We start from the raw sequence: 70,817 nt of genomic DNA on the forward strand, positions 1-70,817 counted from the left end.
CCTCCTGGATTTTCAGGATACAAAAACTCTGTCCTGAACTTTTCATAGATCTAGAACTTCTAAAGAACATCAGCTGATCTGAAGCCCCCATACGGGGCCATCTAACGTTGTGGCTGCTTTTTCTAGCAGCTCATTCTGATCCCAACTAGCAGCACCCAGTGAGCAAGGCACTTTAGCCAAAATCATCATCCCCATTTAGCGGTCAGACAAGAGAAATCAATTAGCTCAGAAATCACAAAGTTAGGAGGGACCTGCAAGGACTCAAATCTGATGTTCCCCTGTCAGATTCACACTTGAACTTGCAGGCCAAAGTACAAATCTGAGGGCTACATCAAGCCCAAGTTGCCTGAGGGACACAGAAAAATGCAGATTTTTTAATCTTCTGACTCAGAATTTCTGGAGATGAGACTTTAGAAATTTGTCAGAGTCAAGTTCCCCAGGTGATTCTGAAGCCCATTAGTTTGAGGACTACCAGCCTGAGTGAATCTTAAATCCCAGTCCAGCCAGAGGACCCATGTGTTTACCTCTCCTCAAGCAACACAGAACTCGCCAAGCAAACCAAACAGCTTATCCAAGTTAACTGCACCAAAGACCTAACCTGAACTATTCCTACCAAGATTTTATAGGTATCAGCCTAAAGAACAAGGTCGTCAGACTTAGGTCAGAGGTACACACAGATCAGCTTCACTCCTTCCAAAGTAACTTCTCAGTTGGCATCACCCCATAGTATCTTCACCAACTTCACGCACACCTGGAGGCATCTTCTTGTAGACTGCCAACACATGGGGTGTCAAATTCCTTTTGAAAGTACACGACATTTCAAGGAAGGTATCGTGCCATTAATTTCTAGAGGAAGTAATATGGATTTAACCCTAGGCAAAATCATCAAGTTGGGTTTACAGAGCATCCATAACTGTGGCAAGAACCCTAAAAATCATAGAGAAACTACTTCCTACCCATTATCTTTATTTCATACTGAAAATGGCAGCAAGTCTCCTTTTGAACTCATTTCTTATGGCATAGAGTTTTAAAAGGGAGGGGAAAATGACAATTTCAGGTTATTTCATAGATTCAGACTGTGTTCACTGCCTTTGAAACATACTTTCTGGGGGGAAGAAAGTATCTCCCCATGGCATCCAGCAAGCACTGTCCTGCTGTAGTTCTCAGGAGGAATCCACCTGAAAAGGCTTCAAGGCTTTGGGGCCAAGCCCTGGACTTCTCAAAGACCTCTCACAGTAGCATGAAAATGTCTAACTGCAGGAGGCTGAGAAATGTAATGTGAAGAACGGAGAAAAAAGGAACAGGCTTAGAAATAAGTACATTTGAAAAAACAGTGAAAGATTGAAAAGATCACTCTGAATTTAAGAAAGAAGAATCGGTATCTTACCATTTGAACCTAAAAGAATATACTCAGGGCAAGACAAATTTCAGAAGACATGACACTCTTGAAATACAGAATTTTATTTAGAAACTGTTTAAAGTAGAAAAAAACCCTGTCAAGAAAGACCAGGTGGAAAATGGGTTCCCAATAAAATGGAATTTTAGGGCAACAAAAGTCTAAAAGGCCACAAAAGAGAAATAGCACCACTGTTATTTGAACAATGGCTAGTTACTTGCATTTTTTTGGCATTGTTAATCACTGAATCTGGGTTTTCCTCTGAATTCCACACAGAGCATGCACTACACAACAGTTTTATCATAAAATATCTGCTTTCTACACACATTTTAGGACAAGCTACCACCAGGAACAAATCAATACAAATACATCAGGGGCTGAACAATCTCAGTAGTGGGTGACACACATTTTGCAGAATTCTGCCAAACAAAGGAACTGAATAGGCCAGGGGCAAAGCAAATGAGGAAGAGTTAAGGAATGAAATATTTTAAATATTAATAATTAATTCAGACACGGTACTGTATCTTCTGCAAAAGAAAATTAACATTTAGTAACACACTAACGAATTTTATCTCCAAAGAGATTAGTGCACTGGCAAAGTATTCCGATAACAGGGGAGGGCAGTGGACAGCAGGTACCGAGAACACCCAGCCTTGCAGATCCCAAGGTAGCGATGGCCTTCATTGGTCACTCCCTTTGCCAGAGGTCCAGAAAGAACTTGCAGCATGACCACCTGCCTGCTGAACTTACACTCTAAGCAGCAAACTTTAAGGAGCCAAAGAGGAGTCCCCAGTGGGCGAGGGGAGCAGAGAAGAAAAACATGTTCAATGTAAACTTAAAAGACAGTAAAATGGGACACGACCCGCATTCAAATCCCAGAGATGTGGGCAAGTCCCCAAAAGTAGTTGTTAGATTTAAAAACTGGACACACCTCATTTCCCAAAAAACACAATACATAGAAATTTCAGGGATAACTGGAAAAATCATCAGAGAAATGTTCAATGAAATTCAAGCTCTTCAACTCAAACATCTCAGGGCTGAAACACACCCTCTATTCATCCAGGCAACAATGCCTCTTGCTTCTTAGAGCAGGGATACTATTGGTCAAGGACACCGAATGGCTTTACAGAGCAACTTTTTAAACTCTCCTTTTGGGCCAAGGTCTAGGCCTTTGAGGATTCAAGCAACCCTGCAAGGCCTATGAACAGCAGATTCCAAAGGTCCAAAGGTCTGGCCCTTCCTTCCCAGACACAATGTCAAACACGAAAATCTCCTGTCATGTTACATTTTCTATTTTGAAATATGGAAGCATATTTTAAATACTCTTAAGGCATTTATTTATTAAAACGTTCTCTGCCAAGATTTCACATTAGCTTAAAATTCAAATCAGTCTTTACATTTCTCTGAGGTCTCCACCTCAGTGTATCACATAAAAACACCTTCTCCAGCAATCAGTGTTACCAGTGTCCACTCGGTGAGCCCCATGGTCAGCCTCTTTGTTCCCCAGGTGACCCAACTAGATGTTAATACTGCTCTGCTACAGGGTAAAAGCTCCTAACTCAAACTCATTGGAAAAGGGGTGAAACTTCTGCAAAGTGCACTTTAAGAAGAGGTACTGTTTGCTCATGAAAAGAAACCAGTGAGTCCTCTAAGAATAATAAAAGGGGGTATTTTACAGTTAAGCACATGATTTGGAGTGAAGAATTCGGATGTTGCTCTGCTGATCCAGGCTGTTAGTACTCTTCTTGTTCCTCCTGTGGGCCCCCTTCATCAGGTATCACAAAGCCTTCCTAAAATGGGAAAATGAGAGGGAAAAGCTATTACTCAGTACCAAATGAAGGATCAGTTTCTACCGTAGGGCCACTTTCCTCATATTTACAGCCTCTCAAAGTCAACGGCTCTTCCTGTCTCTACCGCACATTTGACACTTACTAGCACAAGGCCACGTGACCACCACTTAATTAGACAGTGGAAACACATCCCACAAAAGGCAAAAACTAAGCATAAACTTATCCTCAAAGTGGATTTCTTAATTATGTCGATTATGGTGATGATGTCACACATCAAGTTGTACTTAAATGGGTACAGTTCATTGTCAATCCTACCTCAGTAAGGTTGTTTTAAAAGAGAAAACATACCCTCAAAAACCCCTGACGTCATCACGAAAGTTCAGTACCATGCGATCTTGCAATAAGTGGTCCACAGAGCCAGCTTTTCTTTACACCCTCCTCTAACGGCACTTAAGGACCGTGCATGCCACTGTGGGTCTCGTGAGTTTACCCCAAACACTCATAATCCCACAGGAGCTGCCAAGACTGATCCAACATCAACGGTACAGGCTACAGCCGATTTGCGGCTTCCACCTCACACTCACTCTAGGGCATTCTGGCATGTGATAACGGCTACAGCACCAGAAAAATCAGACTTCCCCTTTGACCACCATCTTTTTTTTTTTTTTTTCAACTAAATCTCTACAGCTGAATTTACTTAAGATAGAATGCCACTAAAATAAAACTCAGATTGGACCAAGGACCCCTATATCTTCATCATCTTTGTCTCACTGAAGCTGGCAAAGAGCAAACCCAGAATAAGGATTTACTGAACAAAGTATCATCTTTTCAGTCATCTGTCTTCATTCCCCGAAATTCACTTGGCATATTTAGAGAACAGTGTAAACGACAATATCAATATTTCCTTATATTTGTACACTGTCATGCATACTATAAAACACTTATACACTGTAGCTTGATCCTATAGACCTTACTAGGTGTGCGAATTTATAAATAAGCAAAGCCATTAAACAAGATACATAGCAAGATACCAAATCCTAACTAAATGTAGGGAAAAATCAGTCTTCCCTGATCAGCTAGCATGTCATGATTAATATCAGCAGATTCAGCTGTGTAATAATACACATGGATCCCAAGACCATAAAGTACTGAGAGGAAATGGGAACCAGGCACATTCCAGGGCAGGAGGAACAAAGACACAATCTGACAACTACGGGCAGGGGACATCAAAAAGGGGCCGTAAGCGTGGTTCCCAGGTCATGCCAGGGGGGCCTGATAAAATGGAGCTAAGTTGCAGGGGGTGGAGTGGGGATGGTGGGGTTAAGAGCATTTTGTGGCACTCATCACCGATCAGCGGCCATAAACCACAGAATCTGGGCAAGCCAGCCATCTCCTTGTCCTATTCCTGCCTCAAAGGCTCACAGACCTCAAGGCAGAGGCTGAGGCTGAGCAGAGATGACCTCTGAATGACTCTGAGAGGTCAAAGTCTTTTGATGAATTGCTATCCTGGAACAGGGCAAGCACCAGCACTGAGTCTGCTGAAAACAACCAGATAAAATTAACTTTGTCTCTGATGGAAAAATGGCAAAAAAAATATCCTGGTGTCAACACGTACATCTGTGGCATAGAGAATGTCCACGATCCTCTGCAATACAGGGTTGTTCTCCCCCTCGTTCTCCTGGCAAATCAATTCAATGTTCCTTAGCTTTCCAAAGTAGAAATCTCTTTCTTTCTCCAAGTCTTCGACAGTAAGTTTCAATACGTTGACCTGCATAAGACATTGGAAAGGGTGAGATACTCAGCATTTACATACCAATAACATATCAGACAAACCGCTAAGCCAAACGAGGACGTGGTCTTCCATCACACTAACATGGATCAAAACCCACTTCTGTTTAGTATCAATTTTCTTCAGCTTCAGATAAATAACGTAGGCTTGTTCATGGCCACCCTGACTATAACGCCTCCCAGGAAGAGGCAGGCTACACCAGTAATCATGAGGAACTTCTCAGGGATTAAGAAAAGTTCAAGGAGAAAAACTCTGGATTTCTGAGACAAATACAGAGGCAGAACCCACAACCCAGCCCAGCAAAGTGACTGACAAGCATAAACTGAGTCCTTATCAAGGCACTGGTCAGTGAAATCAAGGTCTTTCTGCATGTAGAGGTCAATGGAAAGAGAGGGTCTGGTCCAGAGAAGCAGGACAGAAATGGCAAGGCAGGAGAGGAAGACTGACTACAGATGACTACTGTTAGCCAAAGACAGCTAGAAGAGAGAGTGACCTGGGCATGGAGAACTCAGTGGTTCTCACAGGGCCGCCTTAGGTTGGGGATGAGGGGAGCACTCCATGACTCAAAAGAAGAGAAGAAGGTCCTGGCCCTCTCTCCCAAGAGAATTTCAAAAGGGAGAGAAGACACAGAGGCAGGGAGCAGACCCAGCATATTCCACCAAGCATCTCGCCAGCTCACCACACATGCTAAAGGATTCTCCTGCTGAGGGGTTTAATTCCCACAAAAGGCCAGTGAACAATTAAATCTCAGTGCCTAGGCCAGGACTCTATTTAGCCAACAGTGACAAATGTCATAAGAACTCTCATGGCCCTTTATATTTTAAGCACAGCGCACATCTTCATTACAGTATATTCAACTCTATGACATGTGAATTCAACTTAACTCTCACTGAAATACAAATTACACGGCGTACCACGCAGCATAAAATCCTGGGGTTTTATGTACTGTCTTCAAGCATAAAGTATCTCACTGACAATTATATGTATTAGTTATATGTTAAAATGGTAATACTTTGGATACATTGGGTAATGGGTTATTAGAAGAAATTTCATGGTTTTCTTTTCCCTTTTTTTAAACGTGGCTACTAGAAAATTTTAAATTATGTATGTGCCTCACATTTCTGGTTTGCATTCTATTTCTCTTAAACAGTACTGCTCAAGTACAGGTTGGGGCCACAGGGAAGGCTGAGCTAGGAAATCAAAGGTGCAGATACTGAGCGCAATTCAGGCAGCAGGGAATTTTGAGAGCCAGAAGGGCACCAGAGACATCACCATCTGGTCCAACCTTCTGAACCAGCTGCAAAAACTAAAGCAAACAGCTGCTTTAGCTCCTCCATGGCCTCACAAGGAAGCCAGAGATAGCCAAAGGGATCAAGTCCTGTCCGAGGGTGGAAGAAAACTCCCCTTCATAAGCTGCAGTCAAGACGCATCCAGAGATGAGAACAGGTGTCCAGGACCACCGGGACCATTCTGTCAATTACTTAATTTCAATGTTCATCATCAAAGGCCTGAACAGACCAAACCAGAATCAAGGTTCCAAACAGACCTTCAGGGGCGCCTGGGTGGCTCAGTCATTAAGCGTCTGCCTTCAGCTCGGGTCATGATCCCAGGGTCCCGGGATCAAGCCCTCCATCAGGCTCCCTGCTCGGTGGGAAGTCTGCTTCTCCCCTCCCACTCCCCCTGCTTGTGTTCCCTCTCTCGCTCTCTCTGTCAAATGAATGGATAAAATCTTTAAAAAAGAAAAAAAACCTGAGAATTTCAATGAAATAAATATAATATAAATAAATAAACAACCATGTATAGAAATAAACTATCAGCCACAAAGTGGAGTATGAGACAGGATAGAAGATAGAAGGGCAAGACTGGAGCACCCGGGTGGCTCAGTCAGTTTAAGAGTCAGACTCTTGATTTCAGCTCAGATCATGGTCTCAGGGGGAGATCGAGCCCTGCATCAGGCTCTGCGAGGAAACCACTTCAGATCCTCTTTCTCCCTCTGCCCCTCCCCCAGCTCACCCTAAAAAAAAAATAAATCTTTTAAAAAGGGGGAAGAGGGGGAGAACTGACCAACCCCAGCAGTAGGAAGCTGCCTTAAATCTTGAGTTCTAAGAACCAAGAGCCAGGGAAGAGGCCTACTAATCACATTAGTGACTTAGGAGTAAAGGGAAGTCAAAAGGTATACTACACTTTGGAGTCCATCACTCATGGTTCACTAGTGCCTCCCTCACAAACCCACTCCAACGTCCTTGGCCTACACATTATCAAGGGTACCAGAACTCAGCCTTCTGGGCCCCACTGAGGGGCCAAAGCAGGCTTCCTCCATATCATTCAATAAGATATATCCACAAGAGGGGCGCCTGGGTGGCTCAGTGGGTTAAGCCGCTGCCTTCGGCTCAGGTCATGATCTCAGAGTCCTGGGATCGAGCCCCGCATCGGGCTCTCTGCTCTCTAGGGGAGCCTGCTTCCTCCTCTCTCTCTGCCTGCCTCTCTGCCTGCTTGTGATCTCTCTGTCAAATAAATAAATAAAATCTTTAAAAAAAAAAAAAAAGATATATCCACAAGAGGGGCGCCTGGGTGGCTCAGTGGGTTAAAGCCTCTGCCTTCAGCTCCGGTCATGATCTCAGGGTCCTGGGATCGAGCCCCGCATCGGGCTCTTTGCTCAGCAGGGAGCCTGCTTCCCCTCCTCTCTCTGCCTGCCTCTCTGCCTACTTGTGATCTGTCAAATAAATAAATAAAAGTCTAAAAAAAAAAAAAAAAGATATATCCACAAGAAACAGTGAGTATACACTGAAAGTCACTGGCTTTCGCTCCCCATTCCTCTAAATGCTTACCTAGGAGATTGTTAAAACTCTGTGGCTCGTAATCAATGCCACTCTTAAACCTTCTCTGGTAGTAAAGTAATAGCTATAACCTAGGAAACCTAGGGAGAATGCTTTGGACCTGCACTGGCCAGCAGAGTAGCTAGGAGCCTCAAGTGGCTATCTGGGTACTTGAAATGTGGCCAATGCAATTGAGACAGGCAGCAAATATTAAATACACAAAAATACACACTGGCTTTCAAAAAACCTAGTACGGTCTTCAAGCATAAAGTATCTCACTGACGATTACTTGTATTAGTTACATGTTAAAATGGTAATACTTTGGATACACTGGGTAATGGGTTATTAGAAGAAATTTCGTGTTTTTCTTTTCCCTTTTTTTAACGTGGCTACTAGAAAATTTCAAATTATGTATGTGCCTCACATTTCTGGTTTGCATTCTATTTCTCTTGAACAGTACTGCTCTGGACTCAAATCAAATCAAAGTAAACTCCAGGATGCCTTAAGAATGCAGAATTGTGGGCACCTGGGTGGCTCAGTGGGGTTAAGCCTCTGCCTTCAGCTCAGGTCATGATCTCAGGGTCCTGGGATCGAGTCCTGCATCGGGCTCTCTGCTCAGCGGAGAGCCTGCTTCCTCCTCTATCTCTCTCTCTGCCTGCCTCTCTGCCTACTTGTGATCTCTCTCTGTAAAATAAATAAATAAAATCTTTAAAAAAAAAAAAAAAAAAAAAGAATGCAGAATTGCTACATGAGGTAACCCATGTAGAATACACCGCTGTCCTCTTGCCCTAAGAAGCTGGTCTGGCTCTATTTCCCATATCATTTACATCTCCCAGACCTCCACACCTTTGTCAAAGGCCACAAATTCAAATAATTCTAGAGGCCAGACAGACCAGGTAAAAGAGCCAAGGAAGTCAGTAACAGGGTGTTACAGATAAGGACTCTGGCAACCTGGAGAAAACCTAAAAAAAAAAAAAAAATCCTTCATATTAACAAAAAACAAAAAAACAAAAAAGGAAAGCCTGCGCAAGCCTCAGTACTCTGGAGACAGGGCTTGGGCAGCTAACTCCACCCTCCGAGCAGGTCATTCAACCTCCCCAGGTACACTGTCCCTATCTGTGAGACCTCACAGGACTTATGCAGAAGTGAAGTACTCACTAGAGCAAAGACAAAGCACTCTAAAAATGTCCGTTATTTTTGTTTTTATTATTAACATTTGTGAAGACAATCTGATTCCTGTGAACTTTTTAAAAAAGACACTCCAAAATCTATTTTGCTCTATCAAGACCATGGACAAGAACCATAATAATCACAACTGTTTTTTATCCACAGCCATTTTCCTCTTTTATCCCAGATGCCATTCCAGGGACCTGACATAACATCAGCTCAACTACTATGAGCAAAATATTAGCCCCACTTCACACAACACAGTAAGTTCAGAGAGGCTAACTGACTTGCCCCAAGTAGAAGCAACAGAGCCAGAAAAATCCCCAAATCTATACAACCCAAAACCTGTGCCCCATCACACAGGACATTAGCTGTGCCAAGAGCAGCAGGCCCACAGAATCCACTGCATCTTCTCCTAGAGAGTACAAGAAGCCCGGGCTGGCCACCCAGCCTTGGCATTAGCAACACTGTTCTTCCCTGTGCTTCCTGTGTACATCCTTGCCTAGAAACCAACAGTTACAGGGCAGTCTCCTTACTCTCCAGGATTTCTGTACTTCACAGTGACAGTCCCCAGAGGGTACTCAAGGCAGCCACACTAATGGGGATGGTGGCCCAGATAAGGTACCTTGACATCGGCACCTAGAAGCACAGGGCACACACAAATCAAAAGACTGAAAAAAAAACAAAAAACAAAAAAAACCCAGGGGCGCCTGGGTGGCTCAGTGGGTTAAGCCTCTGCCTTCAGCTCAGGTCATGGTCTCAGAGTCCTGGGATGGAATCCCACCCCGCATTGGGCTCTCTGCTCAGCAGGGAGCCAGCTCCCCCCCTCCCCGCCGCCCGCCCCCCCTCCCCCCCGCTTATGGTCTCTGTCTGTCAAATAAATAAATCTTTAAAACAAACAAAGAAACAACAAATATCATCTCTGGGCAGGCTCTTAGGTCCTGATCTCCTAGGAGCAGGGCTAGGGTCACGAGAGGTTCCAGGTTCAAGTGAGGCCACTGCCCCCAGGTTTTAGGACTTGGCTTTCAGGAAAGTGAAAGGATTCAATTCCAAACACACAGGAATCATAGAGCATCCTTGATTTTAAAACTGGAATTAATGAAGAAAATCATCCAAAAGCAAACAAATAAAACTATAAGGGTTGGTGAAAAAATGTCTAAATCTAAATTTTGTTCAGATCCAGTGACCTCTGCTAAGTACCTTCAGGATATTTAACTAATCCTGAAGCATACATTCCAAATCACAGAACAAATAAGAACAGAAGAGCTTTCCACACCAGTTCCACTCTAACTTAGATCTCTAGTGACCCAGGATTTCAGCACAGATACCAGAGAATCTTTTTTATTTACTATTTAGAAAGAAACTCTCCTTTATCTTCTGTCGGAGCCAAAATTCAAGAGACACTCTGTGAATCCCACAGAACGGTGAGCGGTGTTCCGGAGATCGTCGACATGGTTCTACTGTACAGGCGGGTTTCCAAAGACACCAGCTTCTGTCACACTAACACATCTTAGACACGCCCGATCCCACTCTTCCACCCACACCCCCACACTCCCAGTCCCCACACAGCACCCAAAGTGCTCACAACTCACGCCGAGGACTGCTTCAGCAGGCGGACAAGGCAGGCCTTCCTCCGAGAACAGAGACAGGCCTCCCCTGGTCAGGGCTGCCCAGCACCCTTTCTCCTGAAGTGACTCCTGTCTCGGACAGAGGCAGTGCCTACCTGCTGCATCAGTTCGGCTGCTTCGTCATCCCCGTTGCCCACACCAGGGTTCTTTCGCACCACACCCGGGCCAGCCTTAGGGGTTGCAGTAGTTCTGTGTGTTGCAATGGGCCTCTGTGGAGCTGAGAGAGCAGCAGAGCTTTTTTTAAGAGGAGAAACTTCAAGATAAAAAACCCACCAGACAAGAGGAGGCTGTGACCAACGGCCCTCCACAGCTGTGCGGTGCAGGGACCCAATGTAGAGAGCCCAGCATGCAAGACCGCACTCCCGAGTTTGCCCAGAGCGGTTTCTATGGCAGCAGAGTTAAGTACCAATTTTAGCCACCATCTTTTGTGCTGGGAAGGAGTCCCTCTGTGAGGTCTTTTTTCTGCTGGGGTAAAGAGCACTATCATCTGAAAGCGACACAGTCCTTCTGGCGCACACCAACAATCTACCTTAACCTAGCTCCAACCAAATCCACACAGAGGGTAACTTCGTGGAGCAAAGACAAACTTCATGCCAGGAGGGGCTCACAGTCCCAGCTGCCACCGGGTGCCCGACGTCTCCCATCCGGAAAGTTAGATGCCCCCATCTGAGAACCTCAAACTCCTTGGCTTGGGAAGAGAAGGGTGGCAGACTGCTCTTACCACTTGTTACCTCAAAACCCGCATCTTGCTCACCTTGTAAAAGGAGGTTAGGAGGGTTAGGAGAGGAAAGCAGCGCCCTGACTAGGACTTACAGACTTCTCTGTGAATAGAGCCAAAAGCTGACAAAGTAAGGAAAGAGTAGAGTGGTTAAAACAATCAAGAATAATCAAGAACAGGCTACCTTGAGGTAAATTTATGGTTCATGATTTTAATCATCTCTTTAGCAATTATTCTGTAAAGCTGTACATGATGCCAGGCTTAGAAATATCTGATCTTCCTGACACCCCAAAATGTTCAATAACTGTAAGGCTTTCACCCGCCGATACAGGCACTTCCTCTGGGTGATCTCTAGTATATCTTTATCCCCAAGATTAAATGCTTACTGCAAATCTCCACTTGCCTGTTCCCAGCATCTATGCAGATCCCCATTCTAGCAAGCTAAGCACTAAGTATTTGGAGAAATCAGAACCCTCACACTCTACTGATGGGAATATAAAACAGTGCAGCCACTTTGGAAAAGACTCAGGTAGTTCTGTAAAAGGTTAAACAGAGGAACCATATGACCCAAGAATTGTGCTCCACAAGTAGATATCTTCGGATTTATACCCAGGAGAAATGAAAACATAGGCCCACACAGAAACTTGTATAGGAATGTTCAAAGCAGCGCTATTCCTAACAGTTCAAGGCGGGGAACAACCCAAATGATCATCAGCTAATGAATAAATAAAATGTGGGGGCCCCTGGGCAGCTCAGCCAGTTAAGCATCTGACTCTTGATTTCAGCTCAGGTCATGATCTCAGTGTTCTCTTGTTCTCTTGTGAGAACAAGCCCCGCATCAGGCTCTGCACTGGGCATGGAGTCTGCTGAAGATTCTTTCTCTCTCCCTCTGCTTCCCAAAAAAAATTAAAATAAAAAAGTAAAATGTGATATAGTCATACAATGCAGTATCATTCAGTCACTAAAAATAATGAAGTACTGACAGGTGCTACGACATGGATGAACCTTGAAAACATAATGCTAAATTAAAGAAGCCAGACACAAAGACCAATATTGTATGACCCCATTTGTGTGAAACATTCAGAACAGGTAAATCCACAAAGTGGATTAGTGGTTGCCTGGGGTTGAGGGGGCGGGGGAAGAGCTAGGGGAAAATGGGAAGTGACTGCTATGGGACACAAACAAGGTTTCTTTTAGGGAGTAACAAAAACGTACTAAAATTGGTTGTGGCGATAGTTGAACATATATGCGAATACACTAAAAAGAATTCAACTGTACATTTTAAATGAGTGAACTGTATGGCAAGTGAATTATATCTCAATAAAGCTATGAAAATTAGAAAGTACGCAATGCCCCTCTCTACCTAGCAGACAGTTCAGCCTCTCTCTCATTAACTAATATTCTTTCCTCTTCTGGAAAAGGAGAAGTTAGCATCTGAAGAACATCTGCCCTGTCCCTAGGTATACAAATGTTCCACGAATACACGACTGCAAAGAGGTTTTGGGAAACCTACCAAGCCAAAACCTTTTAGAGAAGGTCTCTAAAAACTGCCTCCCAGATTCTGCTGGCATCATAGCAAGCCAAAGCCACTTAGCAGCTCAAATTCTAGAGAGGCCAGGGAAGCCACAATAAGCACAGGAAGCTGGTCTGCAGACAGAATGATGATGCAGAGAGCCAAGCACAGTTCCTAAGAGACCTAGAAATCTCCGTCAGTTCCTGGGTGTTGCGGTCTGGTTGTAACTTCCCATCTCAGGGCCCTGGAAAAGGCCTTGTGTTCAAACTAAAGCTCCCTTTTGTGAGCTAACCTGAGGAATTTCTAGCCCATACAAATAAAGAGTACTGGCAACATTACATAAAGTAATTCATTAAAACCTCAAGAACCCCCCTCTGGGGCAAATATCAAAATTCCCATTTTACAGAGGAAGAAACTGTGGGGAAGAGATAAAGTGGCTTACACAGGGCTAGAGAGACCTAGGAACAAACAGAGGTCTGCCTGATGCCACAATCATAATCCTGCCACACGACTGGGATTATGCTCCTTAATCTCCCTAAGTTTATGGGGCTCAAAACCCTCTGGCTGAAGGCTGAATGAACGGGTGACTAACGAGTACTTGGAATACTCTTGTGCGGAAATGGTGTTTTTATTTTGTAGTTTTACCTGCACTGCTAGAGCTGAGAGGTTTCTTCGGTTTGTTCAGAGCTGGAGCAACAAGGGAGGGAGCCACGGCAGTTTCTTGACCTTGTCTGGCAGCTACAGGGTCATAGTCTTTTCCATCATAGTTAGCATCAAAAAACTTCTTGAACCACTGAACAAATTCAAAATTGTCCTGAAACTTTCCTTTTACTAATTTGTCCACAGGAATTATCTGCAGAAAAATACCAAGACTATTTAGCCCAAAGCAAGAGGTTTTTGGCAAGCATCAAACGTGCCCATGCATCAAATCAGTATAAAGCTCTACCAAAAGGAGAAAAAAAAAATGTTTAGAGGCAAGAACTTGGTGCTAAGTAAGCCCCTGAAAGTTTATACAGCAAGTTTCAAACAGTTTGCCTTCCACAAAGTACTTAGACCTGCCAACGCCCCCCATCAAAAGGAATCAGAAATGCAAAAGAACACATATTATACATTAATCACATACACACATTCCAAGCACATCATAAGACATTCATTCCATTGAAAAGTAAATCTCCCAGGCAACTTGCATGGCCACAGTGCCCATCACCAAGTAGGAAACCCAGAGCACAAACCAACCACAGGTACCTATAGTGAACTATGTTAAAGAAAATTCTGTCTTGTCAATCATATCTCAAAAAAGCTGGAAAAAAATTTCATCAAGAAAAAAAAAGGGGGGGGGGACTTCTGTCTTAAAAACAGGTGAAGGTGGGGCACCAAGGTGGCTCAGGTCGTTAAGGGTTTGCCTTCAGCTTGGGTCACGATCCCAGGGTCCTGGGATCGAGTCCCACATCGGGCTCCCTGCTCAGTAGGAAGCCTGCTTCTCCCTCTCCCACTCCCCCTGCTTGTGTTCCCTCTCTCGCTGTCTCTGTTAAATAAATAAATAAAATCTTAAAAAAAAAAAAATAGGTGAAGGTAATAATCTGTCCCAGATCAGATTTCTATAAAATGGTATGTTTTTCTATTTTTTTTTTTTTACGATTTTATTTGACAGAGAGAAAGGCAGCAAGTGTGTATAAGCACAAGCAGCGGGAACAGCAGAGGGAGGGAGAGGGGCAGGCTCCCCGCTGAGCAGGAAGTCCATTGTGTCTCTCTATCAAATAAATAAATAAAATCTTAAAAAAAAATGAATGTATGTAATATTTTGAACTATATCCACCTCTCTGAGCAAATAAATAGAATTTTAAGAAATTACTCTGTATGATACTGAAACATTTTAAACGAAATGTTATCTGGAACTCATTCTCAATAATCTGTGAGTACAGCAGGTGGGGTAAAGGGATATCTGAAACAAACTGGCCATCATTTGATAACTGCTGACATACATGAGAGATCATCACATTATTCACTCTACTTCTGTATGCTTTAGAAATTTTCCTTGTTCATGGGGTGCCTGGATGGCTCAGTCGTTAAGCGGTTGCCTTTGGCTCAGGTCATGATCCCAGGGTCTTGGGATCAAGGCCCACACTGGGCTCCCTGCACAGCAGGAAAGCTGCTTCTCCCTCTCCCACTCTCTCTGCTTGTGTTCCCTCTCTTGCTCTCTCCCTCTCTCTCTCTCAGATAAATACATAAAATCCTTGAGAGAAAAAAAAAATTTTTCCTTGTTCAAAAAAATAAAGTAGCAATTCTATAAAAAGAAAAATTACTGCACATAAGCTACACCAAACTATGCCTGGTACCTAAATGATATTCATTCAATACAAATACATATTTCATATATTATAGAAAGACTGATTTTGAAGTAAATACAGACAAGATACACCAGCGAGATAATTAAGGTGTGACTACAAACTTTATTAAAAAACATTTCCTCGGCACCTGGGTGGCTCAGTGGGTTAAAGCCTCTGCCTTCGGCTCAGGTCATAATCCCGGGGTCCTGGGATCAAGCCCTGCATCTGGCTCTCTGCTCAGCAGGGAGCCTGCTTCCCTTCCTCTCTCTCCGCCTGCCTCTCTGCCTACTTGTGATCTCTGTCAAATAAATAAATAAAATCTTTTAATTAAAAAAAAAAATTTCCTCAAAAAATGGCTTAAAAGAATAAACTATTCTGGGGCACCTGGGTGACTCAGTCAGTTAAGTATCAGACTCTTGATTTCAGCTCAGGCCATGATCTCGGGGTCATGAGATTGAGTCCCATCAGGCTCTATGGTTGGTATGGAGTCTGAGATTCTGTCTCTCCCCTTCTGCTCCTTCCCCCTTTCACACTCTAATAAATAAAATCTTAAAAAAAAAAAAAAGAAAGAAAGAAAGAAAAATGGGGGGGGGGGCTGCTTAATTTTGTGTAATACATTATCTACTAAAACAGAGATAATATTTGTCCTAATGAAGCCTGGTGGACTATGTTTCTGATACTTTCAAATATCCTTAAGGGCAAAAGGGAAGTTGTCAGCACACATAAAGGATCTTCCTTGTACCCTACTATAAAAAGCAATACTTCTAGATTCTTCTCTTAGAACTACTTATTCTATCACATGGTATGCTTTATAGAAGTAAATCCAGAGATAAAAAGGATTAAATCTCAGACTAATAAAGATTAAACAGTATTATTTTTTTAAAAAATCGTGAATACAGATTTATAGGCAGATTCCTCCAGACACCAGTAACTTCAAAATAAAGGAAGAGGACAACAAGGGAACCGGGGGAAGAAGGGTACAAAGAAATGCTGCTCCTAATAAATCCTATTTTAGCTGGAGAAAGATAATTATATAAACTGAGGGGGCCGGGTAGAAAATGTCCAAAGTTACAGGCCAACATCTACATACTTAGTAACAGTTTCTAATTAAGAAACAACCAAATGAAAGTAAAATTTACTTACTTTGTCAACACCCATTCTCTTAAAACCTGCTTGTAGTATTTTGAAGTTCTGGATGTATTCATGTTCTAACTTAGCCTGGAATTTTACTTTCTTCAAGGCAATCGAGCCAGGGAACAGCATGTCCATAAACTGACAATAGGCAGCACCTGAATGAACAACAGAAGATTAATATACACACTTAGGTCATTAAATACTACTATTAAAGAAGCAGGATCGGGTGCCTGGGGGCTCAGTCGGTTAAGAGTCTGCCTTTGGCTGGGGTCATGATCTTAGGGTACTGGGATTGAGCCCCACATCAGGCTCCCTGCTCAGTGGGGAGCCTGCTTCTCCCTCTCCCTCTGTCCCTCCCCCTGCTTGTGCTTTCTCACTCTCTAACAAATAAAATCTTAAAAAAAAAAAAAAAAACAGCAGCAGGATGAACTGGGGTGCCTGGGTGGCTCAGTTGGTAGAGCATCTGACTCTTGATTTCAGCTCAGGTCAGGATCTCAGGGTCGTGAGATTGAGCACTCCCCTCCCAACCCCAGGTTGGGCTCCAGACTCAGTGGGGAGTTGGCTTGCAATTCTCTCTCTCCCTCTGAGGCTTCCCCGCTTCCCCCAACCCCACCCCATGTGCTCCCTAGAATAAATAAATAAATATTTAAAATAAATAAAGAAGCAGGATGAACTTTTACCCAAACCTACTTAACCCACATACAACTTAAAAAGTTGTAAAGCAGACCTATAATAGGGTGCCTGGCTGGCTCAATCGGTAGAGCATGTGACTCTTGATCTTGGTGTTGAGAGTTCAAGCCATGCTGTGGGCAGTTTACTTACAACAACTTTAAAAAAAAAAAAAAGTGAACCACAAAACCCAAAAACTTCAATACCACTTGACGTCAGAGTCAATTTCTCGAAATCTATAACAAGACTGGTTTCACCTAAGTTCTAACATACTTGCAATCTGGAAGCCTGTGATAAGGAGAGAGGAAATGTTCCTATGAAATGTTAAAACTTTGTAAGAAACAAATACGACAATAAAATGACCACTACAAGGAAAAATGAACCCCTAGAAGAGAACGAAGGGAAACAGAGGTGATTCTGTCTGATGTTTTGCAAGGATAAACCCTCCTCCCCACCGGCAGGAGGAGGAATTTCCCAAGTATTTCAGAGTCATCCCCTGACCTAGGTTAAATAAATGTTTTTCTAAGATGTCTGTCTCCCTGAGGTTTTACATCTCTAAATAAACTTCGCCTATCAGTTTATAAACAAAGTTAACTTTTTTTATTTTAAAATCAACTATAGAAAACGATTACATATATTTCATCCCACTTCTTTCCAATTCCATTCCTTCCTCCACTTGCTCATTTTTTCCCATCAGCCTCCCCAAAAGTATTTTCTTGGGGCTTAGAATTCCCATGAATGTAATTTCTCTAATGCCTACCGAACTGCACTCTCCTAAGATAGGGCAGGCTTCACTGTGCACTTAGTGCCCTTGCAGTGCTGATATGCCAAAGGAAATAGCCAGGGAAGGAGGCAAGAAATCCGGTGACTAAGCAAAACGTGTTCTGCAGAATGAGACTACCATCATATGCATATTCAACTTACTTTAAATCAGATCAATCTGGCTCCCTGCCAGTTCTAGCATAAATAGTGCCACCATCATTATTTTTGAAAATAATAAAGAAGCACCTCCGTGACCAAAGTGACATTCTGAGTAGAAAAAAGGCATCAAAAAGTGAAAGCCTGGGACGCCTGGGTGGCTCAGTTGGTTAAGCAGCTGCCTTCGGCTCGGGTCATGATCCCAGCGTCCTGGGATCGAGTCCCACATCGGGCTCCTTGCTCATCGGGGAGCCTGCTTCTCCCTCTGCCTCTGCCTGCCATTCTGTCTGCCTGTGCTTGCTCTCTCTCCCTCTCTCTCTCTCTGACAAATAAATAAATAAAATCTTTAAAAAAAAAAAAAAAAGTGAAAGCCTGGTTTTCGAGGTGCCCAATTTACTTCCACATCTAACAAAAATATACTGAAGGAATTCTATATACCAGGCACTGAATTAGCAATATTTTATTTTTAAAATAGGGACACAAATAGCTTCCTAAATGCTAGAGGACAATGACCCAGTTTAACAAACTCATAGCATAAAGAAGGGTAATACGTTACATTTTATTTTTATTTTTTTGTTTAAGTAAGCCCCACACCTGGCATAGGGCCCAACACAGGGCTTGAACTCACGACCCTGAGATCAAAAACTTGAGCTGAGATCAAGAGTTGACCACTTAACCACCTGAACCACACAGGTGCCCCTGTTATATTTTTTTTTTTTTTTTAAGATTTTTTTTTTTTATTTATTTATTTGTCAGAGAGAGAGAGGGGGAGAGAGCGAGCACAGGCAGACAGAATGGCAGGCAGAGGCAGAGGGAGAAGCAGGCTCCCTGACGAGCAAGGAGCCCGATGTGGGACTCGATCCCAGGATGCTGGGATCATGACCTGAGCCGAAGGCAGCTGCTTAACCAACTGAGCCACCCAGGCGTCCCATCCCCTGTTATATTTTAAAAGAGATTTTAAAGTCATAATTTACCAACTGCAATATATAGATCTTGTTTGGATCCTGATGCATACAAATCAACTCAAAACACACGCATGCACGCACACACAATAATCTACTAGGCATCTATATCCACAGCACTATGTTATATATGAAAGGTATTTTTCTGAAACAGCAAAATAATGTGCATTTACTAAATACACACTATTTTCAGGCCAGCCACTGACTTCCCACTAAAGTCAACCAAACCACTTGAAAGCAACGGTCATCTGCTTCTCACAAAAAACTTCCTTGGGGCGCCTGGGTGGCTCAGCTGGTTGGATGTCTTGCTTTGGCTCGGGTCACGATCCTGTAGTCCTGGGATCAAGTCCCTTGATGGGCTCCCTGCTCAGTCAGGAGTCTGCTTCTCCCTCTTCCCCCTGCTCTTCCTCCCTCTCTATCAAATAAATAAAATCTTTTAAAAAGAAAAAAAATTTGCTTGAAGAACTATCATAGTTCTTTATTTTAGAGCTGGAAGAATCCTTAGAGCCATTATAAATTTAAAAATGGAGGACAAAAAACTGTCGCCCAAGACCACAGGGGCCAGAGACTAAAGCTTAGGACCAGATCCCAGGTATCCTGCCCTCCCTGTCCACTGCTCTTTTCCACAGTGTCACAACATCCTCTTACGATACCCTCCAGTTGAATAAAGAAACATCTCCTGGATGGGGGAAAATAAATGCCACGCTGCAACTTGCTGAAACAGATGATACATAAAGAAAAACTAAGACCTCATTAAAAATGGACAAAGCAAATGGGACAATTCACAAAAGAAATATAAATGGCCAATAAACACATGGGCATGCGGATTCAGTCTAAGAAAGTAATTAAAAAAGAATAGGGCAAGGATTCACTTATGAAACTGGCTATGCTAACTTTATTCACAGGAGTATGAAACAGGAACAACCTTTACATCCAAAAGTAGAAGCGATCAATCAGCACACCAGCTGCCTGAGAGAGTATTATTGCAAGCACTCAAAATACATTTTCTTAATTTGGGCAGAAACCCAAGATTTAATATTAAAAGAAAAAGATACAAAACATACCTATAAAATATCTACTGTTATATAACAGTAACCATTCTAATATATATGTATGCGTGAAAAAAACAATGTATCAGGTTAAACCGTAAGAAATTACTGTTTTCTAGGTCAAAAATGACTGAATAGTGGCCATCTCTGGGGGGTAGTACTGAATGCACTGTGTTTTGTTTTGTTTTTAAAGATTTTATTTATTTATTTGACAGACAGAGATCACAAGTAAGCAGAGAGGCAGGCAGAGAGAGAGGAGGAAGCAGGCTCCGCGCTGAGCAGAGAACCCGATGTGGGGCTCGATCCCAGGACCCTGGGATCATGACCTGAGCCGAAATCAGAGGCTTTAACCCACTGAGCCACCCAGGTGCCCCTGCACTGTGTTTTTTAAATATTCAATTATGTACTACAGGAAATATTACTATTACTTTTTTTAACTTTTTAAGTAAACTCTACACCCAACATGGGGCTCGAACTCACCACCCCAAGATTAAGAGTCACGCTCCACTGACTGAGCCAGCCAGGTGCCCCAGTAAATATTACTTTTCTAATCAGAACACAAAAAAAGAAGGTAAATGTTTAAAAGAAAAAAATCTAGCCTCTCCTTTTCACAAAAAGGCTAAAAACTCCTAGCCTACAAATGTCCCAACTGGGTACAGAACAGGTTAAAAAGAGGCCTGTCTTCCAGTCTGCCTTAACAAAGGTTGGCAACATAAGCAGGGTCCCTCTCAGATAGCTGCTGACCCAATGACCTGTGGCAGGAGAACAGGCCCACATAATCTGTGGCCTGAGGATGCAGACAGACTTAGGGCAGGACTAGCTGTATGTCACTGTGTCAACTACCAAATCTCACCAGCTGCTGTGGCCTCACCCTAGCAAAGTCTGTGCTCCACGCAGAGAACACAAAATACGGTGACACCTGCTCCGAAAGCCTGCACTATCTCAAGTGCACAGGCTCTCAACCCTTTCAGGTCCAGAGACCCCTGGAGAATTAGATGAAAACTGTAGCCAACATTCTGCAGAAGAGATGCTTCCCTGTAAGAAGATTCCACGTGGGGGCGCCTGGGTGGCTCAGTGGGTTAAAGCCTCTGCCTTCGGGGCTCAGGTCATGATCCCAGGGTCCTGGGATCAAGCCCTGCATCGGGCTCTCTGCTTAGTGGGGAGCCTGCTTCTCCTCTCTCTCTCTCTGCCTACTTGTGATCTCTGTTGTCAAATAAATAAATAATAATTTTTAAAAGTCTATTAAAAAAAAAAAAAAAAAGAAGACTCCACATGAAAACCTACCAAAGTCCTAACACAACACACAGGAAACACACGGACTACTAACCGTAACGTTCAGACTTTAGGGAATAGGTGAGGCTGGAGTCATCTTTTTTTTTCTTTTTAAGATTTTTTATTTATTTATTTGACAGACAGAGATCTCAAGTAGGCGGAGAGGCAGGCAGAGAGAGAGGAAGGGAAGCAGGCTCCCTGCCGAGCAGAGAGCGCCCCATGGCTGGAGTCATCTTAAAGGATGAATAAAACTGGAAACAGAGGGCTATGAGGAGTCATTAATGCAGACATTAAAAATCAGCCTCAAGGGGTGCCTGGGTGGCTCAGTGGGTTAAGTGTCTGTCTTCGGCTCAGGTCATGATCTTGGGGTCCTGGGAGAGAGCCCCGCATCGGGCTCTCTGCTCAGCAGGGAGTCTGCCTACTTGTGATCTCTGTCAAATAAAGAAATAAAATCCTTAAAAAAAAAAAATCAGCCTCAAGATATTTTAACATGGGAAAAATAATACTATTTTAATTTTATTCACCTATTTATTTTTAAAGATTTTATTTATTTATTTGACAAAGAGACAGAGCTCAAGTAGGCAGAGTGGCAGGCAGAGGGAGAGAGAGAAGCAGGCTCTCCGCTGAGTGGGGAGCCCAATGCAGGGCTCATTCCCAGGACCCTAAGATCATGACCCGAGCCGAAGGCGGCCACTTAACTGACTGAGCCACCCAGGCACCCCAATACTATTTTAATTTTAAAAGCAGGAAACAGGAACGCCTGGGTGGCTCAGTTGGTTAAGCATCTGCCTTCAACTCAGGCCATGATCTCATAATTCTGGGATCGAGTCCCACATCCAGCTCCTTGCTCAGCAGGGAGCCTCCTCCCTCTGCCTGCTGCTCCCCCTGTTGTGTTCTCTCTCTCTGTGAACAAATATATAAAAATCTTTTTAAATAAATAAATAAAAGCAAAGCAGGAAACAAAACTGTCCAGCACATATGTGCTTGTTACTTAGTGTAAGAGTCTGTAAGAGCAACAGACCAGGAAGAAACCAAATGTCCGAAAGGGGACTGCTTCAAGAAAATTAGAATCTACACAGCCAAAACAGAAAGGAAAGTGGCATCCAATAAACTGCCAATATGTAACACCCTCCGGAATACATCGTGTGATTAAACGTGCTACCATCAGTGTAGAAAAGGGGGAAGAGAGCACAAAATATGGACAGATGTTTTTGCTTGTACCTATACATTCTCTCTGGAGCAGGAAACTGGGTGGCTAGTTGACAGGGTTAAGGAAGACACTTCTCACTGTTTATCTTTTTGTTCATTTTGAATTTTAAACCACTTTGGGACCTTCAGTTAGTTCAAAATATTCAAAAAAAAAAGAACTGTATAAAGTGTGTGTCAATTATATTTAATAATTATAACTAAATACTGAAAGTACAGCTACAATAAATGACCTTGAGCAAGTTGTTTAACCTCACTATGCCTCAATTTCCCCATGTATAAAATAGGGATGATAGTCCTTACCTTCCAGGTTATATATGTAGAGCACTTTGGAAAGCGCCTGGTCTATGATAAGTGCTGAATAAATAAAGCCAAACTAGAGGGAAAAATATATCTAAAAGATTACGACTACCACAAACTTGTCATATTACAGCAGATTACGGTTTCTTCTAATATGTTTTGTAAGACCTAACAGCTTATAATTAGAAGTTTCTTGTCTTTTGTTTTGTTTTAATTATGGTGAAGAAAAACCAAGGAGGTACTTGAAGAGTCAGGCAAAAAAGCTGGAAGAAATCCTTTCTTGAGCAGAGGAGTGACCCAATAAAAATGTTCTCTAAGAAAGGCTGCAGACCACAGTGGTGCTAAAGAGTGGGAGCAGGGGAACCGACTGGGGGAACCCAGAGGGAACCCGTGCCTGGTGAGGAGCCCACTACAGCAGCAGTGAACAAACGGAGAAAGGGCTAGATTCACAACACCCATCAGAAGACCATATGGAACTTGGTGAATTAGTCTCTTTCGAGACCTGCAACACTGGAAAAATGGTGGCATCATGGCCCAAAGTGGTGTCTGGAAAAGAGAGCTAACTCGAGGAGAAAACGAAGTAGAGGAAGCCTGATGAGGGACATGGTGACGCTCAGAGGAGCATAAGCAAGATTGACAGGCCATTTTAGAGAAACTCAAGGGCTCCTACAACAAGCTGAGAGATAAGGAAATCTAGCATTTGCCACGGAGCATCTGCACACCACGCACATCTCCTAATCCGTGCAGCATAGGAACTATGGAGCCAGGCTAGAGCGGAGAAGACAAGAAGAGAAGGGGGAGCCGAAAACACTCAGCGAGGGCCACTCTACCGGTTCAAAGAACCGTGCTGGGCCCTTGGAAACATGCAAAGGTCCTGAACATGGAATGGAAGTGAGGGAACAGAGGACTGGTTGACAAAAAACAACCAGCATCCCCTTTCTGATACAAGTAATCCCTCATCCAAATCATTCTTTCCTTGATGGCTATCTTTCCAAAATACTTAATGACTAGCTCGCAAACACAAGGAGACTATGGAATGGAAATGAATCTCTAAACAACCTACCAACTATGACAGAAAGTTATCCTCGCCTTACCTAACAAGAGCCAAGCAAAGACTTGTTTCACTGTTGGGGCAGGTGGGGCGGGGCAGGGTGGGGTCACAATGCTGACAAACCTCAGCCATTTCATAGGCAACCAGCACATTAATGGTGTAGGACCTCAGAGCTTCATGCTCCCCAGAGAAAAACCTATTCCTACCCTTCAAGGCTTGGGTTTCGTAGAAAATTCTAGTCAGCTCTATCCTCTGCTCATCAGAGGTAAGACTGGGAGGGACCAGCAGCATTAAAGGCTACTGGGATTCTGCTTAGGCCTCAGAAAACGCAAGGGTCTCAGGAACCTCATTTACTCTAGGACTCTGATGCCCCAGCAGCAGTCCTTCCACAGGGACATCGTGTCTGCAGCTCATCCTGTTTAGCCTCACACTGAAAACTGAGACCTAGTTTTCTAAATATCAAAGTGAAACACCATGCAACCATCTACATACTTAGAGAGAAGTCGTGTATAGCTCTCAGAGGAAAACTAGCTATGAATGAATAAAGTTTGCTTACAAATCACAGTTAAGTGTCCTGCACTTAGCACTCTCTGCTATGGAAAAGCACTTTACCCAGGGTAAGAAAAATGGCAGGTAGGTTGCAAAGTTGAAATTCTTCACAAGGATTTTCAATTAGACAATATCATTGCAATTAATTATATGTAACTGCCATTTGTTTAACTCTTCCAAATGCTTCTTTTAAAAAGATACAACATGAAAAAAAAGATATAACATGGATGCAGCAGAAAGAGTGTATATTCTGTGGTCAGAAAGATCTGGGTTCAAAACCAGGCTCTGCAATGCACAAGCTGTGCCCCACAGGCAGTCTCCTCGTTTGTAAGAGGAGCATATGCACACTCCCTTGAGAGATCTACACTCACATCCAGGGTCTGGCACAGACTCCATATCTGAGAGCTATTTTTACAGGTAGGCCTGGTTCAACTACCACAGTTTAAAATGAGGAACTAGAACATTAAAGGAGTTGTCCAAAATCACACAGCTCAGAGCACACTGAAGCCTCTTCACACCCAGTTCTAAGTACCCACTACAGCTCCCTCTCTGAATGAGGTTAAATCTGGAGCCAGATCATATGTGTACCACTTATCTACACATGAAAAGACATCTAGCGGCACCCAGGTGGCTCGGTCGGTTAGCATCCAACTCCTGATTTCCACTTAGGTCATGATCTCAGCACTGTGAGATCGAGCCCCGCAACGAATCTGCTCAAGATTCTCTCTCCCCCCTTCTGCCCCTCCCCCACCCACACCTGCATGCTCTCTCCCTTTCTCTCTCTAAAAATAAATAAATCTTTAAAAGAAGAAATCTAAATTAAGGAAAATAAATTTCAGAGTATATTTAAGGAAACAGGTAAATTTTAGGGAGAAACTCCTGGTGAAAAAGTTGGCCCTGATGAAAACTGGGATGACCTCATCCCCATATTAGTCAGAAAACACGGGACAAGCAAGTGCTTTAAGAGCCTCAAACAAATGGGGATGTGGTGATGGGACTGAGGAAACAAACAGAAACTGGGGCGGGGGGAGACAGCACAGGTCTAAGGCTAACAACCTGGGCCTATGCTAACCTGCGCCTGCCACAACTAAAGTAACGAGTGAGAGACTAGCATGACTCATGTACAACATCTTTTCACTACACAACTTCCTAAAGAGCCTCCCCTCAACCATCTGCAAAATGGAGATTAACCTTCACAGAGGATGGAACAAGACGAGCAAATGAAACTAAGAGCAAGACTAGGATCCAGCTATAAAATAAGGAAGAACAGAACTGAATTCATTTTATTTAAAATAAATGAAAGCAGTTAACTGTATTTATTAATTTGAGAGCGAGCAAGCACACATGAGCAAGGGAAGGGCAGGAGAGAGAGAGAGAGAGACACTCTCAAGCAGACTCCCCCCTCGGCACCTCCCATGACCCTGAGATCATGACCTGAGACAAAATTATGAGTCAGACACGCAACAACTAAGCCACCCGGACACCCCAAAAGCAATGGGGGCACCCGGCTGGCTCAGCTGGTGGAGCATGCACTCGTGATCATGGGTTGAAAATTCAAGCCCCATGATGGATACAGAGATTAATTAAAAATAAAATCATAAATAAAATCATTCATAAATACATACATAAATCCAAATGGCACCAGTAAAGGAAAAGTCTGAGCCCCTGCCGAGCAGGGCATGGGGATTGAAGAACCTCGGCTCCTGATTTGAACAAAGGTTTGAGTCTCAATTCTGTTCTTGGTTCTATAACCCAGGACTTGTTACCCAGTTTTTCTAAGCCCAGTGCCTTATCTGTAAACTGGGGTTAATAAACATCTCCACTTCATGGGAAATATAGTGAGAACTGAATGAAGAGATATTGGGAAAGCATCTACATGACCCTGGCACATAAGTGTTCAATCAAATGACTACTGTTGTTACACCCAGTAATAATTCTAATTCTCTCCCACAAATACGGTAAGAATTGAAGTAGCAGCAACATATACATCTCATCCTTCTGGCATATTCTTAACCCCACCTCTATCTGGTAGACCCAATTTTGGTAATCCCAACACAATCCTTATCATGTGATGACAGTCAAGGGCAATCAGCAGAACCCCCAAAGATGAGACAGGAAGTCTTTAGAGGAAGTAGAAACAAATAACATCTTCACGAAAAATAATTACCAAGAGCCTAGAGTTCATACCCTCTGATCTAGTAATTCTATTTCTAGAAATCACTATGGTAAAATTAGAAGCCACCTAAATGTTCCCAAATCAGAAACATATTAACTCCAGAATACCATAGAAATAGCACAAGGCCATTAAAAACAAGTTATTTTTATGACAGTGAGTAACACTAGAGAATATCCACAATAGAGCCAAGTGAAAAAACCTGGAACATACACAAATATATATACGTGCATAGAAAAGTGAAAGAAAACAGCCCAACAGCAGTTTTCTCTGAATAATGGAACTAATGGCATTTTTTATTTTCTTCTTTCTAGTTTTTTTTAAATGTCAATTAGCATACACAGGAGGGGTGCCTGAGTGGCTCAGTCGTTAAGCCTCTACCTTCGGCTCAGGTCATGATCCCAAGGTCCTGGGATAGAGCCCGTGTAGGGCTCCCTGCTCAGCCGGAAGCCTGCTTCTCCCTCTCCCACTCCCCCTGCTTGTGTTCCCTCTCTCGCTGTGTCTCTGTCAAATAAATAAATAAATTCTTTTAAAAAAAAGTATACACAGGGGAGGAAAAAAAAGTTTCTATTCTCGTCTTAAATCATTACCTCTCTATAATATGCTTGTTAAGCAACAGTTGAATAAAACTGTGGCTGAAATGGCATTTGCCTGACTTTGGTGTTGTACTACTTGGGAATAAGACATGCTACTGATAAAACTAATATAAACTAGAACAGTTACAAATGTCATCTTTGAAGGAAACATTTCAAATCTGGATGCCCAAGAGTGCAGATGGAGAAGCTGGGCTAAGTGGCAGGCCTCAGAATGTCAAGATGGTGGCAAAGAAGCACACTCTCCCTCAGCACAGTTCCTTCTGGAAGTGGAACTGGGGCAGGGCTGAAAGGAAGAAACAGGGCAGCCCAGACACAGAACCTGAACCTGTGGCCTCTGAGGTCAGATACAGGCCTGTACATTCCTGAAGGACCTGCAGGCTTTCCTGGAGAAATAGTCTAGTGGATTTCTCTTACCTGAACACAACTGTTCGATCTTCGTCAGATTCAGCTGCAGAGACTCATTGATCCAGGCCAGCATGTCATGTCGACTTAGGTTATCACTGGTGACTGATGTTGAATATACGTTCACTGCCATCTTCTACAGTACGAGAGGAAAAGAGGAGGGCTTACGTTATTAGGTGTGCAAGGGAGAGCAAGCATTTCCTGAAGTCAGTCACCCAGAGCAGACCTGTAGTAGACTCAAATTTTTAAGCCTCGCATTCTTCCCCAAGAGGCCAAATCAGACACTAGGATTCCAGCCATGAACTTGGACTGCCACGCATAGGCATAACCCTAAATGAACTGACCAGCTCCTACCAGCCTAAAAGTTAGGCCCCATTCTAATGTCATTAGTATTAAATTTTAAGGAACCAGAAACACTAAGTAAAGAGATAACTGACAGAATGCTCAATGAAGGGGGTGCTGGGTGGCTCAGTTGGTTAGGCACCTGTCTTCGGCTCAGGTCATCCTGGGATGAACGGAGCCCCATATATATAGGGCTCCTTGCTTAGCAGAGATCCTGCGTCTCCCTCTGACCCTCCCCCCTGCTCATGCTCTCTCTCACTCTCTCATGCACACTCTCTCTTGCACTCATAAATAAAACCTTAAGGGACACCTGGGTGGCTCAGTTGGTTGGAAGACTGCCTTCGGCTCAGGTCATGATCCCGGAGTCCCGGGATCGAGTCCCACATCAGGCTCACAGCTCCATGGGGAGTCTGCTTCTCCCTCTGACCTTCTCCTTGCTCATGCTCTCTCTCACTGTCTCTCTCTCAAATAAATAAATAAAATCTTTTAAAATAAGAAAAAATGCTCTATGAAGGAAGCTGATGCACAAACAACGTTCTCTGTTCAGAAAACTTATCCATTAATGTCAAAATATTCACAGTAGTTTCCTTCAGATGGTGGGCCTTTATTAATTCCTCTTCATACTTTTCGTTATGTTCCAACTTTTCTTTAAAGACTTTAAATACCCACTTTTCATAAGCAAAATAGTAAATAAACTTTTCAAAAACCTGTGTACTACAAACATGGTGGGAAGTGACCTTACAGTGAAGGCTCCTTGGTCCCAATACCCTCCTGAACCACCGGGGGACAGGAAGATACCTGAGGAGCTTCACAGATACTTGTCATTTACTCTGCCAACTCCCCACAAGGCTCACCTCATTCTCCTCACTTTACATATGAGGAAAGAGAGGCTCAACCTAGAAGCCCTAGGAACTGGCAGCCAAACCTGCCCAGCCCTGCAGGACACATTCTTTCCCTGCCACTAGCAAATGCTGCCCCTCACTGTTCTGCTAGGCTTTTTTTTTTTTTTTTTAAGATTTTATTTATTTGACAGAGACAACAGCGAGAGAGGGAACACAAGCGGGGGAGTGGAAGAGGGAGAACAGGCCTCCCACCAGGGAGCATGCTTGATCCCAGGACCCCGGGATCATGACCTGAGCTGAAAGCAGACACCTAACACTGAGCCACCCAGGCACTCCACAGGCTTTCAAATTCAAAACAACAAACACACAGGAACATAATAACTTAAAATGCTATTAAATGTTTATGCCACCATCATCCTCATTCAGTCAACAAATGTTTACAAAGCACTGTTCTAGAGCCAAGGAAACGCATAAGCAAGAGGGACAAGTTGCCTGTCCACAGGTAGTTCATGTTCTAGTACTGAAGTCTGACACGGACCAAATACAGCAACAAATGTCATTTCATATCGACCATTTAGAAAATGGGGGTGGTGGGTAATGTGGTCAGGGAAAAGTCTCTCTGAGTTGACGTTTAAGCTTATCAATCAGAAGGAAGCAGCCACATGGAGATGTGAAAGGTGATTGTAACCCAATAAGCAAGAGGGAGGCACAGAAGGAGGAACAGAAGTGGGAAAAGAAGAAGCCAGATCATGTTAGGACTTGGCCAGCCATTGTAAGGAGTTTCAATTTTATTCTGTAATTGTTAAGAAACCCATTGTGGGGATTTAAAGAGGGTAGAATTCACACTCTCCTTGAAGTCTGTGAAGGATTTCAGGACTCCCACCCCCTACACCCAAACGTGCCACTTTGGCAAGTGGATTATTTCGAGCTGAAGGCACTGGAGACCCTGTTGAGCCAAAAAACTTTTGTCCCTCTGGTAACCACATAGAAGAATCAACTGGGGGTCTTTCCCAGAATAAGGGGTATTAGCAAAGATAAATTTTATCTAAGTGATCCATCTGTATGGGAGGGCAAACATCTAACTGCCAAACACCTACTCTTATTGCTGTGAAATGCATTCCTTTCCTCTGAAATCCCAGACCCCTACCTGCTTCTTCTGAGAGTAACAAGCAGACCTCATTTTGCCTGTCTTTGGCATTCCCTGTACATATACCTATTAAGTTTTATTTTCTCCTGTTAATCTCTCTCATGTCAATTCGATTCTCAATGCAGCTAGAAGAACCTTGGAGCAGATGGGAATTCTTGCTCCCCAACATATTTGAAAAAGCACCCCAACCGCTGGTAGAGGACAGTGGGAAAGGAAAACTCAAGCAATGACGGAAGGGCAGGTTGATTCAGACTTAATGAAATCCCTGGTCAGTTACCATGAGGACACACAACTAACTATAAAAGCACCAGATTTCATAGTGACCTTGACACTTAACAATTTCCCTCATTTCCTGAGACACCAATATTACCAGTGGAGGCGGGAGGTAAAAACTCAAGAGCAAACTTGGAGCCATCGTGAGAGCCCATGCTCTCCTGTGGAACTTCTTTCCATCCACCTAGTGCCTAGTGTATGAACTGATCTTCCCACACCAGTCTCTTGCATGTCTCGTCTCATTGAGTCATACAGTTAAAGAATGTGAGGGCTGGAAGAGACAGAGATCTACCCAACCAATCCCCTTTTTATAAGCGGGGTGACTGAAAGCTGGCAAGATAAATAACTTACCAGGTCTGTGCCCTCACATCCCACATTTGCCCATCACTTGGCACAGTTCCTCACACAGTGAGCACTCAGTAAATGCTATTTGTTTTCAGGTTGGCAGGACACTATCAAAGACAGAAAACTGTATCTATATAAGCTTCTTTCAGAAAGTAAACCATCTACACTCTTACATTTTTTAACTCCAATGATAAAACCATTTTTCTTTAAAGATTTTATTTATTTATTTGACAGAGAAGTCACAAGTAGGCAGAGGGGCAGACAGAGGGGGAGGGGGAAGCAGGCTCCCCGCTGAGCAGAGAGCCCGATGTGGAGCTCGATCCCAGGACCCTGAGATCATGACCTGAGCCAAAGGCAGAGGCTTAACCCACTGAGCCACCCAGGTGCCCCGATAAAACCATTTTATACAAGAAACCCAACACAACTTAGTTTCTGACTCCACTGGGAAATTAATTCCAGTTCCCACAGCACTTCATACAAACCTCTACAATAGGCATTATTACACTGGATTGTCATTATCTCTCATTTATGAATCATTCCCAGACTAGATTTGAGCCAGGAGGCAATCTGCTCTATGGAAAGACCTGAGGATTTCAAGCCAAGAAGACCTTGGTTTGAGTGTGAAGCTGTCACTCTTTTGCTGTATGACTCTGGGCAAGTTACTTAACTTCAGTACACCTTAGTTATCTTATGAGTTAATGCCACCTATCTAAAAACTACGAGGTGAGGTTTAAATGAGATAAGGTACATAAAATACTTGGCATGGTATCTGACACACAACAGGTATGAAACAAACAAGATCCAGGGTAGGAAGGGACCTAGTCCCACTCATCCTCCTGCCTCCAGTGCCAAAAACAGTGCCCAAGACCTGTCACCATCTCTCATCCAGATCCACTGCAGCAGCCTTCATGTTAGTCTCACCACTTTAATCTGTCCCTACACAGCAACCACAGCAAACTTCCTGAATCACAAATCAGATCAAATATATCCCTCATTGAAAATCCAAAATGAATGAATAAATGAAATGCATACTGTATGCAAAATACTATTATCAGGAACCAAGGAGAGACACATCCAAACAAAAAATAGTCCCAGGCTAAGTACCTGTAAACTATTTTGGTGACGTTCATACATACAAGGGCTATTGTATGGGTCATGCTACCATAAAATTAAGCAGCTGGCTCAGCCACGTGTGTCTCCTGACCACACCCCAGCTCAGAAAATGTTAATGGCCTTTCATCATCATATAATTTAAAACTCTTTCATTAGCAGTACCTTAATACCTGGTCCCATGTGCTCCACAAACTCTGCAGCCACTAAATACATGAGGTTAGGCACCCTGTGGATATGCAATAAACATCTACTCACTCAACCAATTAATTGGCTCTTCCAGGCAGTCAAAACAGTCTAGTTCTCAGAGCTATGGCTACAGCTAGCTACAGCTTACTCTTCCTCCTTAAGGATTTCATTGCTTGGCCTCAATGGAAACCCCACAACCACTGTTCAAGCCTCACCTTTAAAAGGCTCCATGATCCATGGTTCATCTGCCTTGAAAAAGCTCTCTTACCTCCCCAGGTATTTCTCCTCCTTCAGCAGTTCTCCTAGCATGTTCTCAAACCCATTCTGACTGGATGCTGGCTGAGGGACACCCTATTACTTTCAAGGCATCCTACTGAGCCCTATGGAAAGAGAGGGAGGGAGGGAAGGAGGTAGGAACCGCCAGAAGACAGCCATGTGACCCTGAGTAAACGCCTCACCTTTCTGGATCACAAATGGCTCACCTGTAAAAGATGAACAACATATTCTGCACAAAGGGGTGGTGAGGATTAAATGAGAATTTAAGCGAAAACACTTCAGTGAAAAGCACATCATGTCTTAAGCTTCTCTTTGTGCCAGAAACCATGCTGGGCACTCTGACACAGCACCACCAAGGGCACACTAGTCGGAAACACACTAGCTCTCAGGGAGACAGCATAATATAGAGGATGAAAGCCTTGACTCATGATCACAGATGTGGCTTCAGCCAACTGCTGGACAGCATAAAGTAAATCACTTGACTTTTCGGAGTCTCAATCCCTCAACTGTAAAATGAAGATAGAATCTGAGATAGTGTGGTATTAAATGATACAATGCCGGGGCGCCTGGGTGGCTCAGTGGGTTAAAGCCTCTGCCTTCGGCTCAGGTCATGGCCCCCCTCTCTCTGCCTGCCTCTCTGCCTACTTGTGATCTCTGTCAAAAAAAAAAAAAATCTTAAAAAAAAAATGTTTAAATGATACAATGCCACATCAAGCACTTAACACAATGCCTGGCACATAGCAAGTGCCCAATTAGCCAAGAGCTGCTATTATTATCTTACAACACCCCAACAGGTAAGTGAATGCTAGGCCTGGTGTACCTTCCCTTTGACAGGCCTCAGGATGCTCATCCTCAAAATGGGGGAGAGGCCAAACTGTGTTTAAGCACCTCAGGGCAGCTGTGAAGCAGGGACTGGAAAAGCACTGTTTGTATCACCCTGTTACATTGTCTTCATAGTAATTATATGAAATTATCTTGTTCATGTATTCATTTCCTTGGTTCCTATCTGCCTCCCCACCACAATGCAGACGCCTAGAGAGCAGGCCTTTGCTCAGCACACCGCCCAACAGATGCCCAGTGAAGAAAGGAAGGAGATCATTGAGCTCTTACTTGTTGCCACGTGCTGTGACAAGAGCTTTCCGCAGACAGTCTTATTGTTGTCCCCGTCTTACAGATAAGGAAACTGAACCTGAGAGGTTCAGGCACCTGCCCAAGGTCGCACAGCAGGGAATGGAACCACGGTCTGAATTCAAAACCGAACTCTTGACCATCAGGTGACACCGCCCCCCTACAGTGGGGGTCGCTAGAGCTCCCAGCAGGACTCACTTGAACCACACACACCCCCTACCCCGGCCCAACTAACCCGGAACCTCTCGCCACCGCTGTCGGAGTCCCACACCTAGGCGGCGGCCCAGAACCCCCACGCTGCCGAGGGGCAGCCCCCACTTCCGGCCCGAGGCCCCGCCCCTGGCAGAGCTGAGCGCGCGCCCCCAGGCCAGCCCGCGCATCGGGTCACGGCCCCGCCCTTCCCCCCACCCGGCCCGATATGCACTGCAGTGGAGAGCGGCCCAGGCACCGCCCGCAGGGCCCGCCGGCGCCCGCCTGGCCCGAGGCCCACCCGGTCGTTCCCCGGCCGCCGCCCCGTGCCCGCTAGCTGGCTCACCGGCTCTCGGCAGGACCGCGTCCACTGCCCGTGCCCTGCTTCGGTTCCGTCTTCGTCTCGTTCAAACCGCCCGACCCCGCCCGCCCGCCCGCGCGATGACCTCACACGCACCCCCCCGTTACGCGCCGACGTACAGGCTCGTCATTGCGCGCCGGCTCCTTTTATAGAGAGGGACTCAGGCGCGCGCCGGGGGCGGGGCCCGGTCAGTGATCGACGGCTGAGGCGCCCAAGGGGCGGGGCGCCGGCTGCCGACCACGTGGTCTGACAAAGCCAATGAGATCCCGCCCCAGACCGGGTGTGACTCCGCCTAGATGGCGGGATCCGATTTGGATCCTCCACCTCAGGAGTTAAAAGAATTGGTTTTCCAATGAATATCTACAAAAGTGGGTTATCTGGGGCGCCTGGGTGGCTCAAAAGGTTAAGCCTCTAACTTAGGCTCAGGTCATGGTCTCGGGGTCCTGGGATCGAGCCCCACATCGGGCTCTCTGCTCAGCGGGGAGCCTGCTTCCCCCTCTCTCTGCCTGCCTTTCTGCCTACTTATGATAAATAAAATCTTTTTTTTTTAAAAAGTGGGTTATCTGATAATAAAGATAATTGATAGGCACTTTGAGGAACGGCTTAAAAGTCACCACAGAGATACATTCTGTGACCACTCTGTACTGACCCTGTAATCTCGTCATCCGTTTATTTTCCTCTTAGTACTTGTGAAATCTTATTTGTTCATTTATGCCTTTACTGTCTGCCTTTCCTTAAGTTCCACAGAAGCGAGGATCTTCTAAGTCCAGTGTCCCAGTGCCTGACTTGCTGAAAGAATGAATGAAACCTACTTTACAGAAAAGGAAGCTGAGGCTTAGAGAGGTCAATTGACAGCATCACAGAAGATGACCGATTGTTTTGAGCTGGGTTTTTGTCTAGATATCATTTATTCATGAAAATTTAAGAAAGAAAGAAAAAATTCTTTAAGATAATAATAATAATAATTAAAAATAAATGTTTCCTATTTGGCAGGGGAGGCAGAGGACAAGACCAATGGCTCAAATCACTGTTTAATCACAAACCAGACTTGGTGCTAGTCAGGAGCTATGTGTGGCAAAGGTGACAGCACCTAACACTGAATGAAGTAGGGTCCTGGAAGCCTCCTTCTGGGTCAAGTCTTACCAATTAGTCACCAAAGTCTGCAGGGAGCTGGGGCAAGAGCTGTTTATCGAGTGGTCTGGAGGCATTTCAATTTTTTAACCATCAGAACTACCAGTGTCTCCCCCAAATGCAGCACTCCAAGACTACATCACAAGGACCCTGACCTTACCCAAGCAGTTTGGGAAGGCCCCCAGAGGTGATACTTGCTCTAAAAGATGAAATGTTGGGGCGCCTGGGTGGCTCAGTGGGTTGAGCCGCTGCCTTCGGCTCAGGTCATGATCTCAGGGTCCTGGGATCGAGTCCCGCATCGGGCTCTCTGCTCAGCAGGGAGCCTGCTTCCCTCTCTCTCTCTCTCTCTCTCTCTCTCTGCCTGCCTCTCCGTCTACTTGTGATCTCTCTCTGTCAAATAAATAAATAAAATCTTTAAATAAAAGATGAAATGTTAACCTAGCAAAAGATTTGAAGTAGGAGGGACACCTGGGTGACTCAGTCAGTTAACCGTCTGCCTTTGGCTCAGGTCATGCTCCTAGGGTACTGGGATCGAGTTTGCATGGGACTCCTTGCTCAGCGGGGAGCATGCTTCTCCCTCTGCCTGCCACTGTCCCCCGGTTGTGCTGACAAATAAATAAAATCTTAAAAAAAAAAAAAAAGATTTGCTGTCAAAGATTTGGAGTAGGAAAGGGCAAACCAGAGGATACAGTAAAGAGCCCAGTAGCCTAATGATTACAGCAATAATAGTAATGTTGGCATCATAGGGTACTGACAGGAAGCATGGGTAATTGAGTAAAAACATTCACAAGTGCTGTGGAGCAACGCGAATTACCTCCATTTTATGCACAAGGACATGAAGTTTCCAGCAGGCTAAGTGAATTTCTTAAGTAACAAAGCCAGCAGGTCTGGGTTCAAATCCTGACCCTGCTAAGAGAATCACATGAGATGTGTGTAATGGTCTTAGATGACTTCTAGCGCACTGTAGATGCTCAGTAAATGTCAGTGGTTCCTGAGTCTCTTCTGATTAATGTTAGTATTTCATTAACTTCAATTAGTTGTCAGCATTACCTAAAGGCGACTTTGGTTGGCGGAGGGCATAAATGTGGAGGATGAGACAAGTCAATAAGGGCCTCAAGTGGCAGGCTAGAGTTTGGACCCGATTCTGGGAACACAGGGCATTACCAAAATATTCTGAGCAACCACCTCCAAAATAAAACTCATTTTCCTCCCAGGATCTGCTCCCAAAGAGATGGGAAAGGGGCATGTGACCTGCTTAGAGTCTACTTTCCTCCCTCAGGAGGCGGGTAGTCAAGGTTATCTGGGTCAGATTCAGCCTTGACTGCAAAAGGCCAGAGAGTGATAAGAAAAAGAGTTTCTACCCAGAAAGACAAAGAGCTATGGGGACTTCAATAGTGTCTTTTAACCAACTGTGTTAACATGGACGTGATTATCATTATCACAAGTAGAAATTGTGAATCCCCTCTCCAAAAACAAAAAACTAGGACTTCCAGGCCTAGGTTTTCCAAATGCATGACAAGTTTACTGAACGAAAAAATGGTATTGGGAGGTCTCAGGTGCCTTAGGGACCACACAAGCTCAAGGGGAAGAGAACCACAAAAATAAATTCTAATACAGAGTGTTTTGTACTTAGATTCTCTATATATGCACACAGAAGGGGGACTCAGATTAGGGAATGGCTCCTAATCCTGCCTAGAGGCAAAGGCGGCTTCCTGGAAGAGGCAAGAACCGGAGGACTAGTCTGGCGAGGAGGTTGTTCCAGGCAGAGCATAGCATGGGCAAAGACTCAGAGTAAGCAACCACCAGCTCCAGTAACGCCAGCCTCCGTTTCCTTTCTGCAATGCTGAGACCGCAGGATGAACCCAAGCTCACAGAGCACAGGTGGTTATAAGGTCTGAAATACCAAGATCTATGCACAGCTCTGTTTGTACGTTTCACAGCTAAATTTTAAAAATAAAAAATAACAAGTGCAGTGTGTGGTTCTGGAATGGATACCAGACCAGAGTTTTGCAGCAACTGGCAAAATCTAAATAAGGCCCATAGATTGGTAAGGAAGTAAGTGACTGTTCATTTCCGGATACTGAAAAATGTATTGTGATTATGTAAGAAAATGTTCTGTTTTTTTAGGAAATACACACTGAAGAATTTAAGGGTAAAGAGATATCATCTCTGCAACTTACTCTTGAATGATTCAGACAAAAACAATGTAGAGCGAGGATGACAAAACACACGTGGCAAAATAGCATTTGAGGAATCTGGGTGATAGGTATTTAGGAATTCTTTGTACTGTTCTTGCAACTTTTCTGTATATCTGAAATTTTACACAAAAATTTAAAGGAATCGGTACAGTTAAACAGAAAGAAGGAAGAGAGGAGCAAAAGCAGAAAGGAGGAAAGAAAGGGTTAGAGGAGGTAGGCTGGAAGAAGGTAATCAGAGAAAGAAGCAAGGAAGGTGGGCAAATTGTACTCCGGGCTGCCAAGCACAGCAGATAATTTCAAGCTCCAGCAAAACAGCAAACACAAAACACACACACACACACCCCAAAATAAACCGGTGCAGGTGGGACCAAGAAGAAATAGCAGGCTACTGGGGCTTCACAGAACAGACTCCCAACTCCTTCACCTCTGGTTGTGCGGCCTTGGGTCAGTTATGGGAACTCTCTGAGTCTTAGCTCCCTTCCGGGTAATCAGAGCAATCAGGGCCTCACTTCGGGGTTGCTAGGAAGCTTCTCCAACAGTAACAAAGCAGCTGCCCTTTACCCAATGCTTCCTACTCACAAGCACTCTCCCACATGCCTCACATGCCTTGATCATTCGATCCACAATCAACCCTGCAAGGTGATCATCACCCGTTTCACACTTTGTCAAACTGAGGCAGTCAGAGTACACGGAGCAACCCCAAGGTCACACAAGTCAGGAGTGTGCGAAGACAGGGTAGACACCTGGTCACACTGCAGTCATCAAGAACCAGGTGCAGGGATTGAACAGTTATCGTTCCAGAAGCAGTTGGCTGGAAAACCCCAGGGAATGAGGTTAGGTAAGAGACCCTGTCTAGGGGGCACTTCCCCCACCACCAAACAGCTGTGAACCAGTCCCTGCAAGATCCCTTCAGCAGGTCTTTGGGGTGGCAGATGCCAAAATCACCCCCATCTGCTCTCCCTAACAAGGACCAGAAGACAACATGATGTTGGGGGCAGGCAGTGAGGAACACACCAAATACTATTGTCACTACAGTTGGCGTCATCTGCCCAGCTACTGGGAAACACCTGGGAGGTTACTGCCCTGCCCTTCCTTTTTAAGAGTTTATTAAACACAAATAATTAATGGATGTCACCACCACTACCAACACACGGGCATTAACACTGTATTGACTAATACTGGCTTCTGTTATCACAATGCCATCCAGGACCTGTAAGGGCTTACTGCATGCACACATCATGCCCTTGAACCTTCACAGCAGCCCTAGGGAGAAAGTAGGATTTATGGTCCTTACCTGTTAGAGATGCAACCTTCCTGGCTAGAGCCCCAGGCAACAGAAGACTGCTTCAGAAAGGGCCTACACATGACTGACACAAGGTCTAACTCCAATCCCAAAATCAGAAAGTTCTCGTCCTCCCCCTGCCATTGTGCCTGGGATGATACAGATTCAAACAGAACCCCCATCTTGCACAGACAGCTGCCCCTCCAAAGCCCGCCCCCAGCCTGCCACAGGAAGTCTGTCTAGACAGACTGGGCCAACCCAAGAGCCCCTCACCTGCAGGGGCAGTCCACCTGCGCCCTTGGGGTTTCGAGGCCGGGGCTGTTTATTCTGTCTCATCCTGTGCTGGTGTTCTGTGCAGCACTGTATACAAGGTGGCTTAATAGGGCAGCAGAGGCCCCCGGGGCCCCAACACCTCAGAGAACTGCCAAGCCACTTGCTAATTGCCGAAGGTCTCACCAAGGTGACTCACACGCAACACTTCTCATCCACCTCTCCAACATTTACCTTAGTAAGCCACATAACTAGAGCCGTGGCAGTGGCCAGGATGAGAGCCTTTCTTCCATTTGAAGGGACTGAGAGGCTCATACAGTTGCCACATCCAATTGATCCATTGCATGGGCTTTCTTTCCCCCACAATTTTCCCTCTGCACGCACCAGCTGACTAAAATGAGTGGAGAGGCAAACTGGCTCCTGGTCTCTGACCCAAAGCTAGGTCTAGTGATGGGACTATGGCAGGATGGGTTGGGGGGATTGGGACACAAGGTTAACTGGACCAGGTAAACTGCAGAGCAATGGGTACACACTCCAAAGAGCTGTGGCCACAAGCAGCTAGGCTGGAATCATGGGCCCCACCCCAGCCAGTCCACTTACTGGACAGAGACAGGACAACTTGGGAGCAAGGCAACCAGATGCAAGGGCATCCACAGGCATGAAGAACTGGGGAAAACAGCCCTGGGATTCTTGAGTCATCAACCATCTGGATCGGCTCCCCAAGAGCGTTGTCAGGTGGCTGTCCCAAACCTTAAGCCTTTACGTGAACTCAAAAGCTCCAGTCCCTTGTTTTGAGAACCAAGGTTTAGAAACTGACTCACTAGCCCAGCAGCACAGAATTCTTGAGTTTTACACGAGACAATGAATCAATCAGAAACTCAAGTTGGGGTCCAGAGACCTCCACGTTAATGAGCCTCACAGAGGAAGCTGGTACACTGGAGTTTGGGGACCAGTGTTCTAGACCACTCCACGGGATCACACCGGTATTTCCTGCACTGTGCTTGCTGCATGAACCAATGACCAACTTGAACTCCCACCTTTCCACTTCACCAGGCCCTCCCCAACATCCCACCCATCTGACCTGGAAAGAAGGGACACCAGACTGTTAGAGAAATACTGATTTTAATTCAACATAAGGTAAACTCTAGGCATCTGTCATCTTTCAGCCTAAAAATTAGCAAAACTGTTGAAACAAGGCACAATTTTCCCCCATACTTGTTATGTGGCTCCAGTTACAAAAAAAAAATTTATGAAAATGTTAAAAACATAAAAATATAAGTCTGTGATTTTAAAAAAAGTGTATAAAAAATTCCCACAAAACCTGTCAATGTTGTTCCTGATTCTACAAAATAGCACCAGTAAGAAGAGTAAAAGTTGTTAAAAACCATTACGACAGCATTTCTGAAATGCAGCTTGCCCAACCTCCCATCCCCCACTAAAAACTTCTCATGGGATACAAAAGGACTTTAAAATCTCTGGAGGGAAGATCGAGCTTTTTTATTGCAGTTTTCCCCCTGCAATCTCTGAGAGGAGGGGAAAGGGAGGGGAATGTGCTTATGCCCCAGCTGTCACTGCTGCTCAGTTTAGGAAAAGGCTGAGGTTTCGGGGCATCCTACTTCTCATTTGGGGACCTGTGCCTGCAGAGTAGTCCGGAGGGTGCATTCTGGGGGTGGAGGGGATGCCTTCCCTAAGCCTCCTCCTTTGCTCCCTTCACACGGGGCAGACAGAGGGAGAGGAGCAAAGCCATAACCTGTCTGCATGGTACACAGCAGCAGATAACCCAGCCCACCCCTTCCTGAGCAACCTGGAGGGTTCTATTGCAGTCACCTGGAGGGGATTTAGTGAAGGGTGGCTGTCCCCTTGGGTTTGTTGTGGGGGGGTGGGAGGGGAAATAGCCCTGAATGTGATGATGAGATCATTCCTGCTGACATCATCATCATTATGGAAAATACTCTACATGGACCCTAACAGCAGGTCCCAGCCCTTTACACTGAGGCCAAGGGAATGTGCTGGGTAAAATTCAAGACAGACAGGCATCCTTTCCTCTTCTGCTAGCCCTAGAGAAAAAACACACCCAGGGCCCTTAAAATGTCCCTCAGCTACATGTCTACCACTGCGTGCTCCTGGAAATAAGGAGCCACAGATGGTTTATTTAAAAAAAAAAAATATTTATCAAAGCCTTACCAGTAACTGTCTCGGGTGATTTTTCAGCATTAACCTGAGTATTGGAGAGCTGTCGGCACTGTGGTTTTGGTACTTTAGCCATTGTTTCTCTGAGCAGTAAACCCAGGAGGGAAAAAAAGCCATTTTACTACCTACTTCAAGTTTTAAAAGTTTTCAGAGAAGACAAAATGAGCACCGTGTTTGGCCGCTCCTAGCGGCTGGATCTGAATTGTGCAGAAGGAGGTGGCAGCACCTTGGGTTCCCCCTGCCAGGAGGGGGTCACATGGCTCTGCTCCTGCCAAGGTTGTGTGGCGTGACCCCACAATGCTGAGCTGGGGAAGGGTAGAGCGTGGGCTGTACCTACTGGGTGCTGGCTCTACCCCCACAAGCCCCAGTGCTCCTGGGCTCAGGGTGCCTGGGAGGGCTATTCACAGGCAAAGTAGTCCTTCAGGGGGGCGAAGAGGTGTCGGATGACAGGCACACTCCAGGACCTCCCAAGCAGCTTCTGGCGGGCACCACGGCCCATGTTGGACACATCCGTGTAGTGTACAGGAAAGCCGAAGATCCTGGTGGGTGGGGGGGATGGGCACCAGAATAAAAAGACAGGGAGTCAGAAGCACCCCTTCCAGCATGCTTACTGCCTCAGGGAGAGTCTCACACGAACAGCATGGCACTGTTCTTTCTGCCCTGTGTCCCATACTTTCCATCAGGCCAACCAGGCCTTCCCATGACCTCTCGTTGACCTTCAAGGTCAGATCAACCGGTTCTTCAGAACACAAATAACAGTGCCCTCACAGAGGGCACAGTTCCTCTAGGAGGATGTCTGCTGAGTGCATCCCCAAGCACTAGCACTGTGCTCCTGACACATAGCTGGGGCTCAGTGGACCCTTCCCATGTGACTGAGTGAGTGAATGAATAAATGCCAAGGAAGCCAGACAGTAAGCGAACAGACATGTACCTGCCTTCAAACCACAAGAGGAGGAAAGGGAATTTCCTTGAGAAGTAAGGACACTGACAGAAATGGATCATCAGATGCTCAGATAATTAACCTAAGAACACCGAAATATCCTGCATTTTCTTTCCCTCTTAAAAGCCAGTTGTTAGATCAAGGGCCAAGCTGGACTTAATGGCAGATGGCAACCAAATATACCAAGAGCTTCCTCTATGGGATTCTACCAGGCCTGTTAAGAGGCTTCAGATACACCAGTCTGAGGGAAAACCTCAGTCTTTCCCAGGGTTACAATCTAATACTAAAAAGTACACCAATGGGCCAATGGCTGAATGGGTGTTAAGAAACATGCCAAAGATGTAACACCTTGGGCCTATACAGTGCCTGTAAGTGGGCACCCACTCCACTAGGCACCCACCTAGTATCACAGGGCCAGCCTACCATGTAAGGCTTAGGTCTCAACATACAGAATAACCCACAAGATGAATGTGCAAGGTTATCCAACAGCTTCTTTCAATGAGTCAGAAGTTAATTTTCAGACTAAGATAACTATTGTTAAAGATATAAAACCAGTTGCAGGACTGAAGTATCTGGAATGAAAGTACTCTATCAAATCCTTTGAGATGCAGCCAAAAATGTAAAGCAGAATATTCATAGCCCTTTCATTTCTAACAATAAGAACAAAATAAACAGGAAAAACAGAAGGAAAAAAGAACTGAAATCCAACAGCTGGCTCTCTGAGGCTAAACAATTAAACTACCAACTTAGCCAAATAAATGGAAGAAGACGACACACTTTTTGGCTAAGTAGGAACCAGCTTTAGACCAGCAACCTGGCAGAGGGAATCTCCTGAGAAAAAGCCAATGGGCAAGTCAGTGGGGTTTTCTTTACCTGGTTCCTCATATGCCCTGGAGGCCCAGCAGGCTAGGGCACATAAAATGCCAGGGCAGCACAGCAGAAACAGAGATGGTGTGGTCTAATGACCTCATGTTTCAGACTGCTCACCACCACCACCCTTCTGCCACTTCTACCAGGAAACTCAGCACTAAGTCTGAAAAAGTATTACTCCCAGCCCCACTAACATAGGTCAGTGAGACCATGCAGAATTAAGGCAAACACCTGCCCATTTATGCTGTGTGCCTTAACTTCAAGTTCTTCCCCTTTCTCTCTGCCTGTGAGATTTCCCTCTTCACGTGCAGCCCTGCTCACCTTTCTAGCTCAGTGCACCACAAAACATCTTCTTTGCCATTCATGACAACAGGGAAAAGTTGGTTTTTCCCCTGTCTGATCGAGTTCGACTTGGTGGTTATTGTCTGTACTTTCTTTAACTGGAGAACAAAACGACATCATGGAGTGAGCACGGGTTTGGAGGGTCTAGGTCAAGTCAAGGCTCATAAGCACCTAGGGAAGATGGGAGGAGGGTGGGCAGGCGGGGGAAGAGAGGGAGGCAGGCTCACAGAGGGGATGAGAAAAGGAGAGCTGGAAGCAAGAACATTTTGTGCTTCCCACGAACACCAAGAAGTTAATGAACAGGAAGGACCAGCCTCACAGAGAACAACAGATAAAAGTGACCATAAATGAGATCACATGGGGGCCAAGAAAACGCCAGTTAGTCATCAGGCAGGAATAAGCAAAAGTTAAAATCCCACCCAGATTTTGAGGATGGCCCCTGGATTTTGAATGAATGGAACCTAGCCTGATATAAACGTTAAGTTTATGGAGGTCTTCATATAATTATAATAGTACACAACTTTTGTGGCAAAAGTAAAATTACTCATTTGTTACTGGGAAGATGAGTTGCAGTTATCTCTATGAAGTTCTGCATCTGCAACTGGAAAGCTAGTCAGCTTTTCTCGTAGTGCTTATTTGTGTATCAAGAACCTCTCCTATTCTGTGCCTTTGCTTTAAGATGGGACAGAACAATTAAGTGGGGAAAGAGGCCCAACACCAGGGAATTGTGGGGAGGCGGGGTAGGAACAAAATGGACACCAAGGTCAAGTCCTCGCTTGGAGGTCACCAAGTGCATTTCCAGAGACCATTTGTTAGCACGTCTTACCTTTGCTGTCCTATTGAACTCCAAGCAGTCCTGTAGCTCGAGTTTATCATTCTTTGATGCTATCACGGGCCTGGGGACATCCAAAACCCATTACTTTCTTCTACCAACTATAAAGAGGCCTCGGCTAAGCACTTCCCAAGGTGGGAACGAGTGAGGGACGAAGACCGCAAAATGTGCTCTGGCAGTGACCTTGTTATAATTACCTGGTAAGAAATGAGCCTGGCAAGAACACAAGACTATGTACCAAAGCCAGGAACAGACTAGCCCCTTGAGAGGGCAGCCCAATGTCCAAGAGGAAAAGCTCCCCCTTCTCAAGTTTTAGTATTACTCAGAGCCTTCTTGCAAAGAGAATAGGGTGAAGGAAAGCACACTAGGAGTCCGGAGTCCCCACCAGTCTGGCCCCACTGCTCACTGAGTGACCCAAGCCAAGCCAGGCTGCCTCTCTGGGCCTCAGGAGCTTGGATTAGGTCTTTGCAATCTACCTGCTGCTACCAGCACATGAAATCCATGATCTGGTGGCATATGGCTGGTGAGGCAGCTTCTGGGCAGTTTCAGGGCTGACCAGAGGTACAGGTAAGGACAGGAGATGGTTGATGGTAACAATAATCCTTATCACTTTCATTACTTAAACCTGCAAATGCAGAGAGGCAGACAGATGCCTGAGAAGGCAAAGGGCTAGAACTTGAGTGGTTAAGCTTTCCAGAGGAGAAAAGTCAGCAAAAAGTCTGAATGTATTGAGATGATGAACACCACAGCAACCCCTGTGTAAGGAACTTCAAGGCCAAAGGGAAATCAGATTAAGAACTAATGATGCCCAAAAGAGAGGCCACTGAATCACCCAAACCATTTCCCTAGATTCTGTCAGATTTTCCTGACCTTACCTTCCAGACTAAATGCCTGCCTACCCCCAATCTTGACTCTTCCATGAACCCAAAGGAGCTGGGGGACAGAGCACAGCCCTAAGTGTGCTGACTGTAGGACTGAGATCTACACAACCTAGGCACTGGGTCAGACAGCTGTATTTAGGTCTGTGACCCAGTGATGGTTGGGTCACCCATCCTCGAGCCTGCAGGGCCCAGCTATAGCCACTAGTAACTCAGGCAGAATGCTCTGGAGGCTCTGCAGACGATTTTCATCGGATACTCTACATTCAAGACATCAGCAAATCCTGTTACTCCTACCCTGACATTACCTACAATCTAATCCCTCCTGCTAAGTTCCACAGAATTCATGAGCTGCCAAGCCCCCAGAGACCCACGCTTGCATTGTGCGGACTATGAATGCATGTATGGTGCCTTCTGGGGTCCTCCTCTGAAAACCCACCCTCACTGGTCTCCCCACTGCTGCCCTCATCTTGCTGTTGTCTATCCTCCTACGAGCAATTACGACGAACCTGAGATGTATCTCTCACCTACTTTTTTTTTTTTTTAAAGATTAGGTCTTTTTTTGTTGTTGTTGTTAAAAGATCTTATTTATTTATTTGAAAGAGAGGCAGTGAGAGAGAGCATAAGTGAGGAGAAGGTCAGAGGAAGAAGCAGACTCCCTGTGGAGCTGGGAGCCCGATGCGGGACTCTATCCCGGGACTCCAGGATCATGACCTAAGCCGAAAGCAGTCATCCAACCAACTGAGCCACCCAGGCGTCCCTATCTCTCACCTACTTAAATGACTCATGTGTTCCCATGCATTAACTCTCAAGTGCCACACAATTTGGCCCATACTCAAGGCCTCTGCCTTATTGTCCCAGCCACTCTGGGCCACTCGGCAACACAATTCTCTGAGCTGCTCTTCCAATTCACTGTTCACCATCGACCCTTTCCCTATTCCTTCTGCTGGAATGTTCATTCTTCCCTCAATCAACTGCATGGCTCCATTCCTTCCCTTAAAGGCCCTGCCAGAATAAGCAGCCTCCCCATCAATTCCTCTGATGCCCCCACCTCCAGCCAGGACCATGAAATGTACGGTCTTTGCTACTCAACCCCCATTAGCATGTCAACTCCATGAGAGCCAAGACTGACATCTAATGTGTTCAGCACTAAGCTGGCAGCACATACAGCAACGCCTGGCACAGTGGGAGAGCTCGACTGCTGAGCGAAGAGCCCTCTTCATCCGACATGAACATTTTCCATTTCACTGGCTAATTAGCCAAATAAAAATGCAACATATCCAACAGAAATCCTACTATCTATTCTAGCAACTTCTCCCCTCTGTTCACACTTTGCTAAATGCCTGAAAGTTATTATGCTTCCAGCACTTTCTTCTGAAGGAAAAAAAAATTTTTTTTAAGCTTAACTTGCAATTTGCAAGTCTTGGATGTCATATTACCATCACATTTTCTATCTTAATTAGCAGGTTGTTCCCCTGGAAACCACATGGAGGAGATAATGAATCTTCAGCAAAGACACTTACTCTGTGGCTTTCAACATGCAAAGACTAATAAAGTTGGGAAAAGCTCTTGGTTAAGGAAATCCAAGGGGACAGGTTATCTCAGCTTTGCCACTGGTTTGGTCGCCATGGGGCTCACCACCAGGGCTCACATCGTCTAACCATGGACTTGTATTTCCCAACAGGAGAGTAACTGAAGAGGTAGGATACAGAAGCATCAGCACTCTGTCCATGCTGTTTCAGCACCAGGCCCTTTTTAAGAACCTGTCCCACGGGCAGAGTGGGACTAAGTCAGAGGAGACTAATCCCAGCCTCAGATTTCTAGGTCGGTGCCACGCTTCCCAAAAAGGCTTCAAACATGGCACCGGGGACTGGTCTGAATCCTAGGTGGGGGCATTTCTCAGCAGAGCCAGTGCTTTCTAGAAGGCTTGAATGGGTCTCTGAGTCACACGAGTTCACAGTTCGGCCTCACATCATTAGTTATACTTAACTTGGCTGTTACCTGTCCCACCTTGAGCCCCTTGTTACCTGTTCATTCCCGGCAGGTTGCCCCAAAAGTAGCGGGCCCTGTGAGCAGCAGACACTTTGATGGCATCAATCATCACTGGGTTACACTGCAGAGAGAGGAGGGACAGCCGCTGGGAGCCCATATCAGAACTCAAGTGGAAGCCAGCTGGAGTGGGGTCTGACCTGGGTAGGTGACAGGCCCCCTACCACCACCACCCCAGCTATAGAAGCAGCATGGTTCCTGCCAGCCAGCAGACAGACCAATTCCCCATCAAGAACTCTGGCAGGAAAGGCAGCTCAAAATTGGCATCTGCCAAGCTGGGGGTTCCTGGCTGCAGGAATGCAGAACTAACAAAACACAGCTTCTGTCACCATTTTGCCAGGTTCACAAAGCCGTGAGGAAACTGGCCAGTTCTATAACCTCTCCTACAGAATGTAGGCGGCAGAGTTTTGAATAAAATGAAGTGTATAAAAAGCATTTACTCTAATGCCTGATGATAATGTTTCATAATGAAGCGACTGTAGCCCTAAAGTAGCAGTTGTCAAAACAGGGATGAGAAAAAACTCCCTGGAGTAAACAGAGTTTAGTCAAATCTCCTGAGGCCCCCAAAAGTAGAGGATTTCATCATCTGACTTCAGGGGGTCTGGTTGAAGTTAGAGATCAAATATTTTCCATGCACTAAAAAAGAATCACCCACATGACTCCATTAGTTTTGGATTTCGCCGTGTCCTCTACTAGGAGCCCAGGATTACTCCCAAGAGCAGAAACACCCAACCAATCCCCAATGCCAAGAGGGTGTTCCCTGTTGTCTCAACAACCTGGACCAAAGGTGATCTCACCTCCAGGAAACGAGAGATGTCCCTCTTGTCGCCAACCTTCATGGCTACCACATTCTCAAACATCCAGAAGAAGGGCCGGTCGTCCCCCTCCTTGGGGCGTGTGTAGTTCAGCAGGTGGTAGAACTCAAAGAAGAGGCGACCTGTGCCCTCTAAGACACAAAAGAAGATGGCAGAGGCAGGTTCAAATTCCTTAGCCCAACCGTCCATAGAGACACCAGTGGGTTCCCAGTGATTGCCTGACTACAGCCGACACCATATAGTTCCCTTCTACCTGCACTCCTCTGGAAGGACTAAGGACACAGGCATCAGCAGGGCAGTAATTCATTACTATACTATCTCTGAGGAGAGGACATACAACGTACATAAAGTTGCCAGACAACAATTCCTCCTGAGACCAGTCCTTCTCAGCACTCAGGTGACAGAGGGTCTCTTAGGAATGCTCACCATACAGGCCTTTCCTGGCAGGGTTCACATTGGAGAGATCATTGCATGGGCTTCCACCAATCACCAAGTCAAAGGGGCCCCATTCTTCAATCTGTGAGAGAAAAATAGTCGCTCTCAGTGGGGGGTGAGGATGAGAAAACCCTAGGGTTTTCTAGGGTGTGTGGCTGGCTCAGTTGGTGGAGCACACAACTCTCAATCTCAGGGTTACGGGTTCAATATCCATGTCTGGTGTGAACCCTACTGCGAAGAAAAAAAGACAACTCACTCCTAGCATCTCACTTCGTCAGTTAAGTCCCCCAAATCTTCTTCTCAACCAAGACAACTCAATGCCCCAGATTTCCAAAATTCTAAATCATTTTGAATGATTTGCCAACTTGTGGGTCTTGGCAGCACAGCTCGATGCAATCCCTGGTTCGCTCTTCTACCAGGGCCCTGGGCCCTGGGAAGGGGACCACGTGGGCATGAGGATGTGTGAGGCTGACAGCATGGAGGAGCAAGAAGGGGTGGGTAGGGCAGAGCCCAACAGGAGTACAGGCTGCCCTCACATTTCTCTTTGTGATGTTCCTGACGTCATTCACGTATTTGATGTTCCCCTCATGCTTCACAGTTCCAACAGCAATGGATTCTTCGCACACCTCAGAGGCGACGTACTTCTCCACTTTGATGCCCAGTTCTTTGAGGACCAAGTACCCTATAGGGTGTCGGGGGACAGGAAGTACATCAGGGTTGTCCTCCCCGGGCACCCTCCCTCCAGTGATTCTAAACCATCTCCAGCAAGGACACGATGGTCCTCGAGGGAACCCACGCGGATGCCACAGAGACCGCACGCTGGCTACACTAGGCTCCCTGGATGGTGACTTTCATGAAGAAAATACATAGGTAAGTGGCAGAGCCCACCGCAGGACCTACTGAAATGGACAGGCACATAGCCGGGGCCCCAGAACCTACCACCTAGCACAGTCAAACACAGACACACAGACAGGAATCTGCACCAAAACCATGTTTAGAAAACAACCTCAAGGCCTGGTGGCAGAGCCAAGGCCCAGTTCCACTAGGCATGATCTGCACCAATACAGATAGTCTTGAAGACCCAAGAAGAGTTGGGGACCACAAAGTAATGACCTAGGGGAGTCATTAAAAGCTGTCAATGACTTAGGATTCTGGACACCAAAGTACACACATTAAGTACAAATGATGCAAACAGCTCATTTCTACCGCTCCCTGCTCTGGGCATAGAGATATTCCTGACAACACATCACAGGGTAGCTTTTCGGATTCAATGAGTTTGATCAGACAAGTCCCCCAGAGGCAGCATGCGTGCTGGCCATGCCATGCTTCCTAGGGCCTTGGGCAAGCTGAGGGAAATGGGAGAGCACCAAAAGAGGAGGTATCAGGACCTGCCCAATTCAGCTCCAACAGATGTAACCTTATGGAACAGGAAAATCATTTTCTAAGATACCTGCATGTAATAAATAATTCCAACACAGCTAAGAAATACCTGCCCTTATAAAGGCCCAAAGGAGGCCCAATAGGTGAAATGGTAGAGAGGTTTGAGGAGAGAAACAAGGAGCCCGTGGTTTTCTCTCAACAGGTCATCCCAGGGGTCTGTCTTGGCACTGATGACAGGACACGTGGAGCAGGTGAGCGTCCCTACATAAACTCCAAACTCACCTGTTGCAATTCCATCAAACAGGGACAAGACTCGAATGGGCCGCCTTCGGGCTGCGGGAATCGCAGGGTATAACTTGGGGGCTTCCTGCCAGGTTAAAGAAGGAGGTCATGGAAGTCACGGTGGAGGGGGTGAGACTCAGCCTCTGGGAGGGCAGGGCTGACCTTCCTCTGAGTCACAAACCCTGTGGCTCTGCAACTTCCTAGCTGGGATCCCCTGGAGAGCTCTGGGCCTGAACAGCCATCCTTCCCTCAGACATGGACATAGACTGCGACTTTGATACAGATGCACACACACAAACACGATTCCCTACACAGGAATGACCTGGAGCCTCCCTCCAAGAACTGCAGGCAGGAGCCCAGGAAAATCCACTCCCACCACGATTTCAGTGTTATGTCTCAGGTTCCCCTTCCCTCTTCAGCTCCGCTAAGACTAAGGCTTGGTTAGTTCTGTAATCACTTCTTCAGCAGGCCCGGGAACATCCATATAGTGAGAGGGTGTGAAGGAGGAACACCGGAGAAGTCTGACAGCTAGAAAGGGGACCAGGTCTGCGGCTCTCGGATGCTCGTCTGTACAAGGAATCTTTCCCATTAACTCTTGCCAACAGACTTGCGGAGTGCTCCAGACCCCTGAAGCTCTGGGGATGGGTGGTGCAGGGGTTCCATGTGGCTTACGTATTCAAGCCCCGGGTCGCTGGTGAAGAAGGCCTGCAGGCGCACGTTCCAGTCCTTTCGGCGCCGCAGGACACCGTGACAGCGCTGCGGGAGGCACATAAAGCAGCTCCACGGCTCCTGCAGCTTGGCGTCCTCCGCGGTGCCTGTGCCCACCAGCACCTCCAGGCATTCCACGCAGAAGCACCTGCGCCCGCCAGCAAGGGAGGAGGACACCCCCGTCAGCAGGCAGATCCCCTGCCGCTCCCCACAGTCCCCCTGAAGATGGCAACAGGCAGCCTGGAACCTTCTCGGGCCCCTTGTGCTCTTCTCCATGGGCTGGAAGGCACAGTGTCAGGAATCAGGCTCCATTGACCTGTCCCTTGAGGACCAATGTGTGCACCCACAACCCACAGGCTGGTGCACAGAAAAGCTCCCTGGTGCACCCCACAAGTCGGCCCACCTCCAGCAAGGCTTCCCTACCCTCAGGGACCACCACTCTTCAGCCCAGCTGTGCACCCCAGTTCTACGTCAAGGACACAAAGACCATGGTCTTGCAGACCCCTCGCCAGGACCCAGCCATCTTGTCAGGGATCCCTCGGGGCTGCAGGCCTGCCCCGCCCTGCTCACCGACAGCAGCTCGTGTTGCTACACAGCAGCAGCTCACGACCCTCACAGCACACCGTGCAATAGGACTGATAGCCGTCGTCGTCGTACATGTAGAAGAGCTCGAGGAAGCGGTCCTGGCAGCCAGAGAGAAGCGCCTGTGAGACTGGGGGCCAAGGACCTCCAGGCCCCACTTGTCCATTGGCCGAGACCCTAGCACGCGACCGCAGAACAGATCACAGGGTTGCTCTGGCGCCCCTTTCCAGGGCCACCAGCTGGGGTGCAGGACAGCTTCGCTGCTGCAAAAGCCAGCCCTTGGGAGGGGACAGCTTCACTAGGGCCTTCCCTATGGCGACACACAAGTGCTTTTTCCTGGGAAAGTACAGCAGAGCTGAGGGAAGGGGCCAGAAAGCCCAGAGCCAGGCTTACACTTACCCGGCACGTCTGGCAGAGCCCCCCCTCAAAGAGAGGATGGAAGGACACGGGGTTTTTCCGACCACAGGACAGACAGCTATCTGCAGGAAAGACAGGGATGCAACTGGCAGCACTTACAGCCCCAATACCAGGGCTGAAGCCTTGAGTCTAACTCCGAACAGTTACTCCAAGCGAGCAAAATCACAAGGGTTCCTCACGCTCTGTTCCTTTCAGCAATGCTTCAAAGCTGCCAGCCTCGTTCCAGAGATCGGGAGAGGCCGGAACAGGAGCCCCAAGCAGGAGGTCCCAAACATAGGCAGAGGTCTGGGCATGTTGGAAGACCTGGGGCAGGACTCAGAGCCAAGGCCATGATAGCACAGGGACTTGCTTGGGAGAGCCTGGTATGAAACTCTTTGAGATTCTTTAAAGACAAACCTGGGAAATTTACGGTGAGGCCAATTTGCTTTTGTCTTCCTAAGAATTGCCTACAACCACCCCCACACACAGCCATGGGTGTACTCAGAACAAGGGTTCCCCTTCCTATTAGGACATCCAGATGCCCTCACACCAGCAGGCCAGGACTCACTCACACCACTGGTCATGTGGGCAGGGCCATTATGATGCCTGAGACCTGGGTGCCTGGGTGGTACAGTCGGGTTAAGCATTTGACTCTTGGTTTTGGCTCAGGCAGTCATCTCTGAGTTAGGGGACTGAGCCATGCCCTGGGCTCCGCTCTCAGCAGAGTCTGCTAGAGATTCCTCCTACCTATACTCTGGCTCTCTAAAATAAATAAATCTTAAAAAAAAAAAAAAAAATGCCTGAGACAAAGCATCCCCAGCCAGGCAGCACAAATAGGTGATGAGTCTTGAGGAATGGAAGGATTATGTGTCAAGGTTTCCAGAATCAACAGGAGGAACTGCTCCAAATGTGAGCTTTCCCCAGGGTGTTGTTTTCCTACCCAGAGTTGAGATAACCACTCAATAAATATTTGTTAACGAAAGGACATCAGTCTAAGGAAGCAAGGGAGAGTCCATTTGTTCTCACACATTCTGAATTCAGTTTGATACATTCTGGGCAGTGTTTTAATTCCAGTGGCTAATTCCCAGCCAGGACAAACAGACCAGAGTTGGCTTGAGAGACTGACCGTGGTGAAGTGTGTGTCTGCCTTGCACCTCAAAGCCTGCTCCAGTTCTTGTCTGGGAAGACCCAAGATGCCACAGATACTGGTTTTCAGGTTTGGGGTTCTCTGGGCCAAACTACCCCAACCCCACTGCCTTGCTCACTCACAGGGGCAGAATCAGGCAATGTATTCTATTAAATGCAGCAACAAAGATGAGACCACCCCAACCCAAGGCCAAGGCACTCTTGGACTCCAGCAGGGCAGGAAAGCAGGCTAAAGCTAAGTTCAACCCTGAGCACTACACAGGGCGTGAAGGGGAGACCACCAAGGGAAGAGCCCCTTACCTTCCAGGTTACTCTTGTTGTTGCTAACATCCAAAGCCATTTGTTCTGTTGAGAAAAGAGCACAGATGTGGCACGGAGTCAGGGAGCGGCTTCCTCCATGAGGCAGGCACACACCCCTGCTGAATGGCCCTTCCTGACGTCTGCCCCGACTGCAAGTGAGATCGACCCCACCAGCCTCCTCACTGGCCCATGGTCACCTCGACTCTGGTCCTCCTCTCCTCGGTCTTTGCCATTGTTGTAGCAGTTGGTCTTTAGGCGTTTGGGTGGGGGGCAGTAGTCGGAGGCAGCAGAGTCGTCAGCTGTACGTCTTCTGGTCTTGTTCTCTGTGAAAGGTAAGGAGATGGCAGCCGGGGCAGCAGCACAGGGGGGATCAGGGGACTGGGATAGAACCACGCCATGCCTGGGTGCCTACCGGCATCTGGGCCATGACATGGGTCCACACTGCGTGTCCTACAGCCCCTCTGTGGGCAACTTGGATGAGAACAGAATTCAGAATTCCTCGCTATGTTTTTATAGGGGTTTGAACAGCAATGGGTGCCATATCTGGCACAGGAAAATGAGACCCAGCTTCGTCTCTGATGCCAGCACAGAGTAACAGCCACATGTACTGACTCAGCACTAGATAGGACTTGTGTACCTGAGTGACTCCATTTCACCTTTAATCCAGAAATACGCTAAAAACCAGAAGTGGAGCCAATCAACTGGTTCATCAGGAACTTGGGTCATCCATAAAAATAGATGATCTAGTATTTCTAATGAAAACAGCATAAAAACTGAGCGATCCCTAAGTCCTCAAAATAACAGATTTTGAAAACTGCTCTAAAAATTTTAACTTTCAACTCTAATTTTTGTTCAGATTGTTAGAAATAGTAAAATGCTGGAAATACTGGATTTATATTAATTTCACCCTTTTTTGGTACTTTTTCCAATGTTGCTACTAGACAAAAGTCTATTATTTGGCCACTGTTTATGTATTTCTTTAAGTTCCCATTACATTTTCATTCAGTCTATAAATACGACCTATGAGGAACATGGTTAAAGGAAATCATGTAGCCATTAGAAATCGTAAGGACACTTTAGTGACAAAATTACATTTGACAGTGCATACACTATTAGAATTGCAAAACAAAGGGAAAGCAGGAATCCAACTAGTGTACAGAAAAGGCTGGAAGGATGTGCACACCCAACGTTAACCTGGAGGGCAGTTGTGAGGAGGGTTGGGAGTGAAGGGGTGGGTGAGGGCTCAGGTTGACTTTTTAACAGATTGGATTCTTTCCCAGTGACCACTGTATATGCAAGAAATGGAAAGATAGTACAGAGAAAACAGTGCATAGTCAAAATATGGGAAGGGAATACCGTATTTCCTTGATTCTAAGTTCCCACTGCCTGCACGACGCACCTTCGACTTATTAACCACTTATTTGTTGGGGGGGGGGAACAAAACAAAACAGAAAATACTATGTTAAATGTATGGATTTTTAAGACAAATTCTGGATTTCAGGCATCTGGGATTTCTGGAGTGACATCTTTCATTAGAGGAGATATGGTACTGGTCAAACCCTTAGGATGGGAGATACCTCTTTCTGAATGGAGGTGGCTTACAGGGTTGGGATGGGGGGGGAACAGGGGTTAACACTTCCATGTTTTCTCCAGTGAGCACAGCTTATTAATTTTTCCTTTTAAAAAAAAAAAAAAGGACCAGGGTGCCTGGGTGGCTCAGTAGGTTGGGCCTCTGCCTTTGGCTCAGGTCATGGTCTCAGGGTCCTGGGATCAGGCCCCACATTGGGCTCTATACTTGGCAGGGAGCCTGATTCTTTCTCTCTCTCTGCCTGCCTCTCTGCCTACTTGTGATCTCTGTTGAATAAATAAAATCTTAAAATTTAAAAAAAAAAGGCACCAATGAAGATTCCATCTTGGCCTTCTGTTTACTCAAGTTTTCAGAGCAGATTCAACCCAATTACGTGTACTTGACCTTCAGCAGGGAAAACGTGACTAGGGAAGCTGAAAAAGGCTGGGCTGTTTGCTTTCCCAGCTTCCCTGGGGGTTCACAGGGTGACAGAGGCCCAGGGCTGACAGGAGGGTAGGTGGCAGCAGGGGGGACTGCATCTCCCAAGAGGGTCCCCACCAGCAGTGGACATTGGGTGCTGCCCAGGGACCCAGTCCCACCTGGTTGCTTGTTGTTTGGTTTGAGGCCCTCGATCCCAGTGGGTTTAAAGCCCCCGTGGGCCCACTCTAACATGGGCTTCAGCTGATCCTCCAAGGAGTCTCCAGGATTGCTGGGGAAAGTTTTGCCAGCCCGCACCCTGGCCTTCTGCGGAGATAAAGAGGCTCTGATGAACGGGAGTTGGGGGGGGGGGTCCTAGCCAGGCCACACCCAGGGACTCCCCCAGCTGGGGCCTGCATTCCTCTTCACACTGGTCCCTTTCATAGCCCAGCAGCTGTCCTGAGCTGTGGTATGTGAAAGGGAGGAGGGGCCTGTGTAGGAAGACAGGCAGGCAGGAGGCCATGGAGGGGGAATTCAGTCTCTCCATGTAGATACCAAACATGATCTCTTCCCCATAGGGCCAGGAGTGCTCAGTTCCCTCTCAAAGGGCAGAGGATTGGCAATACGAGAAGTACCAGCCAGCATGTCTCACTGTCTCTGATAAGTTTCAGATTTCTGGTTTTATTTCCCCTACCAATGAAGCTGGGGAGGTCTCAAGTATTAAGTCCTATTTCAGAGACACCAAAGTTTTACATGTCTAATTAAGCATAGAGACAGGCTCATGAATGCTGGACCAAGGCCACGGACCATTACATTTCCAAGGACCATTACATTTCCGAATCAAGGCAGAGGGAATGAATGACAGGCCTGAGGACAAGGAGAGGAAGCAGCTGGCCTCAGCTGCTCTCCAGTCTTGACCTCCAACCACACCACTCAAAGGAAGGAGGCTTTGAGGCCCTGGAAAAGCTTATTCAGAGATAGGAATATTTGTCTCCTGCCCCTGAGGGTTCCTCTTCCCTCCGTCAGCGAGCATCGTAGCTGGGGGTAGTGCTGGGAACTCATGGAAGGTCTCAAATCCCTTCCTTTCCTTCCTAGTCAATGGGCTCCTGTCATGTTTACATACACTTTCTCCTTGGTGGCTCTGCCCCCCGCTACCACTGGGCACACTGGGGCCTGAGGTGGTTTTCTAGAAGTCTCTCACTTTACCTCTGTTCTCAGGGTCAGGCCCTCACCACCCACTACCATGTTACCTCCAATGCATGGTACATGGCCTTCCTGTAAGAGACCAGCTTATTGAAGGTCGCCAGGTTGAAGTGCTGGCTGAACAGCCCCAGGGCCACTAGCTTATCTGCAGACACCTAGAAGAGAAAGCCATCATCAACATCCATGTACAGCCTGGGTCTGGAGTGTCCTGGGTCTCTCCCAGCTTTATTCCTGCAGATCAAGCTATAGACTAGAAAGACAGCAGAAAACAAACAGGAGCATAGCCTCTTAACATACCCTATAGCCAGAAGCATGGCGAACATGACACTCCAAGTGGGAGAAAGTAGGATTCTCCGAAGGGATACGATCAATCGTGCCCTTTATTTGTATATATTCTAAGATCCACGGACCCACAGGGTTGTTGGTATAGGTCCCTCTCAGTCTTGACATTCACCATGGATGCCCCGACATTGGTGCCTTTGCACGTGTTCTTTCCTCCTTCCAGAGCATGACAAACAGCTGTGATGTAGGCTTTTATTAACAGAATTGATTTAATGCACGTATTTTGAGAACACTGCTTGGCACAGAGTGAGCAGTTTTTAGTTACTGTGATTTGTTGCTATGTGCCTTCCACTGGGGCTAAATATCCCTAGTCCACAAGGCTCACACCCTGAGTCCCCTGGCTGTGCACGAACACGTTAGGTTGCAGATGGGACAAGACGAAACTGGTGTTCGGGGACACTGATCAACCCTGAAAGCCATGTGACCTTCCCTTCGCCTGAGGGCTTGCTTACTCTCATGCCAACCTCTGTTTCTTTTCATCTCTCACCCTGACCTCCCATGAGGGGCTATTGCTACCATTTATAAGAACCTAGGGATCAGGGGTGCCTGGGTGGCTCAGTGGGTTAAGCCGCTCAGGTCATGATCTCAGGGTCCTGGGATCGAGCTCTGCATTGGGCTCTCTGCTTAGCGGGGAGTCTGCTTCCCCCTCTCTACATGCCTGCCTCTCTGCCGGCTTGTGATCTCTGTCAAATAAATAAATAAAACCTTTAAGAAAAAAAAAAAAAAAGAACCTAGAGATCAGTGAGGTCGTACATAGAAATGCAGGTGCTGTTCCGAGCACTAAACTGCTCTAGGACAGTGTAGCCCAAGCACCAGGACCTGTGTGGCAATCCCGTACTATTATGCTAGCAGCCACACAAGTCATCCTATTAGCATCAGACCCTGTCTTGCAAGCTCATTATAGGTCTCATTGGGCCAAAAGCAATTACAAACAATCCATGTTTCTCTTCCTTTCACAGAACTCATGGCCCACATCCCTGCAGTTAGGATGCTTCAGGGAGAGCAAAGGCCCAAGACATTTGTCATCCTGCTCCCTCTGCTGGCCAGGCAAAGTATCTACATGCATTCTACCTGCCAGGGAAGACTCTCGGGGAGTGTCAGTGTGTTTAGGGCAAATCCAAATCATGGTGGAAAAAAGAACCTCAATTTGAGGTTCCTGAATCCCACAGATGTACTGGGAGGTTCTCTATTCCCACATCTGCCTCCATCCCAACCCAGCTTGCTACTGTTCCCCATCAAACCTCTGGATATAAAGGTGGGACTGACATTTCGAAAAGAGACCATCACAGGCCAAGTATTGCCTACACTGTTCTCATCACAACCCGAGAGCTCAGAATGTGCCGTTGACAAGGTTTAAGGAAACTGCCAGATTCACGTCCAACAAACAAAGCTCTTACCCCACAGACTTCCATCAAGAAGGAACTTAAAATGGTTAAGAAAACAAACAAACAAACAAAAACTACAAAGTTTAGGACACCTGGGTGGTGTGGTCGGTTACACAGCTGACTCTTAGTTTCGGCTCAGATCATGATCTCAAGAGTCATGAGATCAAGCCATGGTCTCGTTTTGTGCTCAGCTCTTGTCCCCCCAACCCCCACGTTCCCTCCCAAATAAATAAATCTTTAAAGAAAAAAGCTTAATACCAATAATAACAAACAAACCCTAAAATCAGTTGTCTGCAATGCCCCTAGGCCCACCTCTCCTCCCATGCCCCTCCCCACACCTCTCAGAACAAACAGACCACCTTCCTGTCTCTTCCAGGCTTCTCAAAAGAGAATCTTTGAGTTGTCTGCCCAGGAATCCATCCTGGTGACTCTGCCCTGAGAAATAAGTAAAAACCAACAGAGCACAAGTGGCCACAAGTGGCTTCAGAATACTTTCCAGCTTTTCAACTCCTGTTAAGTGTAGACAGACTAAGCTCTGGGTCTGAGAGACCCTGTATGTCTTTTATGTCAGTTAACAGGAAATTTTTGTCCTTCCTAGACACGAGGAGTCAAAGAGCCTCACCCATCTGAAGAAAGCAGTCACAAGCCACGCATCTTAAAAAGTCAAGTATACAAGTTAATAAAGGAAACTAAGGAAATGGGTCTGTGGCCCATGAGAGCCTGCCTGGCCCGACTCACCTCAGAGAACTTGCCATCACCAAACCACTGGACCCACCGCATGCCGGACATGGCCTGGCGCTTGGAAGTGGCCTTCCATGACACCACCATGGCAGGCCACCAGGAGAAGCCCTTGATCTTTCCCCACACAAGATCCCCTATCCCGAACTCCTTCCCATCCTGGAAAAAAAAAAACCACATGAAGGAATCCCAATGAGACAGATCACCTGGGCCAAGGAAAAAATCTTGTCCACCCCACTAACCCCAAAGGCCACTGACCCAGGGTCCAAGTTGGACCATTACTTTGAAAAAGTAAGAAATAGGAGTGAGAACCCCTTGAATATATACTTAAGGGGTCAGTTTGGTTTTTTGACAGGAACGTGGGATTTATTAAAATTTGTGAAATTTCACCTTTAACATTTAACCTCATATTTGGGAATCAAAGATGTCAACTGAAAACACAGGAAAGTAAGACTAGAGTTAAGCCATGACAATCACCTGGGGTTTTCCATGGTCAGTCTAACAGGCTATTCCAAATCCATTAAAAAGCAAATTGTGGACATTTGCACTCAAAAAGCTGAACCATGAAATGTCAAATACCCATGAAAAAAAAGGTTACTCAAACAGACCTAAAATCTGATAAACATAGGAAACAAGACTTCTTTGCAACAGATGTCCACACAGGGTATGAACCCAGCAGTGGAGTGAACCACCCCCACCAGTTAATCACGGACAATACACAAGACAGGATTACAGAATACAGGGGACCACAGACCTGAGAGAGGTGACTCCAGCTCCTAACAAAGTAACTAGGCTACAACTGTACATAAAACATGAACAGAATCACACCACATGTTACATATACAAACAAGGAACGTGTATTTGATGATACAAATATGTGACATTCAGAAATTCATTCATCAGGTGCTTGAATTACTACTGGCAGAACAGCAGGATAAAGGAAGGAGACATTGCATATGGAAAATCTGTAGACTAAAGAAATTCAAATATTACAACAGACGCGACCCCTCCCCCCCAAAAAGGTAAGAATAACCCTGATGGGTAAGCGTGCTCTTCCTTATTATTTAGCCCATCCTTGTGGTACCTGATACTCAGCGCTGTCGGCATCTCTAGCCTCTGGGTCCACCTGTGGGGACTCAGGGCCATCCTGCTGGCTGTCCTGGGCAAGGCGGGCGTAGGGGGTACTGCTGCTCTGGGGCACCACGTCATCATCCGTGAGGTCAATGGTGAGGTAGGGGCTGGCTGGGGACGGCCACGGGGTGCCTGCCAAGGATACTGTCCGCCGCCTCAGGGACTGTGGACAGAAAGACACGGAACTTGGGCCACAGCAAACCAGGTAGGTGACCAGAGACCAGTGGAACCCCAGTTGCTTCCCAAATGAGCAGAAACAGTGAAGACGTAAGTTGAAGGGAAGAGACCACCAAGGACGGTTTTCCAGGAACCATTACTCCTCAAGTGGTGGGAAAAAACCTCCTTCAGGAGAGACAGAATCAAGGACAAAGGCGGAATAATGATGAGGGATGCCGAGAGCCTCTGGGAGCCAAGCTGAGAGAGGGCCGCTGGTTTCCTCAAACGCTTACTGTGTGCCCAGCTTTGCACCAGGAGTGGAGAATTGCAGTAACCACTGGGGTTGCCTCAAGACAGTCAAAGATGATACCAGGGAGACAAAACAGTTCTGGAGTAAGGAGTTTCAAGCTCATTCCCGAGGAGGAGCTAAGAACCCTGTCAATAGGGGAATTTGCACATTCCCACCCGAGTTCCATGCAGGATCAGGCCAGGAGAGAAATCATTGGGCTTAAGAGAAGTTTACCCAGCAACCAGAAAGGAAGCAAAGGCAAGACCGTGAAAAGGTAGTAAGCATGAAGAACGGATGTAGGTTACACACCCGCCACTCTGGGTGGCCCAGTGAGAGGAAGATCTTCCCCTTAGAGAGACTGGGGTTATCTGGGGGAACCAACCCTGGTAGCTGAAAACTCCACGGGGGACTCATCCACGTGATTGCGGCCCTGCCGGCCTCGGGTGGAACGTGGGGAGGGCCGGGGCCGCTCCCGGCTGGAGGCACTGGTGTTATTTCGAGTTCGGACCTGGAAGCAAGAGAGGATAAGCACGAGGCCACTGGTGACTATAGGCATGGAGTTCCGGACAGGGGGCCAAGAGGACCCGACTGGAAAGGTCACCTTGCATCAACAGAAGTGAACAAGGTGGTTAAGCTAGGGAAGAGTTCTGGACTGGCCACGTTCCCCCCTTCCCTGAAACTTCCATTAGTGGGGGGGGGGGGGTAGGGTGTCCCCAGGCCTGCCAGCAGCCCGCAGCAGATCCCAGGCTGCCGACCAAGACAGCAGGCAACTGCAGACTGAATGAAGGCTAAAATCCAAAACAAATACTTTCCCCCAAAAGCATTGGAATAATTTGTTGCCTTCTTCAGGAAGGTACTGGAACATCAAGAGGAAAGCCCTTGGCATGAACCTGCAACATCTCTTTTCAAATCCTACACATGAAACTGACTATTCATGGGGCACCTGGGCTCAGGCGGTTAACGGCTGACTCCATTTTTCCGCTCAGGTCACGATCTCAAAGTCCTGGGATTAAGCCCCACACTGGGCTCCACATTCAACAGGGAGTCAGTCTGCTTCAGGATTCTTTCCCCCTCTGCCCCCACCCTGTTTGCTCACTCATTCTCTCTCTAAAATCAAATCAACCAATCCTAAAATAAAATTTCAAAGATTCTTAAAAAGAATTACTGTTTAACTTTGGTAAATTACTGGAATCTTCTCGTCTGTAAGAAGAGCATGACATACATCGCATGCTGGGTGAGATTATAAACTAGACCTACAGGGGTCACAAAGTGAACCCCCCACCCCCACTCTCCAACAGGATGGGTGTCATTAGCAAAGACTGCCTTTCTAGGCCTCACACTGTCAGTCACAGAATCTACTTGCAGAAAGAACTCCCAAAGGCAATCACTGGTTGAGCCATCCAGCTACAAACTATCTCTCTTGGGCACTTAAAGCCAGAAGTGCCCAAAGAGCTGAAAACCTGCCCTGTGAAAGCAAGCCTTTACAAAAATAGTTCACAAACCTTGTGGTCATTTTCCAATTTCTAACCATTTGTTCACCTCGCTCTCTAAACCTCCAAGGAGAAAGGAGGATCCAAGACAGGTTTCTTCCACGCAGGCCTACATGTGGTCAGAAGGGCTGAGGGGCAGGCGACTTACAGCTGGGCTCTCAGACCGCGTCCTGGTTTCTCGGAAGAGTTTGGGCATCACCGGGGTGTCAGAGCCATCTCCGTCTTCCCCCTCGCCATCTCCGTCACCTGTCAGATCCTTTAGAAATGAAGCATTAGGAATTGTAATGGTCATTAAAAGGTCACATAACTAAAACAGTGTAAGAATGAAGAGTTCATCATTTTGGCCCAAGTGACCTCAAAGTATTTTCAACTATCACATTTTGTTCAAAAAATCCTTTACAAGGGCTTGCCATGGGGATCACAAACTCAAGACATGACAGAAAAATAAAATCCCAGTAAAATCCCAAGATAGGGTATGAAAGCAATATGCATTTTTAGGACTCCTGTCCGTACCCCACCCCTCCCCCCTGGGGGAGATGGATTCTGCTGCGCCCCGCAGGGAGAGCTGGTCAGCCTGCACAACTGATTGTCTGCCAAGAATCGGAGGTTCAGGGCACCTGGGTGGCTCAGTGGGTTAAAGCCTCTGCCTTCGGCTCAGGTCATGATCCCAGGGTCCTGGGATCGAGCCCCACATCGGGCTCTCTGCTCAGCAGGGAGCCTGCTTCCTCCTCTCTCTGACTGCCTCTCTGCCTACTTGTAATCTCTGTCAAATAAATAAAAATCTTTAAAAAAAAAAAAAAAAAAAAAGAAAAGAAATCGGAGGTTCAAGAAAGATGTTTCCGGATACCACGACCAGGAAGAAAGGGCACCAATTCTGTGTCAAGTCATGAAGAGCCCCTAATGCGCGTCCCATCCCCAGAGCAAAACCCAAAACCTGGGCACAAAAACTGGACAGCTTGTGAGCAACCCTGGGCCCAGATCCTGAATTAAGAACTGGATTTTTCACTTGCCAATCTTGTGGCCTTGACTGAGTCCATCCCTCTTTAAAACTCTAACAGTAATTCCCTTGTAGCACAAAAGAGTGATAATGAGAAGGGAAGGATGCAAGCCTCGCCCAAGGCCAGGCTCAGAGGAAATGCTCAGACAGGAGGTTCCATTCCCACTACTGTGAACAATATACCCGAACTCAGATGGCTGTCTGGACCACATGGTCCCAAATATCCACAGCTCTTCCTCTACCCATCTGTGTCCCCACTGGTTGCTCTACAACAAAACAGAAGCTGTGCAAATGTGAATTTTTATTTGTCCGTAACTTTGTCCCCAGCGCGTGACATTGGTTCTTCAAAAAAAAGAACCAGTAACCCAAGTGAAAAAACTCTACTATGATTAATAAAAACACAGGAGGCAGAAATGATGTCAGGAATAAAAAAAACATTATGATGGGGCGCCTGGGTGGCTCAGTCATTAAGCCTCTGCCTTCGGCTCAGGTCATAGTCCCAGAGTCCTGGGATTAAGTCCGTCAGGCTCCCTGCTTGGCGGGAAGCCTGCTTCTCTCTCTCCCACTGCCCCTGCTTGTATTCCCTCTCTCACTGACTCTGTCAAATAAATAAAATCTTTTTCTGTGTGAGGGTGAAAAAAAAAAAAAAAAAACCATTATGAAAAACTGCAACTTGAAAAAAAACTCACTAGAAGCTTTGCTGCAAGTATTCAAAGATCTTGCAATGATTGTTTAAAATCCCCTACAAGAAGCCCGGCAAGTTCTTTCCATCTTGGAAAAAAAAAAACTTCCCATGAGGCCACATAACCCTGATTATCAAAACCAGACACAAATATATTCTGATAAAATCATATACCCATTTTATCCATGAAGATGCTAAAGTAAATCAAATTGAAAACACACCATAACTGGGAGCCTGGGTGGCTCAGTGGGTTAAGTGACTACCTTCAGCTCAGGTCATGATCCCAGAGTCCTGGGATGGAGTACCATATCAGGATCCCTGCTCCATGGGGAGTTTCTCTGACCTTCTCCCCTCTCATGCCTTCACTGTCTCTCTCTCAAATCAATAAGTAAAATCTTAAAAAAAATAAACAAAACACCACAACCAAGTTGGGCTCACTCCAGGAAAAAAAAGAATCGTTTACTACATTAGAAATTTATCAATATAACTAATCATCCACTGAGAAAAAGATAATTTCAAAAAATATGCTCAGGGCGCCTGGGTGGCTCAGTGGGTTGGGCCGCTGCCTTCGGCTCGGGTCATGATCCCAGGGTCCTGGGATTGAGTCCCGCATCGGGCTCTCTGCTCGGCAGGGAGCCTGCTTCCCTTCCTCTCTCTCTGCCTGCCTCTCTGCCTACTTGTGATCTCTGTCAAATAAATAAATGAAATCTTTAAAAAAAAAAAAATATGCTCAATAAGCAGTTATTGAAAACAATTTGTAATTTGGTAAAATAAATGTTTATGATTTTAAAAAAGACTTGGCACTTAACAAAAATTGCCATCATTCATGAGGTGGTTCAAAGGCCTCTGTGTGCTCAGGAGTGTTGGAATTTCATCATTTAACAAATATACTGGGTTCAAGTTTGGAGGAGTCTCCAAGTTCCCATTTAATGCAAGCTCAAGGGGAATTCCTCTGGAACCCTGGAGAAAGTAGAACGTATACCTGAGTATAACTTAGCAGACTGGAGACCTCCCTCTTTGACAGCCGAGAGCTTGATCTGCGACCTGGAATAAAGAACCAGAGTCTGTTTGGAGGAAGGCGCAGGCTCCCAGGTTGGGGAACAGCCACATCCTCCCTTGCTGACCTGCAGTGCTGTCCCTGGTGTCTCCTCTCTTAAACCCACTGACATCCTCAGGGGTTAATTCCTAGCCCCTCAGGATCTGTGGACCGCCAAATTATTCATAAAGCAACAGGGCACAGAGACAGGCACATAATATGATTGAAAACAATACTGGAGGTACTCGTGAGGGAAGCCATCAAATTCCTTCCAGAACTGTGGCCACCAAACTACAATTAATGAACAATCGAGTGCCTGGCGTATCAGTCACATTTCAAGTGCTCACATGTGGTTAGTGGCTATTATAGCGAACAATGCACAAAACAGAACACTTTCACCCTCACACAGAATCTTCTATTGGACAGCACAGCTCCAGGGGATTTCAAGAGCAGGATGGGACAATACAGGGTTTTCCAAAACAGCTGGGTCATAAAATAGAAAATCTCAGTGGGGAGGACCCCAGGTGATGTGATCCAGTACTATGCAGGGGAGGGGTGGGGAAGGGAAGGAGGGGAAAGGAAGCAAGTCTCAGACCCTCCCCACTAGAGTGTCATCTTCCCACATAATCACAATCCCAGCTACAGGGGAGAAGGGTCCCACTGCAAAAGGGCCAAAGATCCCAGCCTATGCTGCAAGCACCCCAGCCATGGCTGGGAAAAGACGGGGGTCATCATCACCTTGGGGTTACCTCCCCAGTGACCCAGCTGAAGTAGGGGTGGGGGGGACGGGGAAGGGCCCAAGGGCAGGGATGAGAAGTAGGCTTCCTTCCCCAGGAGGTGGTGGAGCCTGTCAGAGACCAGACCCTCTCCCCACAACCTGCCCTGAGCCCACTCAGAGATTCACGTCCCAGCCGTTATCTGCAGTGCCTGTCCCACACCCCTCCTCCCCACTGGCCCGGCCACCTCTGATCTCCGGGGTGCTGATAGCCTCCAGGATGGGGGGTGAGGGTGCATCCTTGGAGTCAGAAGACTGGTCGCTGCAGCCCCCATTAGTGATGATGGAGTCTTCCCTCCCGCTGGCGTCCTCCTCTCTGTTGAGTTGTCTGGTGTCTCCCTTCATTGTTTCCTGCAGGAGGGCCAGAATGGGCAGGGTAGCAGGGAAGCAAGGGCACAAGGGGGCAGTACACCCCAAACCTCCCGCCAGTGGCTCTATGTCGTCAGGCCAACAGAGGCCCCTTGACATATTCTCCGGGTGATACTCCTACCCAAGGACCCCACCCAGACTGCCCCCCAGAACCTGACCCCCTCACCAAACTCGGAGGCTCAGGACTTGGTTCCATGTGGCCAGGCGGCCCGAAGGCTCAGATACCAGCACCCAGGACAGAGGAGGGGGCTGGGCTGTGGTCTGAGGCTTAGGCTGTTCTGTGCAATTAGCCGGCCACTTCAAACAATGCCATTTAGGACCCGCCTGCCCCGGCCTGCCTGCCGCCAGCCTTGGTCCCCTTTACCCCTGGCCCCCTCTCCCTGCCCAGCCTCCGCAGGGCCTCAGGAAGCCAGTGCATTATTTTCCCTCCTGACCCCTTTGTTTGCTCTCTCCTTTCCCCTCAATCTCCAGGTCCTCTTCCCACCCGCCCCCTCCTCCCCCACAGAACAGCTTCTCTCCTCTCCATGGCAGCACAAGCCCCGCCCCACCCCAACCTCAGGGGCCCATTGGTCTGCTGGCCTGTCGCTCACTCCCCTCCTCCCTCACCAGCTGGGGCTCAGAGTCCCAAGTTCCCAAGAAGGGAAAGGATGGAGGAACACAGGCAAAAGACTGGGGCAGTTAACAAGGGGAAATGCTCCCTACCTGCTCCAGCTTCGCCCCACCTCTGGGCTGTCATCTCCCCACTGCTGCCCCTCCTGGTAACTGCATCATCTCCAGGCTATTCGGCTAAGACCACCAGGTCAGGCCAGGTCTTCACTGATGGGTTCAAGGGCCCTGTGACCTTTGACCTGGCCTGCAACATATGTTGGCTGCAAGAACCTGCACCTTTCATTTATTCCTCCTCAAAATTTGATCGTAGGCCCGTTTTATAGAAAAAGAAAACTGACACACATACCAGGTTAGTCTCCCAGGTCAAGAATTCACATCTAAGAGGTGAGGCCAAGGTAAAAAAGGAGCCTAGGTACAGGGTAAGGCCCCCAGATTCTCATCCCTTAGTTTTCCCCAAACTGCTCCAGAGCTACTTGGCACCACACCCTACTGTTCTGGACAAAAAGATTTCCCAGTGAAGAGCTGCTTATGAGCACTGAGCACTCCCAGCCCTATGCCCGCCCCATCTTGGGGACTCACCACAGAGTACCAGATGACCCGCACGTGTCCCAGGGTAGCTTCTAGAATAATCGTCAAGGGTACAGGGTTGCAGCTGCCAGGTGATACAGCACCACGTCCACCAGGGGGCGATGAGGGGCTCTGTCTGAATTGCACTGCTGCGCCCCCAAGTGGATATTCGATGTCACCTGGGGTCCCAATTCCATCCTCTGCACCTGTCCCTCACCCAGGCCTGGTAGTGGGGCATACAGACCTCTGCCCTATTTCCCAGAAGATCCAGGGACCAGCCTGGGAGATGGATTTTTTAAGAGCTACAAAATCTCAGGCATGGCCCTAGACCTATGTCAACACCTACATTTCCAAAAGATCCCTGTGTGATTATATGCAAGTTAAAAGAGCACTGTGCTGGTTCTAAATGCATTCTTATCCATAGCCCAGTGTGGTCCTTACCCCCGCATGGCCCAGAGTATGCAAGCTCACACTTCCTGGTCTATTTTCTCTCAATACATATTAAAGGAATCTCACCAGCCCCAGGGAAAAGAGGAATACCTGACCTAGCCCAATCGGCTGCTTCTCAGCCCCTTTCACTGGCAAGCCCTGACCCGGAAGAACAGACTGGCCAGATCCTGTGAGGCCAAGAAGCCAAAATCCCAGGAAAACTGCTCGAGTGTGGTTCAAAGTAATAATTAATTCCCAGTGTCCTGCCCCAGGGCAAACCAGTGAACTAAGTAACCCGGGTGGCCTAACACAGGGTGGGAGGGTGGGTCACTGTGCAGGATTCCAAGGGTCCCCAGAAGCTTAGGGGAAGAAGAGGCAAGCCAGGGTTTCTCCTCAGGAGCTGGTGGCGAGCAGGTCAGAGGCTGAAATGGAGGGCCATTACTTCCTCCAGGACCCAGGATTCTCTCAGACAGCCCTTAACTGTGTCAGTCAGGAGCCTCCGGCCTAGACAGGCCCAGGAGGAGCCTGCAGCCCAGAGTGGACAATGATTAACTACCTCAGGCCTTACCCCAGGGCCTCAGCAGTGCCAGCCCCTACACGGTCTACCAAACAGACCCGAGAGCCAGATGTCGACATTCACGAAAAATCTCCTACTTCTAGGAACTGCACCCATGGGCACTGGAGGAAGGTTCAGGCAAGGAAACCAGCCAACTCTAAGTATCCTGGGATACCTGGGCAGCAAAAATAACCACCTTCAAATTGCATAATTTGATCGTGTGAGTTCACACAAATTCCTTCTCTGTAGCCTTCATCCCCTGGGGTTTGCACAGACAGTAGCTTCCCTTGTGGCCTTCCTGCAACACACACCTTTGTCTGGAGCCTGTGCCCACTGATACGCAGTGCAGTTCCTCTCCCACCCTGACCCTTCTACCTGGACCACACTCTACATAGAGGACGAATAAAGCCGCCTCCAAGCTTGGGCTGCTGCTGCCCTCCTCCGCCTGGAAGCCCTCCCCATCCCTGCCATACACCTCCTGGTTACTCAGACTTCAAAACCACATGGTCAAAGTCAGGAAGGCTCCTCCCAATACACTTCTGCTCCAAAATTAATAACCACATAGTTAGGGGCGCCTGGGTGTCTCAGTGGGTAAAAGCCTCTGCCTTCAGCTCAGGTCATGATCCCAGAGTCCTGGGATCGAGCCCCACATCGGGCTCCCTGCTCAGCAGGGAGCCTGCTTCTACCTCTCTCTCTGTCTACTTGGGATCTCTGTCTGTCAAATAAATAAATAAAATCTTTAAAAAAAAATAACCACAGGGGCGCCTGGGTGGCTCAGTGGTTTAAGCCTCTGCCTTCGGCTCAGGTCATGATCCCGGGTCCTGGGATCGAGCCCCGCATCGGGCTCTCTGCTCGGCAGGGAGCCTTGCTTCCCTTCCTCTCTCTCTGCCTGCTCTCTGCCTACTTGTGTTCTCTCTCTGTCAAATAAATAAATAAAAATCTTAAAAAAAAAAAAAATAACCACAGGGCGCCTGGGTGGCTCAGTGGGTTAAAGCCTCTGCCTTCGGCTCAGGTCATGATCTCAGAGTCCTGGGATCGAGCCCCACATCGGGCTCTCTGCTCAGCAGGGAGCCTGCTTCCTCCTCTCTCTCTGCCTGCCTCTCTGCCTACTTGTAATCTGTCTGTCAAATAAATAAATACTTAAAAAAAATTTAAAAAAATAAATTAAAAAAACCACATAGTTACACAAACCCTCTTGCCTAATGACACAGTAATTTTTCAGTGTTTACTACTCTATATGCAACACTTCTGTGCTTTACCTGTATTAACTCACTTATCTTGAAATGCAGAACATGTGGTCCCCGTTTTACAGATGCACAAACTGAGGCACAGAGAAATTAAGCAGCACAATACACACTGGACCAATGTGGCTTCCTCAAATGTTCAAGTCCCAAAAAAGTTAAGAACACATCAACTTACATATTCCTGGCAACAGGAGGAAATTAGCACCAGAAATCCGTATGTGATGGTGGACAGCAATCACCCTCACCTCTTCCCACCACTTCCTGGATAACACAGCCCCCAAGAGAGGCCAACTGCTTTATCTAGTGTGATCTTTCCAGTGCTGGAGGCTAAGCAGCCTGGAAAGAGGTGGCACCTCCCAGGGGGTTTTTCCAGAGTAGTCATCGCTGTGCTAGCTTAAGAACTGTGCCTCCCCAACCCATGGCCATTAATAGTTCCCAGGTCCCTACCATTCACTCCACACAGTACAAAACCACTTTTAACCCCCGCCCGATCCTGAAGCAGGTCCTGTTATCTACCTGCTTTCAACAGGCTCAGATGAATTAATGAAGCCGCCCAACAGGGTGGAAGTGCCAAGACTCATGCCTAGGCAGTCCAGGGCACGTGGTGTAACTGCTGTGCCCGAGATAAGGCAGCCGAGATTTCTAGTTAAGAACAATGCATCACCCATCCCAGGGGCTACAAGAACTTCAGGACTGAGGGACAGGACCTAACAGCTGAGAGTTTACCTTCCCCAGAGGTGATGGTCTAACCTGGTGATGCGAGGTGAACTCTGACCCTTTCCCAGAGGCTAGGGTCAAGCACAGGATTTAGGGGCGGGCAGCATGGTGGGGTGGGCTCACCCGTGAGGTTCTCCCTGCAAGGCACTGCCTCATTAGTGCAGGGTGCCTGTGTCCCAACTGAACCAGGTCAGACGTGTCCAAATGCAATGTGGCAGACAGAAGGATGGGTGGCACCCCAATTAGACTCAGGGAGGAGGCCCAGGGACTCGACCCCCTCACCCCAGTGCAGCTATAAAGCTAAGAAGTGAGGTCATTCATTTCCTCCAAGCGGGCACCAGCAGCACCTTGTAAATGGTAATTGCATTAATTAAATGCACAATACAGGAAGGGGGAATGGTTGGCATGATGGGAAGTGGGTTAAGGGGGCCACAGGGTCATCCCAGCCCCACCCTGAGTCCCCCAGGGCTTAGAGGTTTAGTGCAGTAGAACAAGAGGTTGAAAGATATTCCCACCACCCCTATTTAAAAAAGTCCTTCTAGGGCCACCTGGGTGGCTCAGGTCATGATTCCAGGGTCCCGGGTTTGAGCCCCACTCATCGGGCTCCTTGCTCAGCAGGAAACCTGTTTCTCCCTCTACCACTCCCCCAGTTTGTGTTCCCTCTCTTGCTGTGTCTGTCAAATAAATAAATAAAACTTAAAAAAATAAAAAACAAAAGTCCTTCTCTACAGCCTGTGGGAGGGACACCTAGGCTACTAAATCCTCTCCACCCCAACCACTCAGGTCTGTTCCATTGTCCAAGATCCTGAAATAGTGATAGAGCAATTACTATGCATCTCATGCAAAGCCAGAGCTTACGCTCAGGATTCCCCATTTTGCAGGTAAGTAAAGTGAAGCCTGAGAGGAAGCAAATGGGCAGCTCCTTGCCCAGGCTTGTAGGGCGACTAAGTCATGGAGATTTAGGCCTAACCCATGAGCCAGACCTTAAAGACATTTCAAAACTAATATGCTAAGTACAGTATTATAGTGAAGCCTGGGGAGGGACACCTCACCCAAGTAAAGAGAGAAAGGAGGGTAACCCAGGAAGTGGAAACAGTAAATACAAAAGGTAAGGGGGCTGGAGAGAGGCTGCCCACCTAGCTGGTGGCAGGGCACAGGTTCCCAGAGGTCGGGGCCTTTGCCTCATCTTTAGGAATCTTTGCTCAATTCCGGAAACAGCCAGATTTACAGGTAAGCTGGAATGAAAATGCCTTCAATGTCTTTCTCAAACCCCAGTCTTAACCATTTGTGAAATGAAATGACCCCACCTAATTCCCTGGGTGGCTGGCACTAGGAATCCCACAGGAGAGGACACAACCCTGAGAAGCTGGGGCGTCCGCATTTTCCTGTGCCATCTTGCCAGACTTCCCAGGTCTGCCTCGCCAAGGGAGGCATCCCTTCATCGTGGGTGATTCAAAAGGGAATG

The 70,817-nt window shown here is 46.7% G+C and overlaps 2 protein-coding genes across 8 annotated transcripts; both read right to left on the reverse strand.

Annotated features, from left to right (window-relative positions):
* Nucleotides 1-1,440: 1,440 nt before the first annotated feature.
* On the reverse strand, nt 1,441-33,688 carry LOC111141689 (microtubule associated protein RP/EB family member 1). Of its 3 annotated transcripts, none has more exons than XM_022494445.1 (7): nt 33,613-33,688; nt 27,438-27,561; nt 16,288-16,433; nt 13,463-13,670; nt 10,682-10,803; nt 4,802-4,954; nt 1,441-3,186 (listed from the first exon to the last, which is right to left on the reverse strand). In XM_022494445.1, exons 2-7 carry the CDS (start codon nt 27,556-27,558, stop codon nt 3,130-3,132), a joined length of 807 nt encoding a protein of 268 aa, XP_022350153.1. In that variant the 5' UTR covers nt 27,559-27,561; nt 33,613-33,688; the 3' UTR covers nt 1,441-3,129. The 3 variants fall into 3 exon arrangements, with proteins under 3 accessions (XP_022350153.1, XP_022350155.1, XP_022350154.1); XM_022494447.1 differs by lacking the exon at nt 33,613-33,688 and adding an exon at nt 33,330-33,367; XM_022494446.1 differs by lacking the exon at nt 33,613-33,688 and adding an exon at nt 33,060-33,152.
* A 7,169-nt stretch (nt 33,689-40,857) lies between these two features.
* Nucleotides 40,858-65,426, reverse strand: LOC111141559 (DNA methyltransferase 3 beta). Of its 5 annotated transcripts, none has more exons than XM_022494187.1 (22): nt 65,397-65,426; nt 65,050-65,212; nt 64,033-64,094; nt 61,520-61,627; nt 60,264-60,389; nt 59,390-59,599; nt 58,306-58,464; nt 55,888-55,995; nt 54,820-54,964; nt 52,851-52,976; nt 52,654-52,698; nt 51,211-51,290; nt 50,800-50,912; nt 50,194-50,377; nt 49,522-49,606; nt 48,396-48,541; nt 47,851-47,941; nt 47,407-47,555; nt 46,588-46,673; nt 43,677-43,746; nt 42,830-42,948; nt 40,858-41,237 (listed from the first exon to the last, which is right to left on the reverse strand). In XM_022494187.1, the coding sequence occupies exons 1-22, from the start codon at nt 65,424-65,426 to the stop codon at nt 41,096-41,098; spliced, it is 2,547 nt and encodes an 848-aa protein (XP_022349895.1). In that variant the 3' UTR covers nt 40,858-41,095. The 5 variants fall into 5 exon arrangements, with proteins under 5 accessions (XP_022349895.1, XP_022349894.1, XP_022349896.1 ...); XM_022494186.1 differs by lacking the exon at nt 65,397-65,426 and adding an exon at nt 54,010-54,069 and having other exon boundaries at nt 65,050-65,206; XM_022494188.1 differs by lacking the exons at nt 42,830-42,948; nt 43,677-43,746; nt 65,397-65,426 and having other exon boundaries at nt 40,865-41,237; nt 65,050-65,206.
* Between the last annotated feature and the right edge of the window lie 5,391 nt (nt 65,427-70,817).

Source organism: Enhydra lutris, unplaced genomic scaffold (assembly GCF_002288905.1).
Source record: "Enhydra lutris kenyoni isolate GAN:26980312 unplaced genomic scaffold, ASM228890v2 scaffoldscaffold6, whole genome shotgun sequence".
NCBI lineage: Eukaryota > Metazoa > Chordata > Mammalia > Carnivora > Mustelidae > Enhydra > Enhydra lutris.

Excerpts from the sequence above, each read along its gene's own strand:
- LOC111141689 (XM_022494445.1), bottom strand. The coding sequence starts at position 27,558 with ATGGCAGTGAACGTATATTCAACATCAGTCACCAGTGATAACCTAAGT. Across the intron at positions 16,434-27,437 it reads GATCGAACAGTTGTGTTCAG|GTGCTGCCTATTGTCAGTTT; the intron begins GTAAGAGAAATC and ends TTGTTCATTCAG. Across the intron at positions 10,804-13,462 it reads TCTCAGCTCTAGCAGTGCAG|CTCCACAGAGGCCCATTGCA; the intron begins GTAAAACTACAA and ends CTGCTCTCTCAG.
- LOC111141559 (XM_022494186.1), bottom strand. The coding sequence starts at position 65,206 with ATGAAGGGAGACACCAGACAACTCAACAGAGAGGAGGACGCCAGCGGG. Across the intron at positions 50,913-51,210 it reads GGCTCTGCCAGACGTGCCGG|GACCGCTTCCTCGAGCTCTT; the intron begins GTAAGTGTAAGC and ends TCTGGCTGCCAG. Across the intron at positions 47,942-48,395 it reads GGAACATCACAAAGAGAAAT|ATTGAAGAATGGGGCCCCTT; the intron begins GTGAGGGCAGCC and ends TTTCTCTCACAG.